General features: G+C 30.5%; 9 protein-coding genes, 2 long non-coding RNA genes and 1 other non-coding gene across 15 annotated transcripts; 6 read left to right on the forward strand and 6 right to left on the reverse strand.

Moving 5' to 3' along the window:
* The first annotated feature begins 2,125 nt into the window (after positions 1–2,125).
* FBS4 (F-box family protein) lies at positions 2,126–4,856 on the forward strand. Its single transcript, XM_028061536.2, has 5 exons — positions 2,126–2,258; positions 2,332–2,730; positions 3,837–3,911; positions 4,014–4,123; positions 4,229–4,856. The coding sequence occupies exons 2-5, from the start codon at positions 2,359–2,361 to the stop codon at positions 4,488–4,490; spliced, it is 819 nt and encodes a 272-aa protein (XP_027917337.1). The 5' UTR covers positions 2,126–2,258; positions 2,332–2,358; the 3' UTR covers positions 4,491–4,856.
* Positions 4,857–9,189: 4,333 nt separating this feature from the next.
* On the reverse strand, positions 9,190–11,469 carry LOC114179877 (GDSL esterase/lipase EXL3-like). 2 transcript variants are annotated; one of them, XM_085670219.1, is made up of 6 exons: positions 11,059–11,469; positions 10,674–10,793; positions 10,407–10,537; positions 10,075–10,308; positions 9,688–9,943; positions 9,192–9,564 (listed from the first exon to the last, which is right to left on the reverse strand). In XM_085670219.1, the coding sequence occupies exons 2-6, from the start codon at positions 10,765–10,767 to the stop codon at positions 9,371–9,373; spliced, it is 909 nt and encodes a 302-aa protein (XP_085526345.1). In that variant the 5' UTR covers positions 10,768–10,793; positions 11,059–11,469; the 3' UTR covers positions 9,192–9,370. The 2 variants fall into 2 exon arrangements, with proteins under 2 accessions (XP_027922164.1, XP_085526345.1); XM_028066363.2 differs by lacking the exon at positions 11,059–11,469 and having other exon boundaries at positions 9,190–9,564; positions 10,674–11,036.
* Positions 11,470–14,386: 2,917 nt separating this feature from the next.
* On the forward strand, positions 14,387–17,953 carry LOC146887910 (uncharacterized). Its single transcript, XR_014994085.1, has 3 exons — positions 14,387–14,500; positions 17,234–17,438; positions 17,589–17,953. It is a non-coding gene; the product is annotated as an uncharacterized LOC146887910 (long non-coding RNA).
* On the reverse strand, positions 16,184–17,847 carry LOC114175459 (GDSL esterase/lipase EXL3-like). Its single transcript, XM_028060217.2, has 5 exons — positions 17,547–17,847; positions 17,338–17,468; positions 17,001–17,234; positions 16,625–16,880; positions 16,184–16,510 (listed from the first exon to the last, which is right to left on the reverse strand). The coding sequence occupies exons 1-5, from the start codon at positions 17,845–17,847 to the stop codon at positions 16,317–16,319; spliced, it is 1,116 nt and encodes a 371-aa protein (XP_027916018.2). The 3' UTR covers positions 16,184–16,316.
* Positions 17,954–26,531: 8,578 nt separating the features above from the next.
* LOC146887911 (uncharacterized) lies at positions 26,532–27,218 on the reverse strand. The gene has a single exon (XM_085670463.1). The coding sequence runs from the start codon at positions 27,216–27,218 to the stop codon at positions 26,532–26,534; it is 687 nt and encodes a 228-aa protein (XP_085526589.1).
* A 4,610-nt stretch (positions 27,219–31,828) lies between these two features.
* Positions 31,829–34,158, forward strand: LOC114176238 (rac-like GTP-binding protein ARAC6). 3 transcript variants are annotated; one of them, XM_028061207.2, is made up of 9 exons: positions 31,829–31,978; positions 32,098–32,199; positions 32,281–32,403; positions 32,501–32,588; positions 32,662–32,771; positions 32,933–32,996; positions 33,453–33,517; positions 33,619–33,684; positions 33,777–34,158. In XM_028061207.2, the coding sequence occupies exons 3-9, from the start codon at positions 32,305–32,307 to the stop codon at positions 33,876–33,878; spliced, it is 594 nt and encodes a 197-aa protein (XP_027917008.1). In that variant the 5' UTR covers positions 31,829–31,978; positions 32,098–32,199; positions 32,281–32,304; the 3' UTR covers positions 33,879–34,158. The 3 variants fall into 3 exon arrangements, with proteins under 3 accessions (XP_027917008.1, XP_027917009.1, XP_085527559.1); XM_028061208.2 differs by having other exon boundaries at positions 32,098–32,170; XM_085671433.1 differs by lacking the exon at positions 31,829–31,978 and having other exon boundaries at positions 31,985–32,199.
* Positions 34,159–36,415: 2,257 nt separating this feature from the next.
* Positions 36,416–39,145, forward strand: LOC114176239 (uncharacterized). Its single transcript, XR_003602981.2, has 2 exons — positions 36,416–37,574; positions 38,915–39,145. It is a non-coding gene; the product is annotated as an uncharacterized LOC114176239 (long non-coding RNA).
* Positions 39,146–42,613: 3,468 nt separating this feature from the next.
* Positions 42,614–47,607, forward strand: ATRAD17 (RADIATION SENSITIVE 17). The gene is made up of 12 exons (XM_028065916.2): positions 42,614–43,035; positions 43,175–43,232; positions 43,891–43,976; positions 44,060–44,107; positions 44,555–44,611; positions 44,847–44,949; positions 45,200–45,510; positions 45,598–45,952; positions 46,086–46,211; positions 46,347–46,545; positions 46,620–46,677; positions 46,989–47,607. Exons 1-12 carry the CDS (start codon positions 42,859–42,861, stop codon positions 47,223–47,225), a joined length of 1,815 nt encoding a protein of 604 aa, XP_027921717.2. The 5' UTR covers positions 42,614–42,858; the 3' UTR covers positions 47,226–47,607.
* Positions 47,608–50,045: 2,438 nt separating this feature from the next.
* LOC114176290 (Tetratricopeptide repeat (TPR)-like superfamily protein) lies at positions 50,046–52,399 on the reverse strand. Its single transcript, XM_028061274.2, has 4 exons — positions 52,066–52,399; positions 51,739–51,951; positions 51,340–51,495; positions 50,046–51,237 (listed from the first exon to the last, which is right to left on the reverse strand). Exons 1-4 carry the CDS (start codon positions 52,231–52,233, stop codon positions 50,284–50,286), a joined length of 1,491 nt encoding a protein of 496 aa, XP_027917075.1. The 5' UTR covers positions 52,234–52,399; the 3' UTR covers positions 50,046–50,283.
* A 1,834-nt stretch (positions 52,400–54,233) lies between these two features.
* Positions 54,234–56,363, reverse strand: LOC114176753 (uncharacterized). Its single transcript, XM_028061894.2, has 3 exons — positions 56,206–56,363; positions 54,822–54,935; positions 54,234–54,630 (listed from the first exon to the last, which is right to left on the reverse strand). Exons 1-3 carry the CDS (start codon positions 56,230–56,232, stop codon positions 54,499–54,501), a joined length of 273 nt encoding a protein of 90 aa, XP_027917695.1. The 5' UTR covers positions 56,233–56,363; the 3' UTR covers positions 54,234–54,498.
* On the forward strand, positions 56,359–56,432 carry TRNAI-AAU (transfer RNA isoleucine (anticodon AAU)). Its single transcript has one exon. It is a non-coding gene; the product is annotated as a tRNA-Ile (tRNA).
* A 5,960-nt stretch (positions 56,433–62,392) lies between these two features.
* On the reverse strand, positions 62,393–65,515 carry PAD2 (proteasome alpha subunit D2). Its single transcript, XM_028064972.2, has 3 exons — positions 65,228–65,515; positions 64,690–65,104; positions 62,393–62,837 (listed from the first exon to the last, which is right to left on the reverse strand). The coding sequence occupies exons 1-3, from the start codon at positions 65,398–65,400 to the stop codon at positions 62,676–62,678; spliced, it is 750 nt and encodes a 249-aa protein (XP_027920773.1). The 5' UTR covers positions 65,401–65,515; the 3' UTR covers positions 62,393–62,675.
* Between the last annotated feature and the right edge of the window lie 613 nt (positions 65,516–66,128).

The raw sequence follows: 66,128 nt of genomic DNA on the forward strand, positions 1-66,128 counted from the left end.
TATTTAATGTCAATGGGCTTATTTTTAGCCATAAATAACGCAATAGAATTATCATAATACAACTTCAGGCCATGTAATTGAATCACAATTTTAAACCTATATATAAAACTCTTTAACTATACCCATGGGGGCTAAAGTCACATATATCAATCAATGAGAGATGTTGTGGCCGCTTTTTAATTCATTAAAAATATATCCACCATTAAAATATTTAAAATAAATACATGTTTTAACATTATTTATAATGCAACCAAAATAAATAATAACATTCATCTATATAAATTAATCATACAACGATATTATTATCTCATCTCAAATAAATGAGTCTAAAACTTTACAAAATAATTGTGTCAAACTGTATAGTTTTATACTATATTATTGGTTTCGTACAAAAACATATATTACTTACAAAAATTTATGTAGAAAACCTTATAATTATAAGGTTATAGTATGGACAAAAATCATATATTATACAGTACGTACAAAAAACAAGTTATAGTACGTGTAAAATCTTATAGTACGATTCTCTTATTCAATTCAGATTTATATGAAGGAGTCAATTAACAAGAATAATCACATGTCAATCTTTAATGACCACCACAACATAAAATATTTCACATTATTTTAACAAGATAGAAGGTGCATTCCTAATTCATCTTTGACTTCAAAATAATCAACACACTTACTATCTAAAAATGGTATCAATTGTCATGTCTAAAGATGGTATCAATTGTCATAAGCAAGTGACAACATTTTGGATGACATGAGTACATAAAACAAATATAAGATTTTTATAATGATTTCGATAAAGTTTCAAAGAGTTGCAATGTGATGTTCTAAAATCATTTGTACCCATAACATAAAGCCCAACAAAGCCGATAATATTATGTTCGATATCAAACACAACAAAAACACAAATAAAGAATCAAAGATAACCATGACAAATCCCAACAAAAACATGGCATATGTATTTAACCGATACCAGAAAAAACACAAATAAAAGATCCAAAAGTATAATCACGACAAATTTAAAAAAACAGGACAAAGTATTTAACCTTATCTGATATCACATGTAAAACTAATATGGAAAGATGATTCACAAATAATCTTCCGCCATTATCACGGCTATAGAGTTTTCAACTCATCACATAATAAATTATTGTCAATTATATGAGATTATAATATCAAAGTTTATGTAATAATTATAAAATTAATTGATAAATTGACATCATCAATGAAAATATTTGACTATGTAAATATATCATATGAGATATATTTGAGAAATTTAATTTTCTAAGAGGCAATAATAAAAAATACAATAAAAATATACGAATGAGGTTATTTATTAAAGACATTTTTTCCTTAAAAATCCGCATGTATGTTTCCAGTTGTTGAAACACCTAGATCACACTTCATATGTGATTTGTTAGTTCTACATAATTGTTGTTATCTACATAAAATTACTTCATATGTAAATTAAAAACTTATTTTGACAATTTTAACAAAATTATGAAGTAACATATTTGAGAGTACATTTGTTATCTAACTACTGTAGATGCCGTATTTGTCTGTTCTCTTGGGTAATTTTGCAAAGCGCGGAACTCACGTGCGAGTGATGAATTAATAAAGGGGTGAATCCGTATTTTTGCGCATTAAATCACTATCATCACTTATGACACGAGGGTTGCCACCTTTTCAGGGTACAGCAACCAAGTCGGGTAAACTAGTCATTCTACTATTTCTTTATTTATTTGTTTCCTTTTCTTTCTTTTTTTTCAAATATCAGATTTATTCTCTATAACAGAACATATTTTAAAATGACCTTAAAAATATACGCTGTCTTTCTTTATTATCACAATATAATAATAATAATATCTTAAAACTCCGTTTTTTCAGTTGTTCTAGAATCCTAACAAAACAACAGAAATAAAAAAAAAAAAACAAATTTTCAACCAGAGATTGATCGAAATCCACGGCAGGTCCTGAGGAATGAGTGGACGAAAGAATTGGTGGGACCCAGATGGCCTAGGATACCAAAAAGGACGAACGAGAAGATGCCACGTGGGAAAAGTAGATCGAGTGCAGGAGGCCCAGGGTGTGATTCCGTGGAGCAAAAACAGTTCACTGAAATTTGGCGGGCACCTTAATGAGTGACCAAATTCAAACAAAGTAGAATAAAAACCCTAGCGGCCCCATTCCTTTCTTTCCCTCTCTGTTCCGCCTTCTATTTTCACCTTCCACCTCACCACCACCATCATGTACCAACCTTTCTCTTTCTCTTCTTCTTCTTCTTGATCTTTGTTTTTCAATTTTCTTTTCTTTATTTTTCAGGCTGGGTTGAGTGTGGGGAACGAGAGAATGGGGAAAGTGTCGCCGAAGGAGAAGACGAAGAGGGTTAAGGGGAGGAGGCAGTCACGGAGCTCCGGGAACAAGTACCTGAGGCCGGGGACTCTGGCTCAGCTTCGCTGCTCCAAGCCTGCAGGTTCGGCTTCTGCTGCGGGAAAGTGTTGCTGCACCGATCTCGGGAAGAAGAGGGTGGCGGTGTTGCATGCCAGGAAGAGAGCAAAGGGGCATGAAGAGAATGCCAGGGTTTTCGATAAGAGTCCTGTGATGCTGTCGCCTGTCAATTTGGTTAGCCACGGTGCTGGTTTCGTCGGAACCCCCAAAACCCCTCGCCTCGACGATTCCCTTTCTGAATCCAAGCTCGAGTCTCTCCCCATGGAATTGCTGGTATGTTTCATAGGATTCAATTTTCTGGAGTTGCTAATTTAATCACTTCTCTGTAACTGGCGTGTTTGTTTGACTTGCTTTTGTTTGTGTATTTGAGGGTTTTATTTGAGGGAAATGGGCGCGTGCTTGTTTTCCGGGAAGAAAAAACTTTTTTGTTTGTTTTCTTTGGATTTAATTAGAGTAGTTATTACCGGATTTGAATGTTGGGGTTCTCCGTTTGTTAAACACCAATGTTGATGGGCCATGATCGTGGATTTCCTTGATTGGCGTTGTGTTGCTTGTTGATGTTCGGGTTTCCCTGAATTTGAAGGACGTGTTAGAATATACTTGTGTTCCTATTTGTTTATTTTGTAGTTGTGTCTCAACTTTCCCATTCTGCCTTGGGATTTTAATGTTTTGCATGCGTTTCTTGCACTTTTGTTTTGGGTTATTTTGTTGTTTCTTTATTAGTTATGCCTTGCCACTGTTTTTATGAATTTGTATCGAGAGTTGCGAGTTAATTAATTTTCTCTAATTCAGGAATTTTTGTTGCTGCTGTCATACGGAATTAATGTGTTTGCTTGTAAGGGTATCCAGAGAAATGGTGCGTGATTGTTTTCCGGGAAACGGGAAGGATAAAAAAGAGAAATCATTGTCTTTTTTTTTATTAAGTTAATTGTAATAATGATTAGGGGATTTGAAGGTTGAGATTCTATATTTTTGAAAACCGATGTTATTGGTTCATGATTGCAGATTCTCTACTTTGGCTTGTTAATGATTTTACTGGGCTGTCCTTGTGTTCTATTCTACCTTGTTCGGGATCGTGGCTCAAAGAATTTTGATTTGATGATATTGTGGAAGTTCTCTATCCAGCCTTGGATGTTTAGTGTTTGCATACTTTGTCTTTTCTTCTATTTCTGTTGAGTCATACTTCTGTTGTTTTTGATGTTGAATTCGAGGTCTTGTCAGTATTTTATGTATTTGTATCTGTGGTGGATTCGGGTGATTTGTTCTGACTTGTTGAATGTTGAAGCATGTATAAGGAAGAATTAATTGGTAGACTGCATACTATTTTTTTTTTCCTTTCAATTTCTGTTATGCTGACCCCTTATCTTGACAAATTCGAGGTTAAAATACTGTGTCTCCTTCACCACGACCAACTGAGAGCTGTCTTCCATGTTTCTCAGAGAATTAGGAAAGCTGTAAGTCGTGACTCTGTATTTATGCCTTTAAATGCTTGTTTATGATTTAGCTGAAGTACATTGGCTTCTTGTGTAATTGCTAACTTTTTCTAATGCTGTTAGGTTATGATTGCAAGACAATTTTACTTCAATTATACTACTCCAGATCGCTCTCGGCAAGAGATGTTAAGCACAATGACTCCTCGTCCTACTGAGCATTGGCCTTTTTTGTCGTAGGTTTTTCTGACAAAAAATAATTCTTTGCTGTTTTATACGCATGTTTTTATCATACAGTTTCATAAGCAAGTTTTGATCACTCTGTTATTAATTTTTTGCAGCAAGGGTGATGGGAAGGGAGTGAGAGTTCCAAGTCCACACACACCTAAAGCACCGCGACATGGGCCTCGACCTCCTTCTCGCTTAAAAGTTTCTGAGATGCGGCAGGTTGCAGCTGTTCTTTTCCCAGAGTCAGCTTTTCCTTCCCGTTGTTTGGTGCCATCAGTTATACCAAGGCCCTTATACAAATCTTTGGCATCCAATAGAGTTCTCTTCTATGAAGATGAGCTTTGCCAGGCAGTTGCTCAGAATAAACTTCGCTGATGCAACTGCGTCTTCAATTTCATTTTGCTCACCGCCTCATACTCATGTCCTCTGCTGTGTATATTCTCTTTCGGTCTCTACTCTCAAGTGAATTTTAGAATAGTTGAAATGCAATTTTGTAGTCTGTCTTGTGGCAGTGTAGGTGGTGTGGATATTTCATATATGTCTAAATAGATGCGGAGGGTTGGCGATGGTTGTGGTAAGTAATAATATTATTATAGTCATTACTTGTATAGGGTTTGTATGCTGAAACAATTGAAGGATCTTTCATATTAGTAGTAGTGTCAAAGGTAGTGCCCTATTACCTTCATCGTTGCTTCATTGCAATGGATTTGTTGGAATCTATTGACAAGTAGTTTTGTCAAAGTGCTTGTTGCTTCTGCTTTTAGCTCCCAATATTATGATCTAGAGTGCGTATGTTATCATGCTTTTCATGGAAATTTATTAAATTAGTTTTTCTGAAGGTAAATACCTAATCGGGTGGGTGGAACGTTGAAATGCTACAAAATGACTGATTTTGCTGACGTGAGGTTTGCATGGTTGCGTAAAAGTACTGGTTAACATGTTGGTCATAACAAAGACACAATCGTTCAAACTAAGAATTAATTTAATTTTAGGATTTTAATTGGGATGTGTCACCGCAGTGCTTCAGCTGTCGTTCTTTAACTCGTGAGTGTTAAGATTTGTTTAAGTATATCCAATGCATACCATTGATTCTGTTATACTCAGCTTAAATGATTAAATGTCTTTTTCATCATTATTATTTTTTGGTACAATTACTGATTTTGTATCCAAACTTCTTTGTTAAGTTCAATTTGGTATCCAAACTTTTGGTTTGTTCAATTTAGTATTCCAATTTTCTAAAGAGATTTAATTTGGTCCTCTCCGTAGTTAATGTCCGTATAGGACACGTGTCAAGCCATAAAATTTTTTATTTTTTTTTTATTTTTTTTAAAAAATTATTATTTTTTTTAAAAAATTAAGTTTTTTCCAAAAAATTTAAAAAAATGTCACGTGTCAGTTTATCATCGTGCCATGTGGCAGCTTACAATCATGACACGTGGCAGTGTAATTAAATGATTCAAATTCGTCCTCTTCCCTTTGAGACCAAATTAGTAAATAAATTCAATTACAACCTATATATACATGTTACAATGACTTTTTCTAATATATATATCAAATCATTTCACCTAAATACTTAAATTATTTTATTTTTTACATTTTAACCTTTGTAATTTTTTATACATGAAATTTTTTACATTTGTAAAAAATAAAATAATTTGAATATTTAGGTGTAGTGATTTGATGTATAAATTCAAAACAATTATTTTAACATGTTTATATAAGTTATAATTAAGTTTATTTACTAATTTGGTCTCAAATGGGAGAGGATGAAATTGGATCATTTTAAAAAAATTTGGGTATTAAATTGAACCAAAAATTTAAATTGAAAACAACTATTACACTGCCACATGTCATGATTGTAAGCTGCCACGTGGTACGATGATAAACTGACACATGTCAATTTTAAAATTGTTTGAAAAAAAATTTAATTTTTTTTGAAAAAAAAATTATATTTTTTTTGAAAAAATTAAAATTAAAATTTCAAGGCTTGACACGTGTCTGTACCAAATTGAACTTAACGAAAAAGTTGGATACCAAATCAGTAATTATACCTTATTTTTTTTGTAATGTATTACATCCTGGCTTTACTTAATGCATGGGTAATGCAATCTTAATTTAGTTAATCAAATTTAAAATACGCTAAAAGTACTTAAACTAAATTTAAAGGATAATGCAATCTTAATTTAGTTAATCAAATTTAAAATACACTAAAAGTACCTAAACTAACATTTAAATTGCATAACAATTTAGTTTTTAACTGAATGAAAATTTTGATAATTATTTTAGGTAAAATTTTAATAAGATTTGAATGACAATTTAGTTTTTAACCGAAATAAGATTTGAATGACAATTTAGTTTTTAACAGAATTTGATGATTATTTCCGGTAAGATTTGATAGAACGATTTTTTATTGATTATTTTAGGATAAATAATTTTGTATTTTTTGTTGGTGGTTTGGAGAATGTTTTGGTTCTTTCTTTTCAACTCATCTTCAAAACATTATTTACAACCAAATAATATTTTGAAAACACTACCTGTTCTGAAATTTTGTTTCTTTTTTTTTCACATATTAATTAAAATTATATATTCCTATCAAATATTAGTACTGGGATGATATGAAATTTTCTTGATTGATAATAAAAATAATAAAATTATTATTGTTATTTTTATAATCATAAAATTAAATATAAATAATTTTTATAATTTATATGAAATAGTTTTTAATTAAAAAAATGTTAAGTTTAAAAAAATACCTAAAATTTAAATAGACGGGTAAGATGGGTAAAACAATTATTTTAATTTATAAAATTTTTATTTGAATAGTAAAATAAAAAAAAACAAATATTGACAAAAAATATTTTTTTATTATATTGTAAATAAATTTTATTAATTTTATAGGTAATTTTTTAATAAAAAATGATTAAATTTAAAAAAGCAGTCAAAATAAAAAAATAAATCAAAATCTAAAAGAAACACCCATATAAGAAGCTTAAGAATTGATCTATCTAAATCCATTCAAACTAAAAACGAAATGAGTTGAAAAAGAAAATTCTTCTACATTATATCCAAAACATTATTTTCAACACAAATCTTGAAAACTAATTTTGTTACGAAATGTTGTTTCTCTCCCTTTTCCATGGGATATCTTGTATGAATACATAGAATTCAGTCAAAATTTGTGTGTATTAATAACATCCTCACCATCTAGAGTAACAATAAGTCTAAGAACACCGTGCATTGATGGGTGGTGAGGCCCTACTATCATGAAGTCCTTTCTTTTCGTTGAGATATTCATAAGTTTTTGCTCGATTTATTCTTTTATGAATCGCTTAAAAAAAAAGTTCATCCAAATTCAAGATCTAATAAATCGAATAATTGAAAATTACTCTTCAATTTAACGAATTTGTGACTGCCGAATATTAAACTGATTGATTAATTTTTTATCAGTATTCCATCTTTCTTTGACAAATAAGACAGTAATCTTTGCCGTTTTCCCAAAATTTTACGTAAACCTGTTTGGGATGAGTAGTTTTTTCAGTGCAATTCAAACTCTACCTCCTCCAAAAATGAGGGTAAATATCAGTTGGCATATGAATATGTTGGAATATGAATCTCAATAGTTTTTGCAACTAGTTGTAGTTACTATTTCCATTGAGTGCATTTAAATTTTCTAATTTTCAAAAAATAATTTAGTTAGATTATTTCCATTACATCGTTCATAACTTCATAACGCCATTTGTATTTTTAAGTGTGAACTCGTAATATTTTTAATTTTATCGATTTACTTTCTTATACTTCTTTTTTAAATTGTCATCTTTGAAGATGATGAATCATATATTACAATGAAAATGTGGGATAATAACAATGTAACGTACAATATCACAGTATCTTGTATTAAACTTTTTTACTTAATTTAGTTCCAAATTTTTATTGTTTATTTTAAATAAGACCGAATCATTAATTAAGTTTATTTACAATTCTACATGATAAAATATTTTATTTTAAATTTATTTATTGAATTACTTCATCTTGAAATTAATTTTATTTTATATATTTTGAATTTTAATAAAAAAATCTTTATTTTAAACCTATATTTTTTTTAAATATTAAAAATATAGTTTAAACCCTCGGTTGTTTAAAAATCTTAGTTAAATTATTAAATTTTTTTAATCTAATTTAATTTTCATTTTGTGAAAATGTATTGTAATTTAGTCTTTTGTTAATTTAGTACTAACCACATTAGTTGATAAGTTACGTATCTGCTTCAATTTTTTTTTTTAATTAATCAATTGTAGTAAATAGTTTAATCATCATATCATATAAAATAACCGTATTAAATCAACCGACCACCGTTAATTCATAAGATTTTTTTTTTTCTTGTGTCCATTGTTACAAGTTCTTCATGTTAATATTAAAAAAAAAAAAACTGATTTATCCGCTTCTAATTCTTATATTTTGTATTTCACATCAATTTTCTAAATTTTCTAAATAGTTGCCTTGATTTTTGTTTTCGTAAGTATCTTTTCTTAGGAATGTTTCTGAACTCATAATTTAGAAAACCATAATCTAGAAAACTTATCTCTCTTATCTCTAGAGTTCTTAATCTGGTTTCATTTGAAAAATTCTTATTTCTTTTTGTTTTCTATATAATCTTTTATTCTCTCAACTTGTATTTATGTTATTTAATTTTACAAATTTAAGTTATATTCTTAAAGTACATTATTTGTGATCACAATCTCGATAACATTTTTTTTTTCTTTTATACAAATTCATTCAAATGATATTTCACTAAAAACATATATCAATCTCAATAATTCAAATAGTTTTTAGGATATACGTTTTTACTACTTTTCCAAACTTTAATCCTTAGAACATGTATTCTTAATGATAATATCGTGTTTATTGTGCTGTGTTTCTTATTTTTATAAAAAAATATTAATATTTGAAAGAGTAAGAAGGTCATTTATGGACATAAGCATACACATGATTAAAGGTGCGTGGAGACAAAGATTTCATATATGTTAAGAATGAGATGAGGATGAACTTTTATCTCAAAAAATCATAAGACACACCATAGCCCTCATGATATTGGTTCTTTTACATGCTGAATTGAGCTATGGTTTTGTAACTTTGTTCCGACTACAGTATAAAACATATGATAACTCTAGAGTATGTTTTCATAGTTGAGCCTCGTTTTACAACATATACTATCCATTAACTGCATCAGTATATTAAGCTCAAAAGGAAAAGTATTTTCAAGCAAACTTGTCAACATTTTTTCCTATGATACTTGTAACAAGCATATTGTAAGTTCGTTCTGTGGGGTGAATACTGTCCCAGAATACATATTTTGTAGCATTTTGACATATTTTTAAGGAGAAGGAATTACAGAGAATGCCTGCTTCAATATTTGCAACGCCACAGCATGCAGTATCCCCCGCTTCAAATCCTGTTCCATAACCATTCACTCGGTGACTCATAATTCATTGGTTCCTCATCACAATAAGAACAGTTTAATTTGTTCTGGAATGACATAAAGAGTACAAGGCTAAACATAGATGAAGAAATTTACCAAATTTGTTGTAGTGTTGGATAATTTCATTGAGTTCACTATAGTTGTCAAGGTAGACAAGCCTAGCTTTTGGAAGACTTTTGTTGAGAGCCTCTATTGAAGAAGAAAGCTTGGAGTTGAAGACCATGGCTGCTTGGTTTATTGATTCTACGCAGTTCCTTTCTCCACCTCCCCCTAATGTTCTCTGCAGTGGCACACATCCTAATGGAGCTAGGCTCAGTACTCCAATCTTTCTTGCTCCATATTTATACAGTTCCTTCCATTAAATTTCATGACATTTCCATCAAATTGTGAATTTTTCTAATACCATCATGCTATTGTTGTTATTATTGTCAATATACATGTTCCTAGCCTTGAATTCAAATATTATTCACATCAAAAGCACACCTGAACAAAATCCGAAGATATTTTGACTAGCATACTTGTGTACTCTTCAACACTACACTCATTTCTCCGATATGGTGACATGAAATATGTTACTGAAACGTCATTGCTTCCCATACTGATAAAAAATATGCTTTCTGCTAGAATGAAAGCTGTCCTTTCTTTCCCTGCATCTGCCTTCAGTTTTTCTATGTACTCTTTGAACATATTCAGTTGATCCTCTACTGACAACACTGCCTGATATATAACAAAAAGAAAAAACTGTTAGAAAAAACAGAACTGGAATGTTGAGAGTTAGAAAATAGATTGTGGTGGCTGAGCAGAGTGATGATTACTGCTAGTTCTGTTGTTAGAGGATCATATCCAGATCCGGCAGAGGCAAAAGACACCCCGGTTAAGAGGTCTTCAATCACCAGAGTTGGATCAAGATAGGGTGGCAGAGTCTCCTTTATTCCAAACTTTTCAGCTGAAATTATAAGCCAATTTCCAAGCATAACAGTGTTTCTTTCTTAGTTTACATTTAGCTGGTATGATTTGGTGAACAAATAACATTTTTCTTTTATTTGATAAAACCACTTTCATAAGCATTAGTTTAGAAGTACCTAAAAAGTCTGACGGGATCCTGCCATTGCTAAACCTTCCAGTGGGTTTTCCTCCTAAGAAATCCCTCCCATATGGTCTGAAATCTGCCTTCATTATGGTTTCAATATAATCGTTGTTCCCTGTATCCAAGATTGAATCACCAAAAGCTATGACAGCAGGAAATGCAAACTTGCTGTAATTTGTTTGTGATTTGGCTGTTACACCAGATATGTAAAACAGCACAACAAAAAGACATACATTGAGAGATTTAAGGGTGAAAAGATTCATCATCATGTGACCAGAATCTCACAGTTGTGCTTCTAGGATTTTGATCCATATAATGAATTTATGATGGTGATTTTCATGTTTGGCATATTTTGTTAATAGGAAATCCATAGCATTTACCTGTTGGTGTTAGGTATTTAAGCAAGGCAACTGAGTTACTCAACCATTAGGAGATTTAGTCTTCAAGTTTCTCACGAAACTTTGTTCATACATGTAGTGTGCTTCCTTAAAAGTGCCCGGTAATAAGCATGACTAGTCATTTTTCCCTTTTCCCTTTGATAGGAAAGCAACAGCAATTATGCATACGCATGCATGCATGGTGGTTGGTTGGACTGCAGCTTTTACATAGGAAAATAAAACAAATAGATAAAACAGCACAACAAAAAGACATATACATTACACAGATAACTAGATATTCAAATGTATAATGATAATAAATAATAATAATATTAATAATAATTTATATATACCATAATACTGGTACAAAGCACTGGTTAGACTCTGATCTCTATCTAGAAATTAATCTTAGATGCTCTCTTTAACCTGACACCCTTCCCCGCTTCAGGTTTGGCATGAAATAAAAGTGATTCAATTTGAAATCCTCTCAAGAAAAAAAGTGTATTTGACTAAAATTAAAAATCATATATTTCTAATAGATTAGTTATTAACTTGATAAAATTATTAGAGGATATGTTAAATGAGTGGGATGACATTTAAGAATGGATATTAAGTTTTAACTAGGGGCAAAACGGGTTGGTCCGTTGGACTAGCATGTTAGTCCTTGTTAAAAGAAATGGGTTGGGTTGAAGATTTCAACCCGTCAATATGTTTTGGTCAGTCCCGTCTAGCCTGTCAACTTGACAGACCAAAGTACGGGTCAGTCCGTCCTGACCCGTTGATCCGTTTTAAAAAAATAAAATAAAATAAAAGTAATTAAAAAGATTAATTTTTTATATTATTTTTTAAATGTGTAAATATATAATAGTATTTTAATTTAAATCATTAACACCTACAAATTAAGTTTCAATTATTAATTATAATCGAATAATTTAATATGTAAATTTAATAATTATTTTAATTTATCTAATTAAAAACATTAACTAGTCAATTAAAAATTTGAGAAATATTTTATTTGATTAAGTATTTCTTTAATAATAATTTATATGTAAATATAAACAAATTTAAAAAATTAAAAACAAATTAAAAAAGTTTTTAAAAAAATTTAAAAAAAGAAAAAAAAAGTGGACGGACCAGCCCGGTCCGGCTCGTTTTTTACGGGCTCGCCCGTTTTGCCACTCCTAGTTTTAACTATATAAAATAGAAATTTAGTTATTTTATTATATTCTTTTATAAATAATTTATTTCTTTGGGATTCTTTTATCATAATTATTTATAAGTTATCTTCAACTCTTTTTTTATAAACCTTACATCATTTCTCAGATAAATATTGTCAGATAGAAGGTGATTGAGAGTAAAATAAGATTCTGAGATTGAATTTTTTTTTTTTTTATCAAGTTTCTATTCTTCTCTCTTGACATGAAATGCACTTCGTATAGAATTCTAATAATATATTCGTTTTTTTAATAAGTTTTTTTAAGAGAGTTATACCTTATAAATCTTTATCTGTGGAATCAAAGTCACAAAAACACAACATTTTAAGACAAGGAAAATTAACCTAAATTCGTAATTGATTTGTTTAGGATCTCGATGAAACGAATAGATGTTGACAACTTGAAATTGTACGTGAAATAGAACTCTATGTTGGATAGATATAGTTTGCTGTTATGTATTGATGAGGTTTTTGATTGGAAATCAAGGTAAATACAAAATCCTTGAATTTTTATGTTGTCATAAACTTTCAAAGTTAATGTTAAAATATTATATTTATGTTGTTGAGATAGAACTATACACATAAACTTTTTTATGACAAAACTGAGTTTATGATTATGTTTATTTGTGTGTTTTTTTAGGAATGATTTGAGGAAGAAAGAGGGGAAGAGTTTGAAAGTATTAGAAGGTGAAATTAATGTTGTTTCTTTTAAGAAATTCAGAGGTGATTTTAAAGTGAATTAGGAGGTGAAGTTTGTGACTATATTGATTGATGTAATATATTAAAAAAAATTAATAGATAAAAAGTTAGATTATCAAAAAATTCCTATTGTTATCGGTTATATAAAATTATATATAAATGATTTATAATTATTTTTATAAATTTTATTCAATAATTGAAATTATAAAAAGAATATTTAAAAAATGAAAATATAACAATATATTTTGTATAAAAATAAATTTAATATGGAAGGTGAAAAATAAGTAAAGTTTATAAGAGTAGTGTGAGTAAAAATAAATACGAAGTGGATAAATTAGTCATTTAGCATTTGTCACCCTCCAATTCTACTGAGACTAGAGGGATGACATTTATTATGAATCTGGCTAATCTTCCCTCTCTATCCCTTTCCATCACCCCAAAAATAGACATGTCAAAGTGAGTCAACCCGGCTTACATAGGTTGGCTCACCATGAGTCAAGTTGAAAATGAGTGACTCAAACCCGACTCACTTTATGGTGAGCCAGAAATTTTGCAACCCGGCTCAACCCACCACGAGTTGGTGGGTTATGTGGATTGGCTTACCAATCCACATAAAAAAATTATTTATTTATTTTAAGGATTCAAATATTTAAATAATTTTTTAAGCAACCCATAAGATAACAATCACAGTAAAATCAATAACCAATATTTTTATCATGCTCACCACCAATATATGATGAATTGTTTCCAAAAAAGTGTCCATATAGTCCAAGAAAACATGACTAATATTACACATTTTTTGTCATACTATTCAACAAAATATAAATAAAAAACTTCACATTTTTTCCATACTAATTTAGAAAGAATTGTTTATAAGACGGTTGCTCGAGTAATTTACTATAAAGATTTGAGCCAAAAAGAACAAAGCAATCATCCTCTAATACTTTCTTCCCATTCCTCTTGAATAGTGAATCCACCCAAAAGAATACAATTTGAATGGTCGTGGATATGATTGGTTTTTTTGGTCATTATTTGTAAATCTTGGTATATTTTGGTGTTTGATTGTTAAAAGAATTTAAGTTTTGAACTAAATTGAAATAAAACAAGAAGATTTTAATTTATATTGAGGGAAAATGTTAATAAGTAAAAAACTCATAATGTAATTTGTTGGAGTTTGAATTTGGGGTGAAATATGTCAAATATTCTAGTCAAGATCACCATTTAATATTAATAAGAAAAAAAATTAACAAATAAACATTAGGTTAAAATGATTATATGTATTTATTTTTAAAAAATCAATTCAATTTTGTGTTTTGTAAAATCCACTTTTGTTTTAAGTATTTGGGCACTTATTGAGTAAGGGCCCATAGTAAGCCCCATTAGGGGCCTTCAGATCCTCCTTTTCATCCACTAACTCTCATTTTCTGTCTCCTTTCCAAAAACAGTCTACCTCTTTTCTCCCTTGTGTGAAAGAGAAGCTCTGCTAGGGCACAACAAGATCCTCCCTTGAGCTTACTGAACGTTATCATCCACGTAAGTAGAACTCTAAACTCATGCTCCCTTTATTTTCTTTCCTGTTTGGAAGTTTTAGTTCCACTTTAACCTCTGCTAGGATCTTAGTTTTCGCCTCCTTTGGTTCTATTTTCCAACTCCGTAAACTGTAATCGTGTCGTGGTGCTTTTCTTTTGGGGCTTGTTCTTGGGTTAGCACCTCTCAAGGTAAGGGAAGCTTGTACTCCTTCTTTTTCTTTGAAATGGATTGTACTTATTTTCTTTGGAATTTGCTGAGTATGTCTGATTGATGATTGCATTGAATGGGGATGAATTTCATGTTTGAGTACCTATGGGTTAGAGAATTTTAGGTAGTTTAGAATGCAATTGGAATGAAAGATATTGGTTGTTGCAATTGCTCAGTTTGGTATCATCTATAAACCATTTTGAAATGAGTTTGAGAGATAAGAGTGCAAGATATGGTGTGGTGCTATCCATTTTCCTACACTACACACTTTTCGTAAAATAAAGTTTCCTACTTTGTTAACCGTTGGATCGGTCTGAAATGTTAACAGCTGATCCTAGACACATAGTTCTTGAATTTGACCGGTCGGATCTTGAATCGGAGGTCTTTAGTGAGATCAGTTTTTATTGCAAGGTTCTTGTAGTTTTGGTTGTTGACAACATTGACCTTTGTTGCTTGTTTGGTGCATAACTTTCTCTATGGTTATTCAATTAAGTTGGTTCTTGTTGCATTTTATTCTTGATTCAATCATCTTTAATTTGAATATAAATACAAAATTTTTTGATATTTACACAAACTGCAGTTTTATTTCTAAAATCCCAAATTGTTTGCATAATGTGTTGTTAAGTTGGATTGGATAAAAATTATAAGAATTAGTTATTTTCCAAGAGAGACATATGTTGTATGGTTTTTAATATGTGTTTTCAAATGCTTGTGTGAGAATATAGGAGATTTCATGGGCGAAATCCTATTTGATTTAATTAGTAGTGTGTTTATTGATGTAAGGAGTTAGTAATGGAGATTTATCCTGATACTCTAATGCTCATTCAAGACTCGTGTATGGTAGAATTAGTCATGTGGTGAGAGGGACATGAGGTTCTGTCTTTAAGAACATCCACAGGGTTCTTATGACGGTTAAAGGTACTAACCTTGTGTGGTTGGGTAAAACCCATTGACAATGACTGTACAAGTAGTAAAGACTACCACAAGTGTAAAAACCACCAAGAATCATACATCAATGTCTAGATTCGGATAAGTGAGTCTAAAGTGTCAACTTGTGTGATGGGTTAGTTGATATTGTTTAGCTTAGTGTAATTTGTGTGTATGTGTGATATTTTATAATTAATATAAGACGATATTGATACTCCTTTTCTTCTGTATTTCTAACTATTAACGGCATCTAAGCAGACCAGGAAATATGCTCAATCTGCGATTCCCCTTAAGCCTATGTTTTTGTCAGTAAGAGACCCAAGCTCTGCATCTTCATAGTTCATATCCAACACTTACCTTAACTTCCATATTTACTCCAACAAAAATCCTAAGATATTTTTAAATCAATCCAAACCCATATTAAATATATTTTCAAGACATAAAATAAAGAAAAAAGTATTGCTATCTTGAACACCATGCATAAAAATGTTAAACCAGTAACCAATCAAACAAGAACAAATAGATTAAAGTAATATAATTCAATGTATTTTCATAACAAGGCAACCAACCTTTGGAGTCACTCTCATGATCACACTTATGTATAACATAACATTCCTTACAATCTCTTACAACATATTAGGCATAAAACCAGACAAATTAAATCCATAGACAACAAAGCAGATCCTTAAAAGAACTGGTTAATTTTTTCATCAAGAGTTAAAGTACTAAGAACATAGTAAGCCCTCTCTGTTGGATGGTAACTGTCCCAAAATATGTAGTCAGAAGAGTTAGAGCACGTGTTTATGACGTAGCGGTTGCACAAAATGCTCACTTCTATATTCCCTGTGCCGCAGCATCCTTTCACTATCACTTCGAAACCTTCACCACAACCATAAAAAACAAGACCAGTCACATGATTTCATAAATGCTGTTCTTTCACAAATATAATGTTACATTGTAATGATAACTAATAGATGTGATTGATGGTGTTACCATATTTAGCAGGATTTGTAATCATTTTTAGCAATCCATGGTAAGAATCAAGGTAAACAAGTCTAGTGTCAGGTAACTTCTTTCCAAGTGCATCCATTTGGGAAGAAAGCTTCGAATTGAAGAGCATTGCTGCTTCGTTAGAAGATGCCACACATGCTCTATCTAACCCTCCACCCATTGTTCTTTGTGAGGGCACACACCCTATAGCTGGTACACCAAATACTCCGATCCTTCTAGCTCCCATTCCATAAAGTGTCTGCATAACAAACATAAATAAAACAAAAAACTTTAAAAGGTTTTTGTATAGTAGATGCATTTGTGTATTCTATATATTACCATTCTCAGTTTTTGTTTATCTTTTACATATCTAACATACCTCCAAGAACTTTGAGGCTTCAGAGGCCATTAGATCAGTGTATGAAGGAATATCATACTCAGCACGTCTGAATGGTGATTGAGTGTAAGTATTGGCAATGTCATCACTTCCTATGCAAATAATGTATACGCTCTTAGACACTATATGTGTGGTTCTGTTTCCTCCAACTGCATCATTTATCTTCTTTATATACTCCTTGAACATCACTAATTGATCTGACAATGACATCACAGACTTGTGACAGAGAAAGAATGCACTGAAGTTAGCTTTAAGATGTGCCAAAGTAAATTAATTAGCTTTAGCATAACATGAACAAGTTGCATATATGGTTATGTACCACTAGTTCAGCTGTTAGAGGATCATATCCTGCCCCACCTGAGGCAAAGCTTACACCAGTGAGGAGATCTTGAAGTTGCAAACTTGGATCAAGATAAGGAGGTAAGAACTTCTTCACTCCAAATTTTGCAGCTGAAAATGAAACAAAGTTGTCAAGGAATTGAATAGTTCGTGCTCTATAACTGTTGTTAAGAGCATGAAAGTTTGTACCAATAATATCTGATGGGACTAAGCCATTGCTGAACCTCCCAGATGGATGATTTCCTTCTGCAAAATCTCTACCATATGGTGGGAAATTGCATTTGACAAGAGTGGAGATGTAGTTGTTGTTTCCTGTATCTACAATGGAGTCCCCAAAGACGATGACTGCAGGCACAGTTTCATTGTTTGGTATGGTCAGTGCAGAAACATGTTGAAACATGAGAATGACTAGAAGCCATTGAGAAAGAAGCTTTCCACAGAGAAGACTCATGCTTCTGTATCTATTGTTTCCAATGTTGTTTTTGAACATTCTAAGTTTTGGTTTAAGCAACTTATAGAAAAACTTGATGGTGTGTCTTCCATACGATGCCATTGTCATAGGAAGAGATTTTAGTGAATGATTGCATGATATTTCTGTTTGCAAAATTGTAATATATTTTTATTAATTGATAAAATGTAATTTCTTATATGCAAACTAATGTTTATTTGTCATTATTTTTGTTTGCTGTGTTGAGGTATCTCCTTAGGCTTCATACTGTTACTTCAATGAAATACAAGTATTAACATACAGAATTTCTCTGCTCTATATTTGTGAATTTATTTTAAAATTTCACACCTATGAAAATATTCGCACCAAAGACATGGTTATCATACCAAAAACCTACGAACATATTATTAGCATGACAATTTTATTATAGAAATAACTAAACAATAATAAATTTTATAATGTTATCCTATTAATAAATAAACACTCACTCTTAAAATTAAAACTAGTTCTTAGAAAATATAAATTATTACTTTATTAAAAATTAAAATGTCCTTGCCAAATTTGTAGTGAATGATTGCTTACTAATATGTGACACATAGTAATGTCAAATTTGATTTTAATTCTGTTCATCACATACTTGAACTAGATTGGATAATTTTTTTTTAAATGTGGGTTAAATTAAATTAGATTTACCTAACTTGTGTATGAATGACGGGTTGACACATAATCCATTACTACCAACTCTTTATCAGTTTTTTTATTAGTTTTTTTATTATTTTTTATAAGTATTTTATTATAATCTTTTACTATTCATAATTATGATGGTATTTGATTTTTTAAATATTAAAATATTGTTTAATAATATTTAAATAGTTAAGATGTATCATTTATTTGTAAATTATCCAAGTTAACTTAACTACTGTCTTTATAATAATATTTGATAAAATAGGTAGATATTTTAATTATACTATTATAAAATAACGAGTGAAGTAAACTTATTTTATAAATATATAAAATAAATTAATAGAACAAAACATACTTATATAAATTAACTCACTAACTCAAGGTCAAGCCTAATTACAATTTTTTTTTACCGTGATTGGTTCTCTTTCACACTCTAGTGACAAAGGTGAAAAAACAAACATCTAAAGATAAATAATTTAAAATAACTATTTTTTTTTTGAAATCTTAATGTAAAAAGAAAAGTTTTGAATGGATTAATTTCGAGCTTTGTGGTAGTAATGCACCTGTCATCCCAAGAATATTGTTCTCCGGCTGCAATTTGTTTTTCTCATATCAACCATGTGAGTGATCATCTTCTATCATAAAGTATAACCTTTATCTATTCATTCGTTTTGTTACGGAGAAAAAATGGTCTACATCACGTGTTATGAGATTCAATTTCAAACCTATAAAATAGAGTTTTATAAGTAATGTTATTCTTCATATTTTAATCATACTTAGTTTTCTTTTGAATTTTATAAATAGAGTTTAACAAATTTCTTTTTTAATAGACTTTTATTTCTCTAAATTGTGGACACTAATTCTTTTGGTTCTCATATTAAATATTTTATTTTGTAAATCTTAATTTAGTGAAATATTATTTAGTTTTGAGGGTCGGATGGTATTGGCTTTATTATTGATAAGATATATTTAATTTACATTCTTTTTAATTAATCTCTATCAAGATTTTAAGAAGTCATGTTGATATGAAAAAAGATGTGATTAAGTATGTAATCGTTTGTTTGACTTGTCAAAGTCTAGAGTTAAACATTAAAGACCTAAGAAGATGTTGCATTAGTTGGACATTCTTGTGTGGAGGTGCAATAATATATCAATGGATCTTTTATAGGTGACATTAATTAACTTATGATGTAGGTTAGACATATCAAGTCACAATCGAACTATGTCGCTTAAGCTATTACATATAAAGAGTCGTGTCTTAACTATTAACTAAAGCTTTTGGTCCAATAATAAAAACTTTAACCAAATTTAGTGTCAATGTCACTAAAAATGGTTGCATTTTAATTATCAATTATAATTTTTGATCTAATGATAAGTCCTTGATTCAACAAGATTTTTCCATTTGTCGTGTTCCTTGAGAAGTTGATGTAGTATGGGTAATAATGGATCAACGGAAAAATATTGTATATTTCTTACCTATAAATGTTAAGATTTCTATGTAAAAGTTGACATAAATTTATAGTAGTAAAGTTGTCATAGTGCATGAGGCACATTCCAATATTATATTAAATAGAGATTTATGTTTCACTTCTAGATTCTAGTAGACATTTCAAGAATTTTGGAAACTAGATCTCAACTTAGCTCAACCTACATTCCATATATTTACAGATAATAAAAAAGAACGATCCAATATTAAAAGATTTTTCGAGAACTTCTAATTTAGGTCACTTGGGCAACTAGAATAAAATTTTGTCACTTATGAAATTTACCTATAATAACAATTAACAAACAATCATTGATATGAATCAATGAGTCGTTGTGAAACATTGTAATGTAGAAATGTAAGACATTTTTGCATTGGATTCAAGATGGACAAAAGTTTTTTTATTAGACTTGAGTTTACTTTAACATAGTAGACATATGTTAGTACATAAAAAATCATATGCATATTAGAGAAGAATATTTTTAAAATTCGTTGTTGGTGGTTACACAATTTATTTGTGTGAGAACGACTATCCAAACCAAATGGTATTATAGTCTAAATAATCAACAATTATAAGTATTTAGAAAAGAACATACAATATAATGTAGATCTCTTGTTTCACTTATAGTTTAAATCATATGGTGTAAGACATTATGTAATGAGAAATTGAGGAGAAGTTCATAAATACTAGAATATTTGTAAGATGCTTAGACTAAGGTTGTAATAAATCAACCTTCGTTCTTTATTGATGTACTAAATTGACCTTAATCCTTTGATTTTTTTTTTCTTTTTTGATATATGGTATTAGATCAAAGTCTTGCTTTGAAAGTGTTACGAGACATGTTTAATATAAGTATTTCAAAAGGCATTTGTATGTTCTTCTTTATTTTTATCTATTTATGTTTAGATTCAATATTAGACGGAATATATGAGGAGGAACCATGTAAGTTTACCAACTTAATAACATCATCAGCTAAATTGAATATATTGGGCCAAAACAAATATTATCTCATCCTTAAAACCTAAAACCTAGGACACATACATTATCATCTTGAAGTCTCACACTACTAAGAATCCAGTAAAAATAATATACATAGGTTGTGATCTCAATATTTGCAAAATTCATTAATTACAAATTTATGACCTTATTTACACTCACACTGATTTAAGTGTCAAAATGACTTTTCAGAAATCTCCCACACTCTCCATGCACACGCTAAAATACAAATATACTTAAAGTGTTGAATAAAAATAAAATAAGACTGTAAAGAAAGTTCGAAGTGCAAATATCTCTTGGATATCTCAATTTTCTAAAATAAACATTTTATCTTATAACGTTAAGAATTAGTGTAGTCAAATATTAGTGAATAGATGTGCATATTATAAAACTAACTCAGAAAGAAAAGAATAATTATAATTACCTACCCACAATATTATATCTAATTATATGTAACGTTTTTGAAGTCTCTTTCAACCACGTGCATTGTAACTCGAAGAAATTGTTCTAGAGAATTTCTTACTCAAAAGTTGAAAAATATTGAGTTAGAAAATATGTAGCACAAAATGATGAAAAAAATTGTGATTTGAAAACGATATATAGCAACGTGAGTAAAATTTAGAATATATAGGAATTATAGGGTTTAGAAGTCATTGAACATTAATGCACATGGTGAGAAGTTGGCAATGCCCACGAAACCTTTCATGCGGGTTGCCATGCCTTATAGGCTTCAACAACATTCAACTATACACCTAATTCATTACGTTACACCCTTCTTTTTCTCTTTTCTATGTCATCCATTTCAACAAACTTTTTTCACCCACTTATCTATATTCATATCTAAAACATTATTCAGTGTAATTTATATTCTACAATTTTTATAAAAAGTTATTTATTCAATATGATGTGAAATTCAAATTTTTATAATCTTCAATAAATTTTAATCAATCAAAGAAAAATATCCTCTGGTATAAGTGATTTTCAAAATGACTGAAAGATTGTATTCTTTCATGAATTTTTCTTTTTAATGAAAAATGTAATGAAGTGAAATTGTATTACTTAATGAAACTGAGATTTCTTTAATAAAAAGAATCATTGGTAAGATAGCGTGAAATGTTATATTGTTTATTCTTTTATTGAGGTTAGCAATCAGATATGACTTCTTATCTATAATGATATCGTATAATTATTCATTATGAATGAAAAAAAAAATGTCTCTTTAAATGATTAAATCTTTTCACGTAAAAAATCGTTTACACAGAAAATAAATTTACATGAAACAAATATAAATATAAGAGAAACGGATTGTAAACTCTTTTTTTTTTCATAAAAATAATTAAAAAGTGTTATTCTGTAAATGGTTTATGTGTACCCAAGCAACTCAGTAAGCACATAGTGTATTAAATTTATATTTTATAAAAATTGGTGAGAACTAATCAAATCTAAATTATCAATGATTTAAAATTTTCTTTTTACATTTTTTATGTAAAATTATCTTTTGTATATTTTTTTGGATATTTCTTTATCACACCAATAATCTCGGAGTTCGATATTATGAAAAAGGTGAAAACAGTTTTTTTTTTTTTGTTCCCTAACCTAAGACCAAAATATACAACCAAACATTAAATGAAATCATTCCAAAAATTTGTGAGAAAAAAAGTGGCATAAATGATTAATTACTATATATTTAGATACATTTTGAATGGTTACACTTACTATAAAAGGACATCTTGGGATTAACTTTCTTAATATTGTTAGAAAAAGGGTTATTTGTGAAAGCTATTTCATTCTAACTTATTATTATAGTTCATGCATAAACATTTATGTCTCTTTTTTTTCTTTTTCTGAAGAGAGTATATTAGAAAGGTTATATACATATATATATATATATATATATATATATATATATATATATATATATATATATGACACCACAACCCAAAATTTTGAGGTATAGAGTTTATGAATTGTTTTTTCATATTATAAAGTTTTTAATTTTGTCATTTTTATTTAAATTTACACTTTGATTATTTCCAACCAACTTTTGATTTATAGAATATGTTTTAAAAAAATGTCAAGAAAAATTATACTCAAAACTATTACACCATTTGGATTATAAGACTCATATCGATTGATTGAGATTATTATTATTTTTTTATATTCTCCGTATTTTGATTATCAAGTGAAAGTTTATATATATATTACTCATAAAAAGAATAAAAAGATAAGAACTAGAGGTAGGTTTTTAGTTGTAATGGTTCGTGTGTTCTTAGATTGCGTGTGGTTTCTATTTATTTGGTGAAAGCAACCAATAACTAATTCATCAATACAATACACACATCCATTGTTGCATCACCTTAACTATCTATTACTTCATCCAAATCTTCCCTCCTTCTCCCTTCTCCCTTCTTCATGTTCATGGATTTTGGAGTTCCAACATAAAATAATAATGTTTTTCTCATTTACCAATCTAATTCATTTAAAAAATACCTAACCTCAAGGAATAATACAACACAATTATAAAATAAGAAATATTAAAAGAAAATTGGTTACCATGATTTATACATGTTTGGACAAACCGCTTCATAAATGCTTCTAGAAGAAAAAACAATAAGAAAAAATTAAACAAATTTCTTTGAGTTTTTTTTTTATCAGCAAAGAATAAAATTTAATTAAGTAGAGCACTTAAGGGGTGCTCTAACCCTTATACAGAAAACATAACCTGTAAGTGTTGATGCATAGCTTAGCAAAAAAGAGTCATCAACCAAAACCTACTAAGAACAAAGATGTAGCCTTAGTATATCACCATGACACTACACACAAGGCTCTGCAACATCTATGAAACTATTGACATACGACCCCCTCTATTGCAGATATGAAGTTGTTGCCTCTGATATAGCAGCAGTCAGCTCCCTCTAGCACTACTGCTGTGCAGTTCCATAGCTACAGAACTCAGTCATGTCTGATGTGTTGCAGACTGGATCCTGCAGCATCGCTATAGTTAAGCCTTGCATTATGATACTTTCTTCCCTTCACTTGAGGAACCTGCATTTGCTTACCTATCACACTGAAACACACAACATTACCGTATCATAGAGATTTTAGACATGTATGTGGGGATAAGCACCAATCACTATAGGAGAACAAGGCAGCTGAGATTTTGTGCTTCATCCACACCCAAGCTGTCATTTGAGCCTGACTAAAGATTTCTATAGGGTCAACTTTCCTTTGTTTAAAGATTACATTGTTCCTATGGTTCCAAATTTCCCCTATAATAGCTAACCACATTACTCGCCAAGCTAGATTTTGTCTACTATTAAAGTCAAAAAGATGGAAGTGTTGAAAGTTGATCCTGGCTTTAATGTGGTGCACAGTGCATAACCCTAACCACCTGTCACACATATTCCAAACTATTTGGGTCACCCTACAAGAGAAGAATAGATGGTCTGTAGTCTCTTCATGTGCATTACACAAATCACAAAGATTATGTTGTAGTTGAACCCCCCTTTTAAGTAAGTTATCCTTAGTCGGTAATTTATCCAAGAATATTCTCCATCCTAGTATTTGAGCCTTAGGAGTTACTCTTGTGCTCCACAACATTTTGAACTCATTGTTCTGTACTTCTTCATCAGTTTTCTGCAATGTTTTATAAGCTGTCTTTACTGAGTATATCCCATCCTCATCTTCTTTCCATTTCCAAGTATCAAAATACTCCTTTCATAATCGTGGCCCGTCAATAACGAGGAGGAGTTGTTTCTCCATAGTTGATTCCCATACAAATCGTGATCTCCTCCACAATAAGTCCCAATGCCAAACATTGTCCTCCCAGTGACCGACCTCCCCAATAGCACCATCTTTACAGTCTGATATCATGTACAACCTTGAAAACTTACTTTTAAGTGTTTCTTCCCCTACTCATTTGTCTTTCCAGAACTTCACTTTTTTCCCATCACCTAACACCCACTCAAAGCTATTATCAAACCAAAGACCTTGCAACGTGCCCCCGCAAACCTTATGGATGTCTGTCCACCATCTTGAAGCAGACTTTAATACGATAGGATCATTAAGGTTTCTCCATGACCCATACTGTGACTCTAGGACCTGTTTCCATAACCCATTATCCTCCGTACCTAATCTCCATTTCCATTTGGCTAAGAGTGCATCATTAAAATTTTGAATGTTCCTTATGCCAAGTCCCCCTGCCTCCTTTGATCTACATATATTCTCCCATTTGACCCATGCTATTTTCTTAGTTTCCGAACTCCAACCCCAGAGGAAGTTTCTTTGCATTTTTAGGAGTTTGTTGTTCACATATTTTGGCATTTTATAAAAGGATAGATAGTATAAAGGCAGAGCAGATAGAACAGATTTAATTAAACATACTCGGTCAGCCATACTTATAAGTTTCCCTTTCTAGTTAGCTAGTCGGCTGCTGACGTTCTCAATCATGGGCTGCCAGAATTGTTTTAACCTTGGATTTCCTCCAATTGGCATTCCAAGGTACACAAACGGAATATCCATATGTTTGCAATTTAGGGTGTTTGAGAATACTTTCAACATAGATGCATCCAGACCCAGCCCCCCGACTTTAGTTTTGGAGAAATTAACCCTAAGACCTGACGCCAGTTCAAAACTTCTTAATATAGCCTTTAAAGTTCGTGCATTTTGAGCTTTTGCTTTGCACAGGAAGAGGGTATCATCAGCAAATTGTAGTAGCCCCACATTTGTTTCATTAGAGCCAACCTTAATCTCACTATACAAGTCTTTCTTAACAGCCTATCTGACTAATCCTGCCAAGCCCTCTACTACAATAAGAAAAAGGAAAGGTGCCATAGGATCTCTCTGTCTAAGACCTCTTGTAGGGGTAAACTCATTAGTGGGACTCCCGTTCACCAGAACTGACACCGAAGAGGAGCCCAAGCATTCTTTAACCCAATTGATCCATCTATCATAAAAGCCCATTCTGTCCATCATATGATATAGAAAATCCCAATTGACCGAATCGTATGCTTTTTCATAGTCAACCTTTACTATTGCCAGCCTTTTCTTTTTTTGCCTATATTCCTCCACTATCTCATTAGCTACCAAAATACTATCCAAGAGGCCTCTTCCTTTGATGAATGCTGATTGAGTGTTATCTATAATCTTAGGCAACACAATTTTAAGCCTATTTGCTAGGATCTTAGATATTATCTTATACACACAATCGACTAGAGAAATAGGTCTATAGTCATCCAAGTCGAGAGGGGTTTGTTTTTTTGGTACTGGTGCAATGAATGAAGCATTACACCCTTTTGGGATCTTCCCCTCTTTCCAGAACCATCTTACCGCATTGTTAACATCGTTCTTCAGCACCTTCCAGTTGTGCTTTAGGAAGAGAAAGTTAAAGCCATCAGGACCTGGACTTTTCGTTTCTCCATATTGGTTTATGGTCTCCTCTATTTCGTTATCACTTATTTCCTTCATTAATAGCATGTTGTCTTCCTCCGATATTGTTTGAAACTCAATGTTACGGAAGTTAATACTGAACGATTTAGGTGCGGAAAACCTTTTTTGGAAGACTCACCTTACTTCCTCCCTTACCTTTGTTGGGTCCTCACACCACGTCCCATTCACGTCCACCCCTTTTAGTTCATTTGTAATCCTCCTCCATCTTATTCTTGATTGGAAGTACTTTGAGTTGGTGTCCCCTTGTTCTATCCATTTGAGTCTTGCCTTTTGATTTAATAGTGCACTTTCCTTATGCAATATCAGCTTCAACTCACTTAAGACTTCCATGCGTTTTGCCTTATCTGCATCCTTGATATTGCTTTCATCATCTTCTTTGTCTAGAGCATTAAGTTGTAGGAGAAGGTTTTGTTTCTTCAAACCTATGAATCCAAACACCTCTTTGTTCCATGTTTTCAAGTCAAACTTCAACTTTTTCAGCTTCTCCTTTAGAATTATCATCGGGTTTCCTTTCCCAATATAGGTTTCCCAAGATTGTTTTACCGTCTTCTTAAAAGTTGGATCAGATTTCCAAATGTTGAGTGTTTTAAATGGCTTAGGTCCCCAGTCAATTGTGACCGATTTAAGCATTAAAGCGCAATGATCTGATACTTGTCTTCCCATAATGTATTGTCTACTATTTGGCCAATGCTCTAGCCATTCAGTAGAGACCAAAATCTTGTCTATTCTACTCTTAGCCATTCCATTTTCTTTGTACCAAGTATATTTCCCTCCAATCAATGGCACATCTAACAACTCCATTGTCTCTATGAAATTATTAAAACCTTGAATCTCTCTTCGAGTTGTGTTTCCACTCGGATTAATGCCCTTCCTTTCATTATGTTTTCTTACCGCGTTTAAATCACCTAAAATACACCATTGACTACATATTTCTCCCATCTTGAAGTTAATTAATTCTTCCCACAATTTGACTTTTTCATTAAAATTGCAGGATGAATACACATTAAATACAACAACTGGAGTTAGGTCTCTATTGGCATTATTACAATACTCTCCTATGACTCCTATGTAAGAATCCCCTATAACATGCTTTGATAACTTGAATCTGTCTTTATGCCACATTGTTAAAATCCCCCCCGAATTTTCCACTGCCGAGATGCTCACCCAGTCTATATTGTTATCCGCCCACAGGTTGTAACAGCTAGATGGTTGTAAATCTCGCAATTTGGTTTCCTGAACACATAACATGTCTACTCCTTCACTTACTAGTATCCCTTTTAGGTATTTCCATTTGAGACCCTCACCTAAGCCCCTTATATTTATGCTAATGATTTTCATTATCAACTATATTCTTCCCTATTACACTATTCCCCTTATTCCTATCCCTGTTTTCCCTATGATCTAATTCCTTCAAAATTTGTTCCTCTTCCCCTGAAAAAGTGACCCCTATTTGTTTTGCTAGGCTCCAAATTGTTACTGATTCAAAATTGTTTGACGGGCATCTAGTGGACCAGAACAGTCTATTGCAATTTAAGATGTTATCGTCAAACAATGAATTGTATATAGTTTGGACCACTAACCTGAGAATTTTTCGTTTGCTAGCCTTACCATTCTCCTTCACTCTGCAATTGTTGGTTGTTGGTTGTTTCGTACTTGATTCTCCAACCCAGAATTGTCGCCTCTCCTGGAAGTCTGTTGGGTCCAAAATTGATTCCTTGATTAACGTCATGTGATTCAACTTTGGGTTTCTGCTGCAATCTTGGCTTCCTGTTTTCTGATCAGACGCTCCAGCCCTATTGATTTGATGATCAAAACCCATGCTTTCACATTTTGGTTGTAGGTCGCATTTCTGTGATGGATGGTTACATTTAGTTGGTCCCGTAAGAGTCGTGTCATGGTTCATGTTTACCGAGCCTAAGTGATCATTATTAGGGCCCAATTGTGTTTTCTTGATAATAGACTCAACAGGATCTTTATCGGCAAATTGGATTTCCCCTAATATTGGCCCAAAATCACAAGTAAGAGGATTTTGTAAGTATAAAAGTCTTTTTAAAGAAATACGATTTTAACTTTTTTTTTTCATGTTTTTTGGTTTTTAATCTATTAACTATAAAACTATCCTCAAGAATCTTAAGTTTGATTTATGAATCTTATTAGAATAACTTTAATTGAAACATGATGATCCCATTTTAAGTTTTTTATAATAATTGTCAGTACTAAATATCGCATTCAAAGTATGGTCTATTTTGAAAATTAGGATCTCATTATAATTTTCTTCTTAACAAATTCCTAGATACAAGAGATATATCAAATTCATTATTTTGTTCTTGTAATTTTATTCTTAAATATTAAGTTATGTTCTTGTAATTAGAAATATTAGTGGAATCTCACGTAAACATAACGTAGAATATCCAAAATTTTATTACAGAAGACAATTTTATTTAAATGTTATGGTCAATTAATTTCTCAAATAAATGAAGAGCAAATATGGTCTACAACAAATGATGTTAAGATACTACCATTAATATATTGTTAAACCATTAACCAATCTCACAACATTGTTAACCATTTATTTGGTTGATTGTTCCCAAGCACTAAATATTTTTCTCTCGTTTGAAAATTATTTTATAAAAAAGAAATTCTATCTAAACATTCCTTATATATAAGGAAACGATTGTTCATAAGAAAAGATGTTGGCTTTGTCTTGATATACCATACAAAATTCGATCTACATTCATTCCTTGCATCTCATAACACCCTTTTTTGGAATTTAGAAGAAAATGATGCAGAATGAGCATGGTATATATATAAAATTAAATTCATTTTTTTTGTAACAAAAATTAAGGGCCCAAACCCAATAGCACACAGTCCAGCCCAAGTTTTCCAAGCCTCAATACAGACGATGTATTAGTTTTTCTTTGTTTTCAAAAATATAAAATTGTTAACAAAATTACAAAAACATATGTATAGCTTTACAAGCTCTCCCACTTCATAAATGTATTTTGTAGGGAAATTAAGGATGGGTTGATGTTAAACTCTCCTAGTTTAGGTTAAAACAAAAACCCTTAGCTATTGTGTTTTTTTTTTTTTTTTTATTCATTAAGGATAAAGAGTGTTTAACTCCTTCACATTTGTATCTTTTATAAATAGACATTCTGAATTTTAATCAACCCTCAATCTTTTTCTCATTCGTAAATGAATTGATTTTTGGTAAGATTTTTGTTTTCATTACCACTGAACTTTAAACTTTACAAATAACGTAAATAGTTATGCGAAATTTTTATTTTATTTTAATTAATGTTTAAAAATTATTATTTTCTATAAATGATTATATTCTAATATTTATATAATATTTGTTAAGAATACAAGTGGGAGTCTAATTCCTACATTGAGTAGTAATAAGAAAGTTAAACATCTTATAAGAATGAGACTTATAAATTTATTGTCTTGAAGTTTTGAATTGAGAGTGGAGTCAATCTCGTGTGTGATACCTAAATTTATACATCATTTAAATCAATTTTTATAAATTATCAATATTCTTACATATAATGCTTAATTGAAGCAAGTTTTTAATTGTTTATGTAAACATCTATCATTTTATAAAATATTGTACTTTGATTAGACAAATTTGATAATATGATTGTTTTATTTTTAAAAATTAATTAATTTAATATGTTTTTAGAATGAGATTTATACGTATTGCTGAATCGATAGAAGTCTAAGTTGAAATTCAAAATATTATTTTAAAATTGAATTGAATTGAATTTAAATTATTTTTAATAAAAAAATTATGATTTCATTTAATCATATTTTCCAGGAATAGTTACAATTATCGTTTATATAAATTTATAATTATTTACAAATTTATATTTAAATAATTTCTAGAAATTATTGATAAAATAAAAATATATGCCATGGGTTTTCCTTCAATTTTTTGATGTGGACTTAGACAAACACTCTCTTTTATTTAAGGTCAATTTACAAGATATTGTTCTTTTAAAACTCAAAGCTCTATAAAGGTTTTTTCTTAAATGAAGAATCAGAATTAAGGATGGAATGTGTATTAAAATGTCATTTACTTCGATTAAGTGATGCTAGATTATTAAATATATCAAAATAACTCTCAATGGATATAAGGGTAAGGATGATTAATTTCTATAATTACTTTTCCATTCTAAAGCATAGGGTGAAGGGAATAGAGATTCATCTTTAAAATCATTTCTTTATTTTCACATCAAAGTTTCGAGTTCATGTCCATTATAATAAGCTTTAATAAGGTTAGTTATTATCGGATTTGAACTCTAGAGTTTCATTATGATTTTGTCATATTTTAAAAAATTAAGAAAGGAAGGAGTATTTCAATTACATTTTACTTTAACTTTTATTTTCTTTTATTATTTTAAAAATAAGTTTATAAAAAACGTGTTAAAATTCAAAAGTAATTATTTTGTAAAAAATAACACTTCTTAACAAAAATTAAGCAAACAAACCCAATATCATTAACTTGAATACACACTGACCAATACTTTATTCTTCTTAACAACTGTTTCTCCAATGTTAATCCATTGTGCTCTCACACCCACTATATTTTTATATGTTATTTTTTTATATTGGATATTTTAAATAAATTATGTTTACGCATACTTTAGGGAAAAAAATATTGCATAAATTGAAGACATTCTTATAACAAGGCCAAATATATATGATTCTGATTTTTTATAAATTAAAACGACAAATTTAGTTATATCAATTTTTTTTAACTTGTGGTTCGGATATCTTTGAACTACTTTTATTATAATATAAACTAACTTGCATGCGTTATGAAAAAAAGGTTGAAGTTAAAAGTCACGTTAGAACATAAGATGTTTAGAACATAAATCTAACAGGGATAAGGAAACAAAAGGGGAAGAGGTAAAAGTTTTATTTTATTTTATTTTATCAGCAACAAAATTTATAGATATATAAATATATTGTCCCATGAATAGAATGACAAACATATAATTGTCTTATTTTTATTTTCTATCATCCGTTCTTTTACATTACCAAATATAATGAAACTGAAAATTTAGGTACAGTTTGTATTTGAAGGATAAACTAAAGTGATATTCACTAAGAACAAAATTTCTCTAGTTTACCCTTGAATATAAACTTTATTTTCTACTTTTTGTTAAAATAAAATTATATATATATATATATATATATATATATTCTACTTTTTGTTAAAATAAAATAACATTTAGACACTTAAAAGAAAAGGAGTCTCGGTCTTAACATTCTCCTGAGGAACCGACTTTCATTGCTATCCGATTAATGAGGTGTGTAAAATTTGCCACATAAAAGAAAATTACACTAAAAGAAAAAAAAATTGGAAAAATTGAAATGAAAAACAAAACCGAAACGAACGATGATAGTAATAAAAATGGCATATAATGAACGCTTCAACAGGAAAATTTATCGGATTAGAAAAATTCTCGTCTCTTTCTCTTTCTTTGATCTCGTTCCGCAACAACAACAACAACGACTCACGTTCCTCATGCATAATTTCTATCTCCTCCAAAAGGGTTAGGGTTTCTCATTTTTCTTCTTCTTCTACTTCATCCAAATTCCTCTCTCTACTTTCTTTTTCTTGCACTTCCGGATTTGTTTCAGGACTCTTTCTTTTTTTGTGTATGTGTTTTAGAATTTGCCATGACGGAAGTTTGTAGATTTGAATTTTTCCTCAAAGAGATGCATGATTGAAGCAGAAAGTTGCGGTAAGCGGTGGTGGAGAAGAAATTGGAAGGTTGTGTGTGTGTGGTGTGCGGTGTGGGTGAGTTATTGATCAAGATCCTCAGATGAATGATATGAGGGTTTTGTTTTTTAGGTGAATAGAGGGTAATTGAAGAAGATGAGCGCTACTAGGTTCATCAAGTGTGTCACTGTTGGAGATGGAGCTGTGGGCAAAACTTGCTTGTTAATCTCCTATACCAGCAATACCTTTCCCACTGTCAGTTTTTTTTTTCTTCTTTTTTACGATAACATTTTAATTTTAATTTTACATCTTATTTCTTAATTTTGTATTTCTTGACTTTCGTTGGTAACAGGATTATGTGCCAACAGTTTTTGACAATTTCAGCGCAAATGTGGTTGTGAATGGAGCCACTGTTAATCTGGGATTGTGGGACACTGCTGGTAATATTGTTCCGATTCTTTTTTTCGTATAATTAATTTTTTCAGATTTTTATTGTTTTATTTTGTGAAATAGGACAAGAGGATTACAACAGATTACGACCATTGAGTTATCGAGGTGCCGATGTTTTCATCTTGGCTTTCTCTCTCATAAGCAAGGCCAGTTATGAAAATGTTTCCAAGAAGGTATTAATTCTTCTTACTCTATTTTAGTTTGTTTTTCACTACCTTAATTATAATGCATATGTTATTATACCTTTAGATTGGAAAGTGATCTTTCCATGATAACTGCAAAAAATAAAAAAATAAAAAAATCCATTGATTAAAATTATTATTTTCATTTCCAGTGGATTCCAGAGTTAAAACATTATGCACCTGGTGTTCCCATTATTCTGGTTGGCACAAAGCTTGGTGAGTTAACCTCTACCTAATTTGTTTATGCATTTAATTGTTTCCTTCTAGCATATTAATCTATATAATATGAATTAATATTTATATCATGCAATCATGTATTTATATAACGTGATTGCTTATATTTTTTTTTATATGTTCATTGTTGATGAAGTTGTATAAATGGTTATGAATATATCTCTATGAAATGTTTTGACATTCAATTTTTTTTTTGGGTCTATTTGATCTTGTCATTCATATTTTTTTACTTTTTTTTGTGATTATTTTACTCTTATATGAATATGAAAGGGTTGTGTCAAACGATCTTTTTCTATGTTCAACGTTCATCGTTGTGATAATATCTAAAGGTTAAATAAGAAAGAAGTAACTTTCACTCTTAGTCATAAACTTTGAACAATTTGGGTTAGGAATTGTGATTGAACATGGTTAAGTTTTTGAAAATTTGAAATGGGACAGATCTTCGAGATGATAAACAGTTCTTCGTAGACCATCCCGGTGCTGTACCCATTACCACAGTTCAGGTACAAATATATATATAATATTTTTTGTTCTTTAATTGTTTTACACTTACATTTGTATCGAATTTTAGGTTTTAGTCTAAAATTTTGTTGTGTTGTTAAAGGGAGAAGAACTTAAGAAGCTGATTAACTCACCTGCTTACATTGAGTGCAGTTCAAAATCACAAGAGGTTTTGTAGTCGAGTTATTTTGCTTCTGTTATTGCACACAATATTGGTTAAATTAATTGATAAAGTTGAACATTTTTTGGAGTTTATCGCAGAACGTGAAAGCAGTGTTTGATGCAGCCATAAGAGTTGTCCTTCAGCCACCAAAACAAAAGAAAAAGAAGAATAAAGGACAAAGAGCGTGTTCAATATTGTGATTATCACTATTTTTGTTCTGCCTAATATTGCCCTCCTCTTCTTCCATTTCTTCATTCCTTTGCCATTGAAGAAGTTGGAGTCTTCTGGGTCTTCATTTGACATACTCAACGTCTCCTTGGAGCATAAAGTGCTTGTGAATTCTAATTGTCAAATTTGCTTTTCATGCTACACACATTTTTTCATAACTTATGTTTTATGTATTAATTTACTGGAACTTCCCAGTTAGGAATTTACCACCTTATTTGCATGAATATATTTAAATTATTTTATAATTTCATATATACTGCTTTCTATATGTTTATCGACTCTCTATCATTTTGCTTAGTCCTATAAACGTTCAAACTTTTATCCTCCTTTCTTTCAATCAACATTTTAAGGATCAACAACGAGGCTTTATTAAGACATTACCATAGAAAAAAAAGATAAAAATTTAAAATATCTGACCTATTTACACAAAGGGTTGTAGATAATATTTTCTTTTATGTTTGCAACAACTATGGGATGTACACTTTGTTATATTTTTCAACCAAATAATAATAGTATTTTATTCAATTTAATTTCTCTTTATTTTATAAATTCAAACATAGTCATATAATATTTTGATATCCTTTACATTGTGATGTTTTAACGTACACAATTATAACTACATTATCCGACTTTTTAAGTTTAATATAGCCTTTTATTACTCAATCTAAATTAGTCTTATACTCAGCATAACATTGTTGAAATTGCAACGGTCCTAAAAAAAAGTTTTAGACAATTTCACTCATATCATATATAAATATTGAATAATAAACACATTTATGGCGTAAAATCTCCTTAATTACATTTAGTAAAAAATTTACGATCAATTTGTTAATTTTCCAACTTTTAGTTAAAAAATAGTTTGACCTGATTTAACCACTTTGCTTTTTTAAAGGTATAATTTCCAAAAATGAAAAATCTTATAACATGTTTATAGAGAATAAACTATTTCTCTCTTTTCCTTGTATCATTGGCTGTCTTATTTAAATTTTGTATCACTTCACTAATGTCACTATTGCAAATAGACTCATAATGTTACCGATTCAATGTCAGTCCAATAAATAATAAACGTAAAAAATGACTGGTGGTAATTTTGTAATTAAAATGTCAAAATTTGCGTCGACTTGACTTGGAACTGATGTCATAGGTGCTTTCAAGAACAAAATGTTGACATTCTGAACATTGAGCAAATTAAGAATAAGGTGTTATCTCACATACCCATCAGATGGAGGGATTTCAAGACAAAACACTACAAGAAATTTTCTATTTTGCTAAAGAAATTTGCGAGGAAAAGTATTTGTAACTAATCCCTCGCTAATTTGCGAGAAAATAGTGAAAAAACAAAATTGTAGCTAGTTTTGTAGCAAAATAGCTACAAAAATTAAAAAATATATATTTGTAACTAATATCTTGCTAATTTGTGAAGAAATAGTGAAAGAATTAAATTGTAGCTGGTTCATAGTAAAATAGCTACAGATTTACCATAACATATAATTGTAGCTAATCCTTCACTAATTTGCGAAAAAATTGCAAATAAATAAAATTATAGCTTGTTCGTAGCAAATTAACTACAAATTTACTATAATATATATTTGTAGCTATTTCCTCTCGATTAAATTTATACTAAATTAAAATATAAAATAATTTTTAATTTAATTATCTATTTTTTAAAATTTAAATATTTTGAAATTATTGTTAATTTAAATATTCTAAAATTAATTTTAATTTAAATATTTAAAATTATTATTTTTAAATATAATTGTATATATTAAAGTATAAAATATAAATATAAACATAAATAAATTAAAACATATTTGTCTCATAAAAACATTAAAAAAGTTTCACAACAATCAAACTATAATAAATATACAGTTATATAACAAATCTTAATATAAACTTAATTATTAATTACAATTAAACAAAAAAGTTAGATATATAAACTTTAATTTTAATAAAAGAATTATAAGTTAATAGTGTTTCAGCAGGAACAATATAGTGAGATGAAACTAATTTTACTGGATAAACTGGGACAACTTTTTTGTTACTTTCAATTAGACTAACATTCTTAAAATGAGTATAAAAAAAAAAACAAGTACTTAAAAATTAATTTAAGTACTTTTTTTTATGAATATATTTTAACAAAAAATTCTTGCATATTTTTCTTTTAAAATTTTTTAGCATAAAATTTATTTGATTTTTTGTATAAAATTCATTTGACATGAAATATTTAAAAATTTTATAGTGAATACTCTTTTTGCATGAAATACTTGCAAAATTATTATTTTAAGTTTATTACATTAATTATTAGAAATGTAATTATTGCCTACAACTTTTGTATTCAAATTCTTTCTATCAAATTAATTATACTAAAAATATATGTAATTTTTCTTAAAAAATATTTATTACAAAATAAATACATATAGGTTATTCTTTTTTAAAAATACCTGTAAATGATTTTAATTTAATTTTATATTTTTATGACTTGAGTACTTACACATTACATGCAATTGCCCTTGCGCTCTCCTTCATTTATGACCTTCATCTCATCACTTAACGTCGAGCATCCTTTTTAATAACTACATCATGTTTTTATTTCTATCTTCATTCATTCATATTCTGGAAAAGAATCTCAACCGTTCCAAATTCTCACACTCCATCACATCTCTTGGCAGTTTACATCTCTCAATTCTCCTTTCTCATTTTATTCAGCCCCAACTACACACGATCCCGATGATGTTCTGGAGCAATTCCGACGATGTTCCTGTGCGATTCCGACGAGCTTCCACGGTCAACAATGACAACAAATTTGCTATTAAACCATTTTCATGGAGAATTTTGCTATTATTACTACATGAAGAATTTGGTATCTCATTTTCGTTCTCCATCTCCAGCAACCGCCCTTCACAAACCCTAATATGATGTCGAAATTCACGAAAGAGGTCAAATAGTGGGAGCACGTCAACTGCCGCATGTTCCCCACCGGAGCACCACTCCCAAGCCAGGAGCACCTCAACTGCCCCATCGTTGTTGAGTACGAAGGTCCTCGATTTCCGTATATGATGTTCCTAAGCTTGATTCGCTCGAAATCGGCACCACTGCATCCGCCATTCTAATTTGCACGACTTCAATAGTGGTTTGAATGATTGAATCTGGTGTGCTTTTGTTTTTTGTTTCGTAGAGTAAGTAATCAATTGTTATTTTCATTTATTTGGAGAGTACTCTGCTTCATCTAGCAATCAGAGGGGATCTCTTATTACATTCGTGAATGGTTGGAATGGGGTGGAGATCGTTAATGCGATGCACCTAGGTATAACGCACTTTCTCTACTCAAATTAATGCAACTTAGCTCATTTAATGATTAGGTTGTTTATAGGTAGATTCACTTATGTTTTACCCTGCATCTTTTGCTCATTATCTCATTTTGCATGCTTGTGTCTACAATTATTTGAATAAATAGTTTTGTCCTAGAATTAATTTGTAATCTATTTTTCTGTGTGCACGTTGATGAAACCAACTAAATATATAGACATCTGTAGTTACGTGATTTTGGTTTCTTTCGTTATGATCCTGGTGGTACTCAATTTTTGAACCATGAAGAGATACCTCTTGCACTTGAAGCTGCCCGTGTTGGACTAGAAATCAGAGTTGTCGGCAATGATTGTGGTGAAAAGGTATTTATCATACAAAAATTATTCTATTAAGTGGAATAATGACCTATTTATTTTTTTATTATCTTCAATTATTGTCTAGCAGTTAACTAATGATAAGGAATATAACTAAATAGATATGGTATCGTATATCAGAGATTAGATTTGGTTGTTTGTTAACAAGTGTCATTTAGGCATCAAGGTTTTTGTTACTCGAAATGAGATTATGCTAGCAAAGTGCTTTGAATGAATTTAATTTTGTCTTTTAGCCAATAATATAGGACAAATTAGTTCTGATGTTTAATTTAAGAGGAAGAAAAATGACAAGATTAAGATTTACATAAAAGGAACTTCTATGCCTCTGCATAAACATCAACAACAAAAATACATATATTATACCATGTAAGGCTGCAAAGTAAGCACACAAACCTTGCTTTCCAATTTTCTTTACTTATAAATCTTCCCTTTCTCCTTTATAGTTGTTCTCATCATTTTCCTTGGTTTTATAGATTCTCTTGGAACCGTGCATTGCTTGGTTTTTGTATGTATGGGTAGAAGTTATAAAAATGATAAAATTGTTTTCTTTGAGATAGTAATTTATCGAAGTTTGTGTTACAAGTGAATTATGAAGAATATCTCTATTGGAATACTAGGCTATAATATGAGTCATTTTCATCAAGATGTTAACCAGTAATTGGTTTCAACCTTGACAACTTATTGGCTACCGAAGTGAGTATAATCTTTTAGCTTTTGTCTTTGTTGGGGATTCATCTGAAGTATATTGGCTATGGCTCCTCATTTACATTATAGATCGTGTTCAAATCTTGTACCATCTTTTTCCTGATGATTATGAGATAGATCCCACCTATTTATTATTTGCCAAGAGGGGAAATATCACACGAGAGAATCCACTTGTGTGAATGAATTTTGACTAGTTGGATTCTAAAAGATTTGAGGAATAACATTTATCGTCGCCTTCTGGAGTAGTTTCAATTATATTTTTATTGGAAAATTTGTGCAGTATTAAGAAGTCTGATGTAATTTTAGACTACTCTCTCAAATACTTATCATAATTAGTATTTACAAATTGTTTGGTTCGTTGGAATTGCGCGTTTTGATGATCTACTGATTTTATAATTTTATCATTTTAAGATAATACTTCAAGAATTATTTCACCTGCTCCTATAAACAAGAAAAAAATTATAGGAAGTTAGTTTGTAATAGAGGCTAGGAAACCAGAAAAGGGTATTGATTGAAAAAAGAGTTTGCGTGTTAAATCTTAACATATTGAAATGTTTTCTTTTGATAATGCAAATTTAGTAACCTTTTCTAACAGATCTTCTTTCTAATATTTACATTTTCAGGTGCTTTTTCAACTAATTCAGCAGCATGAAGTTTTCCTTTGGGTAGATGTTTCACATCCCCTTTTGCAACCTTCTCCACTTCCTCAGCCACTTCTACAATATCTGCCACACATTCTGCTTTGTCTATTGTTGTCTCATTTTTTTTCTATACAAAGATAAAAAATTCTACTATAATACTGAAAAATAGTTTCTTTAAACGTTATAATTAACTATGTTCTTATTATTTTAATACCTTTGAATTGTTCCAAAATCCCCATTTGCCCCTTGTAAATGAAAGAAGTGCATTGATTATTATTCCAATGATCCAAACATTCCGGTTAGATAACGTCTTTTCTTAAACTTTGTTAAAAGCATATTTAGAACAGGATAGTGGCGCACGAATTATTGTATATTCTAAATATCATTCTCTAATTAACATTTACGTGTCTCATTTTTTTAACTCTCGCATGAATTAACAAAAAATTAGTTACGAATTAGTGAGAGAAAAATTGTGAAAATTAGCTATGAATTAGTGAGAGTAAAATTGCGACAAATTAGTTATAGATTAGCGAGAGAAAAGTGTGACAAATTAGCTATGGATTAGTGAGAGTAAAATTGCAACAAATTAGCGAGAGCCAAGTTGCTACAAATCAACTACAGATTAGTGAGAGAAAAGTTGCGACAAATTAGTTATGAATTAGCGAGAGAAAAGTTGCGACAAATTAGTTACAGATTAGCGAGAGAAAAGTTGCGACAAGTTAGCTACGGATTAGCGAGAGAAAAGTTGCGACAAATTAGCTACAGATTAGTGAGAGCAAAATTGCGACAAATTAGCTACGAATTAGCGAGAGAAAAATTGCGACAAATTAGCTACGGATTAGCGAGAGAAAAGTTGCGATAAATTAGCTACGAATTAGCTAGAAATTTTAAAACTTTCTCACTTCATTTAGCTGCTTGGATTTAGCTACGGAACGTTCCCTGGCAATTTGCTAGTTAATCTGTAGCAAAAGTTGTTAGCGAGGGATTAGTTACGGATTAACTAAGAAATTTTCCGTAGCTAATATGCAAATTTTTTGTAGTGAAACTCATATGTCTTTGTGTTCGGAGATAGACAACATGACACTCTTTGTAGTAAGTACAAAATAATTAAGGAGGAGTAGATGCACTTTCATGCATCTAAAGAGTCTTGGAACTGACAAGTTTGTTTCTTAAATTTTTTTATAGTCACATAAGTCATACATTTTTTATTTACAATTATTAATTTATGTTATGTGTGACAGAAAAAAAAAGATAGTAATCAAACAAAAGACAAAAGCTTAAGGATGCAACACACATATACTCTCGTGAGGTGGCTATGCAGTATTAGAGACACGATTGAGAAAGTCTCTAGCAAAGGCTTTAGGATTCGAGTCCTCTAACCTAGTATTTGTACTTCCTAGGTACGAGATGTGGAGTCCAATGGTCACATGACATCACAATAAACTCAAATGATATTTGAAAAAAATAGTAAGTACAAAACCTAAACTCAAAACCATAGTTCAAATGAAGTGCTTTATGATTAAACTTGATTATGTGGTGCATGATGAGTTAGTTAAGCAAGAGACTCAAAGTTTGTTTGTTGGCCATGGTCAGAAAAATATACTCACAACGACCATTGGAAAGCCAGACCACTCAGGTCGTGTGTGTAGCATTGGAGGTGTAATTGGTCTTCAAGATTACTATGATATTCCACAAAGAAGTAATGAATCATTAAGCCAAAAGACCTTAAGGAAGATGAAGCTCCAAAGGGAGAAAAGAATCAACCAACACATGGTAGTTATGAAGTAATGCTTTATGGAACAACTTCAACAACAACAACAAATGCAAAGAGCACATGAAGAAAAAACTTAATTTCATGCAGTAGTAGAATATGGAGTTACCCATTGAAGTTCCAACAGGATGTGGTGTGAGCATAAGAGGTTCATGCTCTGTTGTAGACCATACTGACTGTACAAGTAGCTATTAGTTTATGGAGATCCCCGTGTGTAGTGGTCGTAGGACGACAACTTGAAGGAGCACAAATTATCTATTGTGCTCCCCTTCTGCTCTAAAATACGCGTGTGACGATTGATGAAGTTCGAGATCTCATACTCAAGTGTGTGTGCCAACTTTAGAAATCTAATTCGTGGGAGACCTCTATAATGTTATTTTTAATATTTTTATCTTACAATTTATAAATAAATGATCTATACCTTTAAAAATCTTTATTTTAGTTATTTTGTCTTCAAATAGTTATCTTAAATTTAATTATGCTTTTAATTAAAATAATTACTTTATTACAAGAATATTTTTACAAGAACTGAAAAAATTAGACAATGTACAATAAATAAAATCATAATTTCAAATTTACAAAAATATATTTTTATGAAAATCAAAATCAAAACTAGTTCATTTTTCTGAACTTAAAAAAAGATTCTTAATACTTAATGGTAAATTTAAATTTTAAAATTTTTTTCCATTGGTTTTTGTTCCTTCCCTTCGACTGGAAGCCACATGCTGAGAGAAGAGAAAACGCGCGTAGTTCCTTCCTTCCACTTTTGTATTTTGCGTTCTAAAATAAAAACACACAACCCAAGACCTCTTCATCCTGATCATGGACTTTAACCAACCAAAACTGCTACACCATTTTAATCATAACTCCACCTTAATAAAACTGGTATAATAATCCCATGTTAAAGTCTATACTACAAATATTAAAAATAATATAATTAAAAGGTGTGTTAGTTGATAAAAAAATCTCTAAATAACAATTACTTTTAGATATAAAAAATAATTAAGTAATTGGATTGTGAGTTAGTCTCTAAATTAACAATGCTAAACATCAAGTCATTAATTAGTCAATCATTAATAATATTTTGACATTATCACACCTAATGCTCTTAATGCTAACATCAAACTGATATTTTACCATTGAAAAAATTATTAAACAACAAAACTAAGAAATGATTTTAAAAATTTAAAGAGAAAAAATATTGTATATTTTTAAAAAAATAAATATTTCAAATAAATAAAAAATAATTTGATTTATATTATGTATGTAACCTTTATAATTGTTTAACTAAGAACATATTTATTCTCCATTGAAAGTTAACTTTTTTCCCTTTAAACTTATAAAATTGTTTTTTTTATAACTTATGTTAAATATTCTTTCCACGTAATCGATAATAAAATTTGTAAAATAATGCAAGCATATTCTAAAATTATATCAAATAAATGTTATTTATCTATACCATCAATAAAGATTTTTTTTTAATGTATACAAATTTTTAACATTTTTAATTTTTGAATCACCGTTTATTTAAATTTAATTATGTTTTTAATTAAAATAATTACTTTATTATTTTACTCTTTAAATTATTATTTATTTAAATTTAATTATTTTAAAATTAAAATAATTATCTATAATAAAAAAAAACAAACATGTGCAAATATATTTTTACTACTCTCTCCAAAAATAAATATTAAAAATTAATAATTTAAAAATTTAGGAAGATAAGATTATTTTTTACGAGAACTGACAAATTTATACATTTTACAATAACTAAAACAATAGTTTCAAATTTTACAAAAATATATTTTTTATGAAAACCAAAATCAAAACTAGTTCATTTATCTGAACTTAAAAAGATACTTAATGGTAAATTTAAACTTTAAAATCTTTTTCTATTGGTTTTTGTTCCTTCCCTTCTCCTAGAAGCCAAAGACTCAGAGAAAAGAAAAGAGAAAACGCGCGTAGTTCCTCCCTTCCACTTTCGTATTTTGCGCTCCAAAATAAAATCCTCCATTATCATGTTTTTGATTTCAATTCAGGGCCACTTCTGGTTTTTGTGGGTATCGTTTCACAAATCTCATTAGGAACTGAGTTCGTAATTTATCCCTTGTTGCTACGAATCCGTAGAATAGGAAAGGGAAAATAGGGTTTTCTGATGTCAAAGAGAAACTGCGTCGTTATTCTGTCATCGGAAGATGAAGTAGCTACTTCTAAGTTGAGTTCGAGTAGCAACTATAAGAAGACGAAGTCGAGGTCCACCTCAGCATCCTCTCGGGGAAGGAAGAAGGCACGTGCTTCACATTCTCGCTCTCACCTCTCCAAACTGCACGAGGTATCAGTTTTTTTTTTTTTTTTTTTTCACTTCATGTGTTTATTATTTACATTCTGTTACTTAAATTTTACTAATCAATGTGAAGCTTGAGCGAGTTTGCATTTTTTAATGTGTTTTATTTGATGATTCTTTTTGGCAGATAGACTTATTTGGAGATGACTTCAATGAGGTGTTTACTGGGTCAGAGGTATCCGCTGGTATGCTATTGCTGTGTTTATAACTTGTATTCAGTCTTTGTATTGTACATTTGTTATTTGTTTGCTTTAACATGATGCAAATGGATTCGGCTCCTCTAATGTGAGCCGTTCAATTTAGAAAGTAAGGTCAGTTTACTTAGTAACTGTTCTTGTTCTCGTCAACTGCTGAGATTACTAATTCTACACTTGCTCACTTCAGATAAGCTAATCTGATGAGATTACTGTTCAATATGCACAGTTCCTTTAAAGTGAGGAGGTTGCACTTTAGAGAATAAAGTGCATTTATGATCCTTGGACTGAAAAGCAATAGTTGAACAACTCTTTAGTTTGTTTACACAGATATTTGCATTTTATAACAGCATCAACCAGTTCATTTTCTAACTGACAGTTAAAACTTCACCTTATTCTCTAAATGTGCTCCTCGTTTTGAAGGATGCAATTTGTAGTAACACAGTGGTTCGATTTCAGTATTGATACTAATACCTTGAGTTTGTTAAGATGCAAGCTTTATTAAACAGATTGCTCGGGTTATCAACTTCACATACACAGAACAAAATTGAAATCTTGGATTTGTACCTTTCGTCCCAATTGTTGTGCCTTCTGGATTTTTTTTTCTTTTCTGATCTAATATGTTGCAAATGCTACGTGGATACAACAGGTACTCAAAGGAGCTTTGCAGAGGAGTTATGGGTTGATAAATACAAGCCCAATTCATTAGAAGAGCTTGCTGTTCACAAGAAAAAGGTCAAGAATCTGATACCTAAGCTCTTGATTCTGGTAGTGATATGAATATCATCCCATTTTCTCCATTTTTGTGGCATTTGCAGGTTGAAGATGTTAAGACATGGTTTGAAGAGAGGTTGAAATCTTCGAAGGTAAATCTAGGAGTAGAGCTGTGAGATTATAGTAAATTTGATTGACTTATGACTGTTATCTTGTTTTTCACGCACTAGCATGTATAGCTCCATAGAGATTGTTATTCTTGTAAATGTGCAAAACAACTTTTTAGAATGTGGTAATGATAAATTAATGCTGAATTGTCAATGTTTTTAGAATGTTTGAAAGTTTGACCTGGTATAAAAAAGAGCACGTCATCATCTTTTGCTTGTTGGTTGTTGGTTGTTGTGAGTCTTCTAAATTCTTCCTCATACGTGTTTAATTCCAAATTTTACATTTCTATGGAACTTTCTTCTCGTGTACTGGGTTATATACTAAGTTACTATATATTGTCCTCTCTGAACTTTATATATGGATTTTTTTGATTTTATTCTATTCATATTGTGAGTTCCTTTTTCTTTGTTTTCTTTATGGAAAATTTTCAGGGTGTCTACAATAATAATGTTCTCCTCATCAGTGGTCAGGCTGGAGTTGGAAAATCTGTATGTAGCTCTACCATCCTCATTTAGCCTCTTTCGCATACTGGCTCAGCCACTCAGGACAATTTGGAAATGTTAATTTTTGGAGCTTCAGGCTTCTACGACTTGGTGTCAAAATCTTCTCTTTTAACTATTACTAAATAACACTTCACTTTACATTGATATGGATAGCCTTATTTTGATGTACTTTGATAGAAATACCACTTAGATATTTAAGCACTTCTTTTTTACTATGTAGGCTGCTATTCATGTAATTGCATCTCATCTGGGAGCAATAGTTTATGGGTGGAACACACCTACACCTGTAATATGGCAGGAGCATCTTTATAATTCTGGCACAGGTGGGTTCAGCAACTATGTTTTGATGAGCTAGTACGAGTAAATCATGATTTTAAATAGCCTCTCTGTTAAACATCTATTTTTTCAGTGAAATGATTAGTGCCCTTGAGGGTGTATTGTTAAATTACAATGTGCATTGTGTTTACATTCCAATGTAGAATACTGCTGCTTCGGGTTGGTGGGATTCTAATGATTGAAATTTGTGACTTACTGATTGTGACCTTTTTTTTCTAATTTTCTGATTCAATGCAGGGACTCAATACACATCCAAGCTAGATGAATTTGAAAGTTTCGTTGAGAGAGTACGAAAATATGGATTATTGCTAACTTCTTATACTGGGGATTCAAAGCCTTCCATCATACTTTTAATAGACGATCTTCCCATGACTAATGGCAAATCTGCTTTTGGAAAACTTAAAAATTGCTTGCAACTTTTGGTAAAATCAACTCAGATACCCACAGCAATATTGTTAACTGACTGTGGAAATGCTGACTCAGTAGATTATAATGCTCGTTGCCTGGAAGAACTGAAGCTATCACTAGAGAGTTCTGGGGCTTGTAAGGTTACATCCTTGAAGAATTATCTTCTGGTTTTTATTGCCATGTTATAAGAGAATATATGTGTTAGACTTAGTTTGGGAAACTTTCAGGTTGCTTTCAATCCAATTACAGTGAATTCTATGAAGAAGGTTCTTTTAAGAATATGCCAAATGGAGCGGTGTGATGTGACTGCTGAGTATGTTGATCTAATAGCAAAAACAAGTGGAGGTGACATCAGACATGCAATCACTTCTTTACAGTTTTTCTGCCTGAAACCAAATCTAGTGCACTCTTTGGCCTCTTCTACTTCCTCTCATGTTTCGTTGAAAGAGGAAAGTAATAAACCTGATACATCAGATTCTGGATACTCGTTGCACTTTGGCAGAGACGAAGCATTATCTCTATTTCATGCTTTGGGAAAATTTTTGCATAATAAAAGGGAGACTGGAGTTGGAATAGAATATGGTGTGTGATTCAGCAAAATTTGGATTCCGTATTTTCTCTCTTGTACTTGAGGAAGCAGAAACATAACTAGGCTAAGTTAAATATTTGATATCTATGCTACATCTTTTAACTTGTTGATTTTCTTGTTTGGTAGATCAAGATGGATTTCTTATTCGAGAAAGACTTTCAAGATTACCATTAAAAATGGATGTCCCTGAGAAGATTCTTTGCCAAGCCCATGTGCAACCTGGTTCAGTTGCTGATTTTCTGCATGAAAATGGTACTTCCTTCCCATATGCTAGTGTTGACATTCTTCATAAAAATTGAAAACATATTTCTAAAATGAAGATGGCATCTTTCTTTAATGTTCTAAACCCAATCCAGTAGCTTTCTAATTCAGGCTAATTTCTTGCAGTTCTGGATTTTTTGGATGATGAGGCGATACATGACGCATGGACTGTGTCTTCATATCTAGGTGATGCTGACATTCTTCTTGCAAAACTCCGGGGAATGGTATGTAGTTATAACGAGGCAGAGGGTGTTTTACAGTCAGCTGCTGCATCGATAGCTGTTCGTGGGGTTCTATTTGGAAATTCTAATCCACTATCCTCCAGGTTATACTTGTTTACATTCAATGTTCCGTGACAAAACTTTATGTTTCTGTATCTAAACCTGTTCACTTGTACAGGTGGCATGCTGTTCGGCGACCAAGGCTCTGGCAAGTTGAGAAAGTATCATTTTACAAGGTAAACGCATTATGGCTCCTCTATATGTTATATGTTCTTATCCCGCATTTTTTCAACTATCTATTTGATGTAGGTAATTTGGATTTGAAATTTATTATTACATTTATATAGTAGTTACCTTGGGAAAGGAAAAAGGACTCCGGAGAGCATCAATGGAAAGTATTTTTTTATAAACGTTATTTTTATGCCATTTACTACGTCTAATTATTTGATTTTTTTTTCTCACTACAAGATTCAAATGTTTCATCTTCTAGATTTTTGTTTCCCGCCACTGTTGAAATTTGATTTCTGTTCATGGTCTTACATTGCAGAATAAGGTGGATAGGCTCAGAATCCCTGCCTGTAAACGGTTTAGTTCTTATCATATGTCAATTATGGCCACTGAGTACATGCCCATGCTTAAATTGCTCGGAAATAGAGCATGTGGATATGATGGACCGAGTCAAAAATCATCACCGAACTTGGAAATGGAAGACTTTGATTTCGATAAAATGGATTTAGATGAACAATCTATGGGCCTTTCCGATGATGACATAGAAGATTGGTAGGGATGCGACGTGTAATATACGTGGTTGCAATCTTACTTTAATGCATAGTGTTAGCACCTTCTCAAGCCTATCATCTCTACTATTGATTGAGGCTAAAGCTTTACAAAGGAAACAGGTTTGAGTTCTGATGCATGATCACAAGTCCGAATTGGTACTCTCAAGCCTTGATGGGGGATGATGGGTTTCTGAAAACAAATTTTTAGTGAGAAAGAGCCGTTGTAAATATCTACTTTTGTTAGTTTGTAGTTTTTGTGTTAACGCTCGCAATACAGAATTAGTAAGCTACTTATGAAGCAGGAACATGGAATGGAAGTTATTGGAAAAGATGCTTATATATTACAAACAATTCAAGGGGGGCAAATTCCAAGAACATGGAACATAATTAGTTTGTGTTTTTATTCGTTAAAAGGTGTTAATTTTTGTTTTTGTTTTTGTTTTTGTTAGATTGCTGCGAAGATGATCGTTTTAATAAGAGGAGAGAAGTTTGCAAATGATAGATAGTTGAATGCGGAAGTGCTAATGTTGGGACGTCCAATGTTCATAGTGATGCTAAAAGGTTGTGTGTTTTGAATACAATTATCAAGTGGTGATTTGAAGTAACATCAAGGTTTTACTAATCAATTTAAACGTTGATCAATTCGGCAATATTATACAAACATGCCAAGGAGCTATTTTGGTAGCTCATCGAACAATTTGTTAATATCTTCAAACATGCCAAGGAGCTGTTTTGGATGGGACGATTAAGGTGGAACTATTTTAGAATATGTCAAGGAGTTGACTTTGCTAGCTCAATGATAAGTTGGAAATTTCTCTAACTGAGGTTTTGCTCATCTAACGAGGTAGTTGGAAAATATTTCCTAATATGTAATAAATTATCTTGATAAAATGAAAGAAACTTTAATAACTTAAATTATTTTGATCTGGGTTAATTAGTCTTGACCTTTGATTTGACTGGTATCGACCTTTGGTTCGATTTGACTTATTACGATCTTTATGGATTGACTTATTTCGATCTTTGATTATGACGGATTCAGTTTTGGTTTTCAACCTTCGGCTTAAGTTGACTTGATTTAACTTTCAACCTAGCTGACTACTCATCATAACCTTAAGCTTGCGTTGACTTATCACGACTTTCATGCATGTCAACTTGGCACGAACTTTCGGGGCTTACTGAACTTGACTTTCGACTTAGATAGACTTATCTTAACCTTCGATCCAAATTGAGTTATCCTGATCTTTAGTTTGAACTGACTTATCCCAACATTTGGCTTGGGCCAACTTATCTTGACCTACGACTTGATCCTGTTGAACCAACTGAATCTTTAGTCTGAATTGATTTGATTAGACCTTTGATCCAAACTAAATTTCTTGTATTTAGGAGTTGTTTAACGTTTTGTTTGAGACAATTCTCACTTTGGTCTTGACTCTCACTTGAAGAGCATATTGAAGCATTGTTGGACCTCTCATTTAGTGGGATATTAAAAAAAGAGAACTTATTTAGGAGGGAGTTTGGCTAACCCATAAATCACGAATGAAATTGACACATCTATATATAGGATGATTCAATATTAAAAAATAATTAATTATTGTGAGGAATGAGCTTTCAACTCTCTCTACATGTTCGTTTCATACGTTTTTTTTTTTTATCAAATTCGTCATTATCACAACACGACAATTAAAATTATTTTGAAAAAATAAAATAAAATAAAATAGAAGAATGGTCACAATTTATCAAGGAAATTACAAAAAAAGCCTTTAAAAATTATCTTTTGGAAACAAATTTGAAACTTGAAAAGGACTTAAGGAAACTATTGTACAAAAGTATGCTATATATTATTGATGTGATATTAAATATGTAGACGTAGATCTTGGCATTCCAACTTCATGCATGAAGCATGTTTAAAATTGTTTTGGATATTGAATCACCCTCACCAATCATCAATAGTGGCAACTCATCTCCAGAAAAGTAACTAACTTGTGGAATTTAACTTATGACAAGAATGTGGCCAATGCTTATAATTCACATACAAAATGCAATGATGACACTGAAGCAAAACAAAAGTGAAAGATGGTTGTAAGGAAATATTTACTGATAAGGTACATCTTATGATAGAAGCTAAAAAAGAGAGAATAATACCTCTTACGATCTCTTTTTTCCAGTAATAGAAGCAAGAGTAACACTTCAAGCACGTAGCTAAGAATGTTTTTTGTTTTTTTTTTTTTAAGTTTTCTTTTGTGATTTCTAGTAATACCTCTTTTATTAGTTGATTAGAGGTTATGTCTTTTCTTGCATGAGTTGGCCTAGCCTCCTCCTGTTTTTTGTATTTTATTTCTTTCTTTTGTAGTGAGGCTAATGTATTAAAAGAAATTCATATTTTTTTCTCGTAACATATTTGTTCTTATGCTACTTTTTTTTTTTTCTGAAGGAGGTAATTTATTTTTCTATTTTATCTTTATGTGAGTGTTTCTTGTTGTGTGTATAAAAGATAGATGAATGTGATTGCAATTTTCTTTTATTCATATAGTTTTTATTCATGTATATGGTAGAGATATTATATAAATTTAAAAAAGAATTAAGATGTCTTATTTTTTTTTTAAATTTTACCAAATAATATTTTCTCGTAACATTTTTAGAAATTTTATTTTTAATTTTAACTAATTTGTGGACAAGAGACAAGGTGTTATTACTTATATTACTTAACGCTTTTCAATACATTTTAAAGTCTAGTAAAATTATATAGCACCTAGAATATATGGATCCCATGTTGCAAAATCACAAGTGGATCATTGAAGGCAGAAAAAAAAAAAACAGAAATAACCTTTTACGAATGGAAAAGTGATATAAATTTATTAAGTCAATGATGTGCCTTGTTTACAAGGCAATTAAACAAATAAACAGATAGTAAGAAATGATTCCATGCCGAAAGTCATGAAGCTATTCCTATCCCTCTACAGAAAGATGGATGATGAAGTTAAACAACAAGTGGAGAGCAAGATCATCTCCAACCTAAAAACACTATGTTGATTCATTATTCATTAGACTAAAAATTGTTTCACTTCAGGCTCTAGGACTCAGAGATAGCGTGATATCCTTAAAAACCTTAAGCCTCTTGTCATTGTTATTCCTCTGCAAAATTCTGCTTGTCTCAGTAGTAGCTTTATTATCATTGGAGGGTCCCAAAATTGCAGCAAGAATGGCCTCTTCAAAGTCATCATCATCAGGTAACAGATCTGTTAACTTGTTCTTCTCACCATCCTCTGATGACAGCCTTCTTGTTTTGTTCTCTGGCACTGACACCTCTAATTCCACTTGCAACTTGTTGCTGCTGTTGCTGCTGCTGCTGTCCTTCACATCACTAACTATTCTCATGGATCCTGCAGCTTTTCCAGACCTTGTTCTCTTAAGGGTCTCAGAGAATTGGTTCTCAAATGGTTCTCTCAGCATGGATTTTGATGCATAGAAGGGTGGAGCTGCAACATTCAGTGAGTTCCCCAACATGGTAACACTTTGTTTGTTGGTAGAACTAGTAGTGGTAGCTTTAGGGGGTGGCAGTGCTGTGTGATTTTTGGTGATTATGTTGGAGTTGATGTTCTCATCAGCAAAATCATCTTGAATTCTGGCTGAATTTGTTGCTGCTGGCAAGGTTGTGTGGTGGTCCTTGCAAGGCTGGGGTTGCCATATTGATGAAGAACCTAAAAAGGCCTCAAAGAGCCTGCTTTGTTCAATCCTATCAACTCCCTTATTCATCATCTCAGATTCAAGGTCTTTCAGCATCTGCTGTGCCCTTTCATAGGCTTTCAAGTGAGAATCTGAGCCTCTAGGGCCATCCATAACTGCCGGCTTTACACGGTACAGTGTCTCTTTTGCCTCGCCAATTCTTCCTTGCTTCATCAAACAAATGCCCAGATTGCACATCTTATTGTTGTCAGGAGCAATAGATAGTGCCCGGCGATAAGCCTCTTCTGCTTCAATGTAGTTGTTCTGCTGCATCAGTGCCCATCCCAAGTTTCCCTACATTGAAACAAGTCCAATTCAGTTCCATAAAGTACAAATTCTATTCTATTCTTTCCATAAGTCCATCACCGAAAAGACACAAGTGAAAACTATTCTTACCAGCAATCTCGTGGCTTCTTGTTCCACAGAAACTTGAAACTTCTTCCCTTGAGATCTTGCTGTCTTTGTGCGCTTACCATTGAATGCCAACCCTTGTTGAATTAAGTACAACTTGTGCTTCAAGAGGGCTATTTGGTCATCAAGTCTTCCACATCTCTGTTAAGACAAAGTGAAAATTTTGTTGTTCAGTATTGATAGTCATACAAGTATTAGTTTCTAAGTGATGCATAAGTATTTCTATTCATAATAGTTTCTATAGACAAGCTGGATTACTAAACACAAATTTGATGAAAATGACAGCAACTTAACCAACCAGTCAAATATATTATACACATGACAATCCAATTAAAAGCTTTTACAACAAAAGAACATAAAACTTGGTCGGTGAGGGTGACTTACCTTGTAAAGATCCAAGAGGATGTTATCAAGAGATTCTTGGGCTTGATCGGAACATCTACTTCGAAGAGATTTAATGGCTTCAATGGCTTCTCCAGCCCGATTTTGCTGCTTCATGACAATAGCCATATCTTTCAAAGCACTGTCCACTCTATCTCCCGCATTAATGGCTGCCCAAAACAGCGGAATTGCTTTCTCCGGATCCTTATCCACCAACTGAAACCCACAAAAGAAAAAAAATATAGCTTTTCAACACTTGAACAAAACAAAAAAGAAAACCCAAAAGGGAATGGACGGACCATGTACATTGCAACAACAAAAAAAAGTTACCTGAACATTTTTTGCTCTGACATAAGGAGTGTCGCCAACTGGGACCTTATGAGTGATATGGAAGGACTCAGAGCGCGTTCTGAGAACTGCTCCGAGAGGCTTCGCAGGAGAAGAAGGTGCAGATTTGGAGGGTCTGAAACCCGGAGGAACATTCCACATGTCTTGCATTGTGATGTGAGAAATGATAATAGAAGTTTGAAACTTTGTGGATCCGATGTTTCTTCTGCAAGAGAAGAACAAATCGGACGGTGCTTTGAAAGAGTAAAGAGAAGCTACGGTGAAAGCGAAGAAGATTGAAGAAGAAGATTGAAAGAAATAAGGGAAGGATGTGCTGTGGGGAAGAATGTGACCGTTTTAAATTTCTGAAAAAAAAGTAGCCGTTGAGAGATTGAGAGAAGTAGCCGTTACTTAGGGTGAAATTGGGGTTTTTCTATTTATACATCCCATTTATTAAATTCAACTTTATTCTCTCTCTTTTAAACTATTTCTTACTACCAGATGTAAAAAAAGAAATAATATCCCATGATACTATGTATAAGATAGGATCAGATATACTTTTTAGTTTTAGTTTATGTAATTTTGACCCTAATTTTTTAGGCCTTTTATAATTTAAAAAATCAATTTTAAAATTTTCTAGTATTCAAGGTTAAGAATAATAACGAAACAAATCATAGCTCAGGGCAACATTAATAAGGCAAAAATAGAAAAAGACATCACATTGTTATGTCTATGTGTAACTAAAAACTACTTAGTTGTCTGTATTTCTATCCCAACATGTAATACAAACTAAACTCTGCGCGAAATAGTACAATTATATATATATATATATATATATATATATATTAATATTGACAATAATATAACATAAATATTTAATTAAAAACACACATATAATTCAGGTATACAAATTAAATTAGCTGGGCTAATAAAAAGTTTTATTCATTTTTTCTTTTAAATAAGTTTTATAATTTTAATATAAACGTAGAATTTGTAATAAATAAATAAATGAAACTTTAAAATTTTGTAGATTTTTTTTATGATATATTTTTCTTTAATGGGGTTATTTCATTATTAAAGAATTAAAACTTGAACTACTTAATTAATAGATACAATCACAATCATTCATAAAAATATACTTCTTTTTTCTCTAGTTTAAAAATACTCATTAACTTCCTACTAAAGAAAGACTTATATATATATTTATTTTATTTATATTTGCATTAAAGCCCATAAATATACTAATAAGCTAAAAGGTTTAATAGAAATATTTTATAACTATTTATTTATTTATTCTATATAAAAAATTATTTCAAAAAAATCTACCTTTTCATATTTTATTAGAAAGTGATTTATAAAAAGGATACTTTTTATATTGTTAATACATAATAATTAAACCATTCATTTTTTTCATTGATAACCTTTTAATTTCTATATTATAAAATTTAATTTTTGTTTGTGATTTTATTAATATGCTATTTTTAAATAAATAAAAAAAAATCTCTTTATTCAAAATATAGAAAATGGATATCACTTGTTAGAAATATAAAAAAGAAAAATATTTATTTATAAACTTGATTAAAGATAAGTACCATTATGTTAAAAGAATAAATAAACTTATCCATTTTTAAACTAAAATAGGTATAAATATTGTTTATCATATCGTTCACAGATGCATATTAAAAAAAAATGATTTATCATGTTATACTCTAGCAATCCAGTGCAAAATCATCTAAACCATTTTTGTCTTCTCCTACATAATGACTATCTAAAATGCTTGATTATTAAATACATATTTCAAAATTCAAGAAGGCATAAAACTTGGAAAAAAATTGAAAAAACTAAAAGATACTTCCATAAATTTTAAAAAAAATCAAAAGCATATCTTAACAGTCTCATTCTTCATATTAATCACAGTCTGAATTCAAACTTATAAAATTCAATGATGCTCTTTCTCCCAAAATATCACTAAAGTCATATTTCATCTTCAATGCTCAATTAAGACTGGTCTAATCCTCCCAAAAATAAGGTTTATATCTTGCAGAAAGATATATATATATATATATATATATATATATATATACATATATATATATATATATATATATATATATATATATATATATATATGTGTGTGTGTGAAAGAATAAATTCAACAAGATAAGCTTACATGGAGTGAAGACATGCATCTACTTATTGATAGATATTTTGGTGCAAAGATACAAACTACAATAAAGTAGAATCACTTAAAACGACAATTACTGACTAAAGTAACTAAATTTAAACCATACTACAGCAAACATGAAGTTGAAATGAGTGAACTTGATAATCTATAGCCATTGCATAGATGAGTATAGCATCATAATCATAATATATGGGAGAAGAGAGTGATTTAATCTAGACACCAGATGCCACACAACCCAAACAAAAACATGGTCATAGTGCACGGAAACTGTCTCCTCTGTCAAGTCTTGCTGTTCCTGTGCTTGATGACTCACCCATTGGATCAGGAGATGCTGCATTCTGTGGTGATTCCCTATTTAGAGAAGAAGGCATACCCGATATCTCCTGAAAAATGTTGTGTGATGCCCATAAAAGGTTATATAAAAAGTATGGATCAAACAAAAATAAGGCAAATAACAAAAGGATGCATCTACATGCTGCCGTATGACAAAACATGTAATATAACTGAGAAAATAACATAAATATGTTATGACAAAACATGTAAATGAGAAAATAACATAAATATGTTCTTCTACCTTCATCAGATGAAGTCTTAAATTGAATGGTCGAATCTTGCATCCAATACATGCCAGAGCAAATCTTGAATAATGAAACAGCACATCAGCAGAAGCTTGCTTATTATCTTCTGTCTGAAATAAAGTTCACTTTTTTTTCAAATAAATGATTTGGAGAACATGAGTATATACATAATCCTATCTACATTTAGGGACAAATCTAAGTTCCATCGGAAGGAAACAAAAATGATGTTTTGTCTAAATCACTCAACTGCAGACAAAATTGAATTTAAGAAACCAATGTTAAAACAAGATATTGTATGAAAGATGTGAAATCAAACCACTATCCTCACTGTGTCTCTGATTCATTGTGTATGACAACTATAAATACACAATGAACAAAGAACCATGTATCACATATCATTGATGGCTAGATAAGTGTATTGTCCTGCCTATGCGCATGTTGAGGAAGTCAGTTAAGACAATAGAAGAACCCATCCGTCAAACACAAAATTCCAATCAGTAACAGTCACTGAACTTTTGATAAGTCTCTAAGTGACCATTGGGTGTAGTTACAGACAAGGTGTATGGATTTCTTCACATGAATAGAATCATCAAATATGAAATGAGAAAGCAATGCAAATCTTAATCAGAACAACCAAACAAAAATGACCTCAATTTGTCTTTCAACAGGGAGCACCACTAATTCCTAAAAGTGCAAAACCTTTTGAAAATAATACCACAAGTTGATCTGCCTTCAAATTTGAGTCTATAATAACCTGAATTGAATCCATAACCTTAAATATGAGTCTATAATAACCTGAATTGAATCCTAACCTTAAATATCACATAATTCAAGCAAAACCCTATCATACACATGATGCTGTTTTACATTGAATCTCCCCCCGACACACGTTTGAAAATCCTAAGTTGTTTTTGGATCTTCTAGTCGATGGAATTTTACCCAGGTAAAGATAACAGGATTTTGTACCTTGTTACTAAAATGCATCAACTTAAATTTTCAAAGCAAAATAGCAAAATCCTCACATAGTGATGATTTATCTGTGAGCAAAGGGATGAAAGCTACAACTTTTTCACATAAATCAATAGAATCTGGCCCAAGTAGAGACTTTCCAAGCAGATTTCAACATTAAACAGAGATGTAACCCGTGAGTTAAACAGTACGAGGATACAAGAACAATAAACAAATGAAAACAACAATAATAAAAAAAACAAACTTGATGACACCAACAAGCTCCTTTTAACATCGAAAGGTGAAACTTTACAGATTTTTATCAAAGGGTTTGGAAGATGGGAGAAAATTATTTGGGAGCGTGGTGACAAAAACGATTTAGAGCAGAAAAAAAAAAAATAAAAGGTAACTTTAGTGGAGAAAGGAAATTACCTCGTTATCTTCTTTCGTTTCTTTCATGGTGTATGTCAATCTGACGAAGTGCCCGATCCTCCCTTCTCGCGAGTTTGATTGAAGGCACTGAGGGGACAAAGCGTTGTTCTGCGTAGATCTATCTATAGATATGTAAATGGCAAAATAATAACTGGCCTATTAGCTCAGTTGGTTAGAGCGTCGTGCTAATAACGCGAAGGTCGCAGGTTCGAGACCTGCATAGGCCACCAAATATTTTTGACTTGTGTAAGTGTTCTTTTTTTTTTTTTTACTATATGGGCCAATGTTTTTGATATTTAGTATTATGGGTAAAAACGAGTGAGCAGTCACATTATGAGTACAGTAAATACAGAAACTCTAATTATTTTCAATGTTAATAAATTCAAGTAACTTCCTTGTTAAAGTATGATATATCAAAAAATATTGGTATCATCATTTTTAAACAATTAAAAAAAGATAGTATAAAAGGAATATAATTTTGCAAAATCTTAAATATAGCTTACATTCAAATTTTTATATACATCACTCTATTAAAAATTTAAATGGAAAAATGTAGAAATTTTGAACTCAATATACACAAAGGAGGCAATTATGTGAAATCGTTAAAATGATGAAGAAAAGATAACAACACACTTGTGTACTAAAAGATCTTTATTTTATTGATTGTTCACTGTTGTTTCTCATTTTCATTAAAGTTGATGGGCTGGGATAGATAAGGGTATTCAATTTTGTTTTACCTTTTTTATCCATATTTTTTGTTTTTGTTTTTTTAGTTCTTGATGATGGTGGAATTGAGTGAATTAAGGTTTTCATTTTTTTTATATTTATTCAGTCCTTAGGTTTTGGGTTATATAATATGAGAGAGAGTTTTATTATATAGGAATGTAATTCAGATTTAAAATCTACTCTCTTAGATATTGGATAAATTATTCATCATTCTATTATAAGAGGTGAAATTCATGTCATACATAGACATTAGCCCATGGAGATATTTTGAAGTTATTGAATTCATAAAAATTTGAAATACGAAGATATTTACAAGGTTAAATTGTGGTAGAAAGAGATAAATGAACAATTTGATAGCCTCACTATATTTGTTAATGGTACAAATGTTTGGATAATAAAATATAGTTGAAATTAATTGATTAGTTACTAACAATGTGAGAATAACAAAATATCTAGGTTGAGATAATAAAATAAATTCATAATTACATTGTAAAGGTTAAAAGGAACTTATACAATGAAAACAAAGACTTTGATGAAGAAAAATATCAAATAATATTATTTTTTCTTTGGGATTTAGTTTCATTGAGATTGAGTTTCATGATCTAATTTAAAGTAAAAACATCAAATAATATTCTTTTTTCTTTATTAAGAGTTCACATTAATGATCAAAATTATGATATTATGAATGATCAATTATGTACTTTATGTCTAAATAGACAATCAATTAGTTGTCTATTCTAATCTAAGTTCTAATATGATATCCAATGATTAGATACCCACAAATATGCAATGAATAATCAATAATTATCATGCAATTAAAGCAAGAATAGAACACAATATTCATAAGAGTCATGGAAAATAATTATACTAATTAATGAGATTCATAGAGGATTAAGAATGCATTACCGTGGATGAGGGAATTATCTACTCATAGGCATGCTATTGAAATTGAATGTCTCCATCCTTCATACTACTTCTATCTTTGAAGTGTAGAGATATCAAGTTTTTTTTTTTCTCTCCCAGTGTTTGTTTGACCTATGTCAAATCATAAATTTATAGACTTTCATAATTGGCTGGACCTTTAGATTTGATGTTAGTACTTGAATAAATGGTAAGAGATAATTCTTGATATATATCTTTTCATCTTTGGAGATTTCATATCTTTGAATTATTCTTCAATTATTCTGATATGTAATTTAAGTAACCAACTTTTTGGATATTTAATACATATTTTAAAATTATTTTTCAATTATTCTAACATGTAGTTTGAGTAACCAATTTCTTGGATATTTGATACGGTCGATAGTCTTTGACTATCCAATATTTCACTAATCTCGTTAATAATCTTCTCAAATATCTGATATTTCCTTTTATTTGTAAAATATAATTCAGACATCTATTTTTTCACTTTTATTTAATAAAACTTAAAATATTAAACAAAATCCAAAAATAAAATAAAAATAAGATATAAAAATAAATAAAATAAAAACATGATAATATTGAAGTTGAGATATATTTTCTAAATGTTATTAAGGGTGATGCTAATCAAAAGTTGGAATTGGTTCACAATGTCCATTTCGATGACATTGAATAAAAGGACTTGCACATGGTTGGTTATTTTGGGGAAATTAAATTGTTGTTGCAAAGACAACTGGAGAAAAAATAGTCCCTAAACGAAAAAAAAAAATTACAACTCAAACAACCATAACTAAATTAACCAAAGGAGGAAAAGAAAAGGAAAATAGAAAACAAAGAAGTTTAATTGGATCTTAGAGTTCTAATGCTTGAGCTAGAAAAAAAGTTGTAATATTGATAAGCTACATTATGATTTTGATGTAGATAATGAAGAACGTGTGAACCTAAGATTTTAATAAAGTTGTTTAAAGAGAAAATGCTCAAAAAGTTCAAATGGTTAAGGTTGGAGAAAATTGAAGACTTACGTGTCCAATCATAGTTATCCAAGAGTTTTGAGAACCAAAATGCAACAACAAAATGAATAAAAAAGTTCTTACATTTTCCAATAACAATAGTTGTTATATAGACTTAAAATAAAGAAAGTTGAAGCTGATTTTTTAAGAACCCACTTGCTTATGCTAGTTTACTATTTTTAATCCACTTCGTTAAAATTGATGTTTGTTCACTATAATGATAGGGATTAGTCCATACTTTCAACAATGATGCTGGAAGAGATTAAAAAAATTTTGTTTGTGTCATCTTTATTACGATTTTAAAAAAATATTCCGTGAAGATAAAATTTATGAGAGTTTTAGGGGCTACATATGTACAACCGTTTGAAGAGAAGATAGTAAATAAAATGTTTAAACCTAATTTGATCATCTAATTTTATTCAATTTTTAAAATAGATTTTTAATTTTTTATTTGTTCAATTTAGTCCTTCAACTTTTTTAAAATATTCAATTTACTAATTTTTGTTAGACTAATGTTAACATTGTATCTATACAGTGTCACATGTAATGTTATTATCACATGACAATGTTCGTTTTCAATTTAATCCCTCTTTATTTATGATTTTGATCCAATTTAGCTTTTCTTTTTCTTTTTTTTTTTATAAAAAAATGAAGCAATTTAGTCATTATCAAATTTGAGACCAAATTAGTAATTAAATTTTATATATATATATATATATATATATATATATATATATATATATATATATATATATATATATATATATATATATATATATATATATATATATATCAAAACACTCCGTCTAAATATTCATTTTTTTTTACATTTTTACATAAAAAAAACTCCTATTTAAACTTATAATATTTTAAAAATATTAAAAATGTAAATATAAAGTGACACTTCACATTAAAAATATTTGTCACATTAAACATTTAAAAATTACAACTGTCACTTTAAATTTACATTTTAATATTTTTAAAATATTATAAGTTTAAATAGGAGTTTTTTGATGTAAAAATGTAAAAAAAAATTGAATATTTAGGTGGAGTGATTTGATATATATTTTAAATTTAACATGTATATATAAGTTGTAATTAAATTTAATTACTAATTTAGTCTCAAATTGGAGAGGAACCAAATTGCTTTATTTGAAAAGAAGAAATGACCAACTTAAATCAAAATTATAAATAAGAAGACTAATCTGAAAACGAAAACAAGTACTGTCATGTGATAGTAGCATGACATGTGACACTGTACGGACACGGTGTTAATGTAAATTTAACGAAAAAGACCAAACTAAACATTTTTAAAAGATTGAAGGACTAAATTGAATAAATAAAAAGTTATAGGTCTTTTTGAAAATTTGAATAAAATTAGATGACCAAATTAAGTATTAAGTCAACAAAATATTAAATATTGTTACTTATGAGTGGTTGAACAATAATATTAAATCATGGTACATGCATAAATTTAGTTTATATTCTAAATTTGATGTAGAAATTAATAACATGTTAGAGTATTCCACAGAACAATTTTCTTTTTACTAAGGTAAGCCTTTAATCATTCTATTAGAATGGATTAGTATATAATGAAGATGTTTTCAACGATGAGGATAAAACTAAATAAGTATATGATGGTGGTATAATGCCTTAACCTTTAAAAAGGTTTGATAGAGAAGTAGCATGTTCTTTGTTTGTTGACGCAAGTTTATAGTGGATTTAAATGTCATGTTCTTGTAACTTTAGAAATATTAGTGAAATCTCACGTAAACATAATGTGAGAATATCCTAAATTTTGTTACAGAAGAAAATTTTATTTAAATGTTACGGTCCATTAATTTCTCAAATAAACGAGGAGCAAATGTTACCTACAACAAATGTAACTAATGAGAGAAATAATCTGTTGTGCATATAGATGACAACGGGCGAGGTGAGAACGTGTTTCATTATCCAATCTCCATCTCCATAAAAAATATTCATCTTCATTTTCATACCCAAATCCAACGGGTTTCAAACTTTTGTTACATCCACATCTCCACCAGATAATGTGTATATTTTCATACTCATACTCATACCTTTTTTTTTTGTTTCAATACTAATTAATTAATTTTTATAAAATAAATAAATAATTACGGTAAATGAAACATAATATTATCAAATTTTCTATATTAAAAGGATGATTGTTTCTATGATATCAAATATTTATATAAAAAAAATATAATTTATACATTTCAAATTAGAATACTAAATAAAATTTTATTAGAACCAAAACATTTATTAAATTTGCAAACATTAATGGAATCTAGTTATAAAATTTTAAAATATTTTAAAAAAAATATAAAAGGAAAACAAATATTCAAATTAAAATATATTTTAAATATTTGTTTACTTCAATTTTTTAAATTCTAATGAATCTATTCTTTATGCACTAATACAAATTATAATACATCACTTGATTAAAATCATGCAAAAAATAAATATTAAACTAATAATAATAAAATTTTAACATAGATCTTGTATCTTTCGAACTTATATATATGTTGGATATGATAAAAAAATATGACAATTACATTAAATTTTTATATTATAGTAAATAAAATTTATTTATACAATTATACTGACAAAATTACAATATAACTGATAATGAGTTAGGGAAATAAACAACAAATAAAAATATTAAAAAATTATCAAATGTGTGTCTTAGAAACAATTTAAGAGACTATTAAATAAAATTGCACAATGAAAAATAAATGTATAATGAAAAGATTAGGAATACTTTAAAAATCTAAGAAAACTTTTTAAATATAATAGTTGAGAACTAACAAAATAGTTTTATTAACACAAGATTTTTTCAAACAAAACAAAAATTAATAGAGTAAAAGATAATTTTTTTATATTACTTAGTAAATGAAATGTTTATACTATTAACCACTTAAACTGAGAGAGTTAAACATTCTCATATGAAAGAAGAAAAATATACACTAAATAAACATATAAAAAAATATAAATATTCAAATATGGGATATAAATTTTTTTTAATTAACATACCTCATTTGAGCATAATAAAATTACGATAAAATAAAAAATATATTAAAAATTTGATTAAATTTCATAATAAACCAAACAATTAAAAACATACACTCCCACTCACACAAGAAAATTACCGCATTTTGTTCTATGACCTACGTGACAACTAGGTACAGTTGATAGATGTTTTCAACGCATTACTTCCAATACTACAGAATATATATATATATATATATATATATATATATATATATATATATATATATATATATATATATATATATATATATATATAGATATAACAATTCACATGATTTAACCAGACTCTAATAACACAACTATTTCCATTTCACGTCATTAAAATTTCTTTTGGAGATGGAAATACACTTTCTTTCTTTTACACAATGGACATATATTGCCTGAATATTGTCGTATTGACTAGTATAAAGCACGAGTTCTTGCCAATGAAAATGTTGTGGATCATGGTGTATCACCCGACTCAATTTGAACTTGAATAATAATAGCATGCAATTAATTTGACCAATACTATATCATATGGCAGTACCCAAAAACAGCAAAGAATTCAATTTTAAGTTAGGCCAACATCTAGCAAGAACAGTTCACGAGTTAAACAAAAGTAACATAAATCTTGTCTTCTCCTTAGAAATGGTATTTGCAGCCTCAACAACCGTTTTCTCTGTTTCAATCTCAGACACAATGTCATCAATTTTAGCTCCAGCGAGTACAGCCACAACCTAAACACTGCGTAACAAACTAAATAGAAAATCATGTCTCCTTCGGAGGGGCTTTCTTCGCAGCCTCAGCAGCTGCTTTCTCTGCTTCGATCTCAGCAACGATGGCATCAATTTCAGCTTCCTCCAGTTGACGCAGACCATTCTCCTTAGTCATCACAGCAACTTCTATATTCTTCCCTCCACTCTCAACAACCTAATCACATACCATGTCAAATAAAAATCACAAAGTGAAGCGCAAAAAACCATGTTCCGAATGCATAAAAAACTATTAAAAGATAGTAATAACACTAATACTCTGTAAATATGCAACTGGAATAGGCAGAACTACTCGATCTATTTCAGAGTTCGATTGAACAGGCCAATTTACTACTCTCAGATTTATCAACTTGCTCTGACAATATTTGTGTGGAAATCATTATGTTACGCAGCCCAAAATTTTGCATTTTAAGTGGCAAAAGACACACATCGTACATAAAGGCTTTGAATGCAAACTAGTCATGCATAGATGTACATTTACTTCAATAATAAAAAAAACTCTAATAAAAAAGAACCAGTCTGCAGCACTGAAAACGTCAGTCTTCAATGGGAAAATATTGCCCCAATCCCTTTCCCAAGTATGCAAAACACTAACCAAAAATAGGACTAGTCAAGAATTCTGGGCCTAGGGCACAAAAAATACAAAAACAATAAACACATGGAAATTCCAAGATTTTTTTTTCAATTTAAGTAAAATTAATTAGTTAAGTGCTCATTGAAGCAATATATGGTTATACCATTAACCAATCTTACAACATTTTTAACCATTTATTTGGTTGATTGTTCCCAAACAATAAATATTTTACTAGAAATACCTAAATTGTAATTCTGCGGAAAACAATAAGAGAATTAAGTGCCAAGTATTGTGAAATACAGCAACATAAGCTTCACTTTAGGTTGCAGACTATCCTAGAACATCTAGAACTGATCTAAATGACATATACTAGTGTCCTAATAATTTTACTTATCAGTTAAGATGAAGTTAGCTAGCCTCTATGCAAAAACAATTCGTAAGACGGAAGAAAAAGTGCATCTTAAGTACAATAATATCCTCATTCCTTCCAACTGTCTGCCCTAGCTCTCATCTTTTATTTTATACTCAAATTTTCAAACGAAAAGCTTTTCAACTAAGTGGAACAAGTACCACATAAATGTATTAAAAAGTCGTCTTGTTTTTCATATATTCATATATTGGTTTGGCTTACATTCCTACACACAATTACAGAAGGTCATTGTAATAGATCAATGCAAAAAGAATCTGAAAGATATAAACTATTATATTAGATATCTGAGAAGTTATCATGAAATTCCACAAAAGTGTTATTTTAGTGAATTAAAATGAATTTGATGGTTCAAGTTGAGGTTGAATGATATACTTATTTGCATAAAGTATTAATAATGTACCAGATAGCTTACAGACATGTATCAACAAAGTTTAGGTAAGAATGAGTCACATGCTAAAACATGGTTTATGTTTACAACTATAAAACATCAATCAGTGCATAAGATTCGTCTTTTAATCTTACTCAACGATAAATATTCCAAAAGAATAGTGCTATATATGCGTTACATAACAACTCCTATGACTATATTAGCTATTGATTTTTAGAATGAAGCTGGGTATACATCAAGAGAGACAAAGTCTATGTGTGAACATCCAGTCTAATCTAGTGAAAATGTTACTTCAACTCAACTGCCCAATACATTAGAAGGCATATCAAACTCAAGACAACTAGATAGCTTTTGATAGAAAGGTTTGAACAAGATAGAGCATAGCATATTGATTTTGTTCTGTTTCGATACATTTTAAAAAATACAATGGAATTGAACATAAGGTTAAAAATTCGTATGTTATGATTCCAATAAAAAGGTAGAAGCAAAGAGAACACATCAGGGTAGACCATTCCAAAGGCTGAACAAGCAAAATGCAAGGCAAAAGTTTCTAGACAAACAACAAAATCAGGAAGGCAGGTATTCATTAACAAACAAAAAGCCAAAATGAAACTCACTTCAAGCAATGCACGAATAGCCAATTTGACAGTCTCCTGCCCAGAGGTCTCCTTGTAATTCTTCTCCAGAAACTCCCGAATCGAATTCGAGTTTCGGCCGGTGGCGTTCGCCTTCCACGCGGAAAACGTGCCAGAAGGGTCCGTTTGGTACAGTGAAGGGGCGCCAGTGTAGGGATCAAACCCAACAATGAGGGTGGAAAGCCCAAACGGTCGCACACCACCACTCTGCGTGTACTTCTGCTGAAGCCCCGCGATGTAACGGGTGATATACTCAACAGTAACGGGATCCTCGACGGTGAGCCTGTGACTCTGACACTCCACACGTGCCCGGTTTATGAGCACACGTGCGTCGGCCTTCAGCCCCGCGCAGGCAAGCGCAATGTGATCATCGAGATTCACAATCTTCCTTACCGTCCTGCGAAACGACACAGAGTCAATTAGGAAGTAAGTCAAGTCTAGTTTGAAACGACGTCGTTGTCTCGGTGATCCCTAATCGAAGGGAAAGGGATCTGAAAGAAAAGGGGAATTGGAAGGGAACCTGGAGTCTTGGAGTTTGGCAGTGGATTTCTTCTCGACGCCGAGGACGACGTTGTCGGTACCTCGGACGCCGACGGCGGCGTTACCTTTGCGGACGGCTTCGAGGGCGTACTCGACCTGGAAGAGGTGGCCGTCGGGGGAGAACACCGTGATTGCTCGATCGTACCTCGCCATTTTGCCGTGCTTTGTGTTTGCTACTTAGTTTTACTTCTGGGTTGGGATTTGTAGTTCTCTCCGTGCCTCTCTATTCAAGCTTTTTGCTTTGGTGAAGAGAGTAAAGAACACGAAATCGGACAAAGTGCAGCTGCTTAGGCAACAAGTAGAGTAGTAACGTGTTGGGCTGACATTGGGCCTGGCCATGGAACCACATCACCTACTTTACTAGTCCCACCACGGTTTTGCTAACTCACCATCCAATATTTTAATGAACTTTTTCATACCACACTACTTTTTATCACACACAACGTAAACATATTCTATTCATACAAAACGTAATAATGCTATTACTAAACAATATCAAAATCCACAGAAAATAAGTGTAATAATAGATGAGGATAAATACATTATATGCTCCTTCTACAACAAAGATATCCAATATTTTTTTATTATCTTTTCCCCTCTCGTTTCAAACTATCAAGAGGTTTAGAAACATATCTGCACTATTCATATTCTTCAAATATAATTCGTTACGAACTCAAATATCACTTTATTAGTGAAAAATAGTAGAAGGTGAATGGTTAAATAGTGTTTATAATTTTTTTTGCACTTATAAAACTTTTAGTCTAAATATATATGAAAGCTTCTTAAAGAGTCACAACAAGACAAAGAGAAACACAACTTTTTATAGTTTATCTCAACCATGAAAATTGTGTCCTAATCTTCTTCACCAATCAACCAAGTTA

Source organism: Vigna unguiculata, chromosome 3 (assembly GCF_037176805.1).
Source record: "Vigna unguiculata cultivar grain cowpea cultivar isolate G323 ecotype 2 chromosome 3, ASM3717680v1, whole genome shotgun sequence".
NCBI lineage: Eukaryota > Viridiplantae > Streptophyta > Magnoliopsida > Fabales > Fabaceae > Vigna > Vigna unguiculata.

Excerpts from the sequence above, each read along its gene's own strand:
- FBS4 (XM_028061536.2), top strand. The coding sequence starts at position 2,359 with ATGGGGAAAGTGTCGCCGAAGGAGAAGACGAAGAGGGTTAAGGGGAGG. Across the intron at positions 2,731-3,836 it reads CTCTCCCCATGGAATTGCTG|GTTAAAATACTGTGTCTCCT; the intron begins GTATGTTTCATA and ends GACAAATTCGAG. Across the intron at positions 3,912-4,013 it reads CTCAGAGAATTAGGAAAGCT|GTTATGATTGCAAGACAATT; the intron begins GTAAGTCGTGAC and ends TAATGCTGTTAG.
- LOC114179877 (XM_028066363.2), bottom strand. The coding sequence starts at position 10,947 with ATGATGATGAATCTTTTCACCCTTAAATCTCTCAATGTATGTCTTTTT. Across the intron at positions 10,538-10,673 it reads GATCCCGTCAGACTTTTTAG|CTGAAAAGTTTGGAATAAAG; the intron begins GTACTTCTAAAC and ends TTATAATTTCAG. Across the intron at positions 10,309-10,406 it reads CTCTAACAACAGAACTAGCA|GCAGTGTTGTCAGTAGAGGA; the intron begins GTAATCATCACT and ends GTTATATATCAG.
- LOC114175459 (XM_028060217.2), bottom strand. The coding sequence starts at position 17,847 with ATGTTCAAAAACAACATTGGAAACAATAGATACAGAAGCATGAGTCTT. Across the intron at positions 16,881-17,000 it reads AAGCCTCAAAGTTCTTGGAG|ACACTTTATGGAATGGGAGC; the intron begins GTATGTTAGATA and ends TTTGTTATGCAG. Across the intron at positions 16,511-16,624 it reads TACAAATCCTGCTAAATATG|GTTTCGAAGTGATAGTGAAA; the intron begins GTAACACCATCA and ends GTTGTGGTGAAG.
- LOC146887911 (XM_085670463.1), bottom strand. The coding sequence starts at position 27,218 with ATGGAGTTGTTAGATGTGCCATTGATTGGAGGGAAATATACTTGGTAC.
- LOC114176238 (XM_028061207.2), top strand. The coding sequence starts at position 32,305 with ATGAGCGCTACTAGGTTCATCAAGTGTGTCACTGTTGGAGATGGAGCT. Across the intron at positions 32,404-32,500 it reads CCAGCAATACCTTTCCCACT|GATTATGTGCCAACAGTTTT; the intron begins GTCAGTTTTTTT and ends CGTTGGTAACAG. Across the intron at positions 32,997-33,452 it reads TCTGGTTGGCACAAAGCTTG|ATCTTCGAGATGATAAACAG; the intron begins GTGAGTTAACCT and ends GAAATGGGACAG.
- ATRAD17 (XM_028065916.2), top strand. The coding sequence starts at position 42,859 with ATGTCAAAGAGAAACTGCGTCGTTATTCTGTCATCGGAAGATGAAGTA. Across the intron at positions 44,108-44,554 it reads AGAGGTTGAAATCTTCGAAG|GGTGTCTACAATAATAATGT; the intron begins GTAAATCTAGGA and ends GAAAATTTTCAG. Across the intron at positions 46,212-46,346 it reads TGATTTTCTGCATGAAAATG|TTCTGGATTTTTTGGATGAT; the intron begins GTACTTCCTTCC and ends AATTTCTTGCAG.
- LOC114176290 (XM_028061274.2), bottom strand. The coding sequence starts at position 52,233 with ATGCAAGACATGTGGAATGTTCCTCCGGGTTTCAGACCCTCCAAATCT. Across the intron at positions 51,496-51,738 it reads TCCTCTTGGATCTTTACAAG|AGATGTGGAAGACTTGATGA; the intron begins GTAAGTCACCCT and ends TTGTCTTAACAG. Across the intron at positions 51,238-51,339 it reads AAGAAGCCACGAGATTGCTG|GGAAACTTGGGATGGGCACT; the intron begins GTAAGAATAGTT and ends GTTTCAATGTAG.
- LOC114176753 (XM_028061894.2), bottom strand. The coding sequence starts at position 56,232 with ATGAAAGAAACGAAAGAAGATAACGAG. Across the intron at positions 54,936-56,205 it reads AAACGAAAGAAGATAACGAG|ACAGAAGATAATAAGCAAGC; the intron begins GTAATTTCCTTT and ends ACTTTATTTCAG. Across the intron at positions 54,631-54,821 it reads TAAGACTTCATCTGATGAAG|GAGATATCGGGTATGCCTTC; the intron begins GTAGAAGAACAT and ends AACATTTTTCAG.
- PAD2 (XM_028064972.2), bottom strand. The coding sequence starts at position 65,400 with ATGGCGAGGTACGATCGAGCAATCACGGTGTTCTCCCCCGACGGCCAC. Across the intron at positions 65,105-65,227 it reads GCCAAACTCCAAGACTCCAG|GACGGTAAGGAAGATTGTGA; the intron begins GTTCCCTTCCAA and ends GTCGTTTCGCAG. Across the intron at positions 62,838-64,689 it reads CTATTCGTGCATTGCTTGAA|GTTGTTGAGAGTGGAGGGAA; the intron begins GTGAGTTTCATT and ends GTATGTGATTAG.